Source organism: Mandrillus leucophaeus, unplaced genomic scaffold (genome assembly GCF_000951045.1).
Source record: "Mandrillus leucophaeus isolate KB7577 unplaced genomic scaffold, Mleu.le_1.0 Scaffold983, whole genome shotgun sequence".
NCBI lineage: Eukaryota > Metazoa > Chordata > Mammalia > Primates > Cercopithecidae > Mandrillus > Mandrillus leucophaeus.
In genome coordinates, this window is record NW_012110730.1 from 452690 (window position 1) to 516353 (window position 63664).

The 63664-nt window shown below is 35.5% G+C and overlaps 2 protein-coding genes and 1 pseudogene across 3 annotated transcripts in view; all 3 read left to right on the forward strand.

Annotated features, from left to right (window-relative positions):
* The window catches only part of CCDC112 (coiled-coil domain containing 112), a 29435-nt gene extending 25708 nt beyond the window's left edge, over positions 1-3727 (forward strand). Inside the window, exons 8-10 of the mRNA XM_011971047.1 lie at positions 1118-1213; positions 1913-2031; positions 2997-3727. Of these exons, the coding sequence (XP_011826437.1) occupies positions 1118-1213; positions 1913-2031; positions 2997-3039 (258 nt within the window). The 3' untranslated portion in view covers positions 3040-3727. The remainder of the gene's footprint in view (positions 1-1117; positions 1214-1912; positions 2032-2996) is intronic.
* Positions 3728-4425: 698 nt separating this feature from the next.
* On the forward strand, positions 4426-6218 carry LOC105532776 (annotated as a pseudogene).
* Positions 6219-7998: 1780 nt separating this feature from the next.
* PGGT1B (protein geranylgeranyltransferase type I, beta subunit) lies at positions 7999-60518 on the forward strand. Of its 2 annotated transcripts, XM_011971048.1 has the most exons (9): positions 7999-8168; positions 17527-17645; positions 29495-29562; positions 33425-33576; positions 34900-35032; positions 40379-40424; positions 49354-49538; positions 54380-54488; positions 58772-60518. In XM_011971048.1, exons 1-9 carry the CDS (start codon positions 8029-8031, stop codon positions 58951-58953), a joined length of 1134 nt encoding a protein of 377 aa, XP_011826438.1. In that variant the 5' UTR covers positions 7999-8028; the 3' UTR covers positions 58954-60518. The 2 variants fall into 2 exon arrangements, with proteins under 2 accessions (XP_011826438.1, XP_011826439.1); XM_011971049.1 differs by lacking the exons at positions 40379-40424; positions 49354-49538.
* The last annotated feature ends 3146 nt before the right edge of the window (positions 60519-63664 follow it).

A 63664-nucleotide genomic window follows, 5' to 3' on the forward strand; every position in this document is an offset into this window, starting at 1 on the left:
TGGCAGAGAAAAGGTAATACTTAGGTTGACTCTTGAAGGGAAGGAAAGATGAGGTCCTTCCTAGCAGAGGCAACAGCATGAATAGCAGCTTGAAGGAGTGAAACAGTATGGTTTGTGATGGAAACTATTAACACTTCAATATTCTTAAGGCATTAGGCAGGAGAGGGGAACCAACAGATGATGAGACTAGAAAGGTAGCCATAGGCAAGGCTGAGTGATTTGTCTTCTTTGCCAAATTGCCCGGCTTTACCATATTGATGACTTGCTTATTTGTTCATTTACCCACCATAATGTAGGCTACATGAGGGCATTAGTGGTGTGTTTGCGTTAGTGGTGTGTTTTTTTGAGCATCCCTGTACCCTAGAGTTAGGTGCATTGTAGATACTTGTCTATTTAAAGGAATCGAGATTATTGCTGGGTGGTCAAATTAAAGGTGATTTTAGACAAACATATACAAGAAAAATGCTAATAAAGACGCACTGGCAGAATTCATTCCAAAAAGTATTAAGACAAGGAAGGGGACTTTAAAAATGAAAAAGCATGCAAATGAGATATAACTTATGAATTGTTATGTGCATCAAAATATATAGCAGCAACGTTTGTAAAGCAAAAACTAAGGGAGGTATAAAGAAAAATAACAGACAAAAATACAGACAAAGCACATTAATACTGAAAATTTTAGTTCATTTATTTTAAAAATCTTCCTAAGTAACAAAAGTTCCCATTCCTTCTCATACACCCCCAAAATAAGCAGGACATGTAATAAAAGAAAAAATAAAACCCACAAAACAGAAAATATAAAATAATAAGAGAGATCTGAAATCAGACATACTTGCATTGATGAATGAAAATGGGCTTAACTCACTTATTAAAAGAGAGTTTTAGGTTGAACCTTAAAGTAAAACAAGAGATGCCTAAAATAAAGTAATACAGAAAGGATGTGCATGTGTTAACGTTTATATTCAGAGAAAATAAAGCTCTTAGCCTTTGTTGGAAAGAGTTAATAATGAAGGAATATTGATAGGTAAGGTAATTTAATTTTACTTGTGAACAACTAAATTTTGAACAAATTCTAGTTCAAATGATATCTTAATGCTATGGGTTTTTTTTTTTTAAGGATTTACATAAACTTGAATTGAAAATTCTAGATAGACAGGCAAAGGAAGATGAAAAGGCACAAAAACAAAGAAGACTGGCAAAATTAAAAGAAAAGGTACTCTGCACTGAGATTATTTTTATTGTTATTATCCTATTTCCTTGATTTGTAAGGATACTGACATCAAATCTATTTCCTTTATATCTCATCTTATTTCTATAACATCTACTTTAAATTTCATACTTATTTACATAGTAGCAAGCATAACTTGGTACAATTTAAGCAACCATTATTTGAATTCTGTCATTTTACCTTATGAGCACCGTTTTCTTTCACTCTGAATTATTGTTCCCCCTACTTGTCGTTTAAAAAATTTTTTCTATATGAACCTCTATTTTAGATAATGGCAGCTATGAGCATTGCCTAATCTCTTGTAGTACTCAGAGCTGAAAATGTTGGTGACCCTCACCGATAAAACAGAAGACTTATTGGTAGTTACTTATCCTAAATTTGTTGTCTGGCTATATCACTAGCATACTTAGCTGCATTACATTTCTCTCATAATAGAAATAGAAAAATAAGAATAGAATAAAATAATAGAACTAAAAGAAATAAACTAACAGTTTATGAATAGATCGATGTAGTCTAAATTTTCCTTTAGCTATATGAGCCCAATGAGAAGTTTACTGAGGTTATTAATAGTTTTATTAGCCAATATTAACTATGTCTTTTAAAACTGCACTAAGCCTTTTACTTACTTACTAGTACAAACTGAGTTTGTATAATTAACTGGTACTATTTTACTTCTGATTACAGGTTGAAAACAATGTTAGTAGAGATCCCTCTAGGCTTTACAAACCCACGAAAGGTTGGGAAGAACGAACCAAAAAGATAGGACCAACAGGCTCTGGGCCACTTCTACATATCCCACATAGGTAAGAAAGAGAATTGGTGTTCATTTAGTAATTTAATTGCTGCATGTTTATATTTTATGCACTTACTGTGTGTAAATTATATTTTTCATATATATATGAAAATATATATATAATGTATAAGTATATATAATATATAAATGTTTTTACCTAAATCTTTTTATATAAATATATAACATATATTTATATATATGTGTATATATAATATATATAAATATACATATTTTTTCATATATATGAAAAAAATATATATACATTTGCCTTTCAGGTCACTTTTATTTAAAAATAAACAGTAGATAAAAGTAAAAGTAGGTCGAGTGCAGTGGCTCACGCCTGTAATCCCAGCACTTTGAGAGGCCAAGGAGGGCGGATCACGAGGTCAGGAGTTTTGAGACCAGCCTGGCCAACATAGTGAAACCCTGTCTCTACTAAAAATACAAAAAAAATTAGCCGGTCATGGTGGTGTGCACCTGGAGTCCCAGCTACTCAGGAGGCTGAGGCAGGAGAATCACTTGAACTTGGGAGGCAGAGGTTATGGTGAGCCGACATTGTGCCACCTGGGTAACAGAGTGAGGCTCCATCTCAAAAAAATAAATAAATCAATGAAGTACAAGTAGTACCCAATGCCCTATTAGATATTACATTCATGTTAGTAGATGCCATTTTCTGCCTTTTTCACATTAATATTTATTTTTATAAGAAAAGTAGTAGTATTGAAAAAGAATGAATGAAAGATTGATAGATTAATAAGTAGATTAACTGATTGGTTTGTCCGTCAATCAGTTTGAGAGCTAGAGCAAGAAATAAAACCTTAATGAGGGTTGTAAACCTACATGCCCATATGAACCAGACAAACAACATGCAGGGTAGGTTATATATATATTTTAAAGTTAGCATTTAATCAGATAGGGTTTTTTTCTTTTTAATTTCCTATATATTTACAATCGCTTTTCTCTTTCTCTCCGTAGGGCTATTCCAACCTGGAGACAAGGAATACAGAGAAGAGTATGAGATAATGAAATTGCTACTCAGTTAATAAGAATGTTAACATACTAAGTTACACCAGGGAGAAAGTGACTAACCATGTTCTTTAAATATAAATAGCCTAGTCAGATTGATTATTGTGCTATATTGTGAATTGAGAGGTATTAAGTTTCATGAGACTTTGTCATTAGTATTCCTGCTTCTACCACGAAGGTATTTAATATATGTGTTGGCCTATTATTGATGTAAAAGTTATTTAAATAAGTTAATGTTACAAACATTATTTAATTTAAATACTCAAAACATTTCAAAGAGATTTTGTTTTTGTCATAGCATAGCAAAATAAATTGGAACAATCATACAATGACATTTTTTAAACCAAAATTTTGTAACTTTTGTAACTTGGAGTTAAGTTAGCTTGAGTAACAAAAAGGTAAAGTGGTTTTTGTTTAGAGTTATGAAATGTTAGTACTTTTTCTATGTTTAACAAATTGGCAGTTTGTCAGTTATGACATTTTTGTGTAATAAATATTTTGTATTTATTTGAAGCATGCTTTGTTTTGTATAGAGAATATTTATTTTAAAAATATGTCTCTCATATACCCTATTAATTGTATTATTGATATAATCTTTTTGGTTTCCTTCAGCAATCCCAAATTTTCCTTTAGCCTTTCTGGATTGCACATATTTATAAAATCTTCGTGTCTTTCACATCTTCCTGGCTAATGCAGTTTTCTTTTCTGCTTCTGTTTGCCTCAAAATAGGAAAATTCTTTGTTCTGAAACGTCATCTGAAATAAGCCAGCTTTAGAATACTGTGATTTCTCTTGATAGCACTTAAAATGTTTTAGGTGGGGCATGGTGGCTCATGCCTGTAATCCTAGCACTTTCAGAGGTCAAGGTAGGAGAATTGAGGCCTGGAGTTTGACACTAGCCTGGGCAACACAGGGAGACCCTGTCTCTATGAAAAAAAAATTTAATTAACTGGGTATGGTGACACACACCTGTAGTCCCAGCTACTTGGGAGGATAAGGTAGGAGGATCACTTGAACTCAGGAATTCCAGGTTGCAGTAAGCTACTATGGCACCACTGCACTCCAGCCTGGGTGAGAGAGTGAGACCCTGTCTCTAAAATGAATGAAGGAAGGAATGAATGAATAAGATCTTTTAAAGCTGTTAGATTAACATATTTGGTCAAAAGAGTTAGTTCTTAAATTTCTAAACTTTTATACATGAAAACACAATGTAATTGAATACAGTTCAACTTTTCATATTATAAAATATTCCTTTCTAACTTTAATTTGTTCTCATAGGAAAGATACTATATACATAAAAACATAGGAAATTTATTCCTTACAATTTTTGTCTTAGATAATCTTTATCTTTCATTGTTAATGTGATGAATTTAGGTTAAATGACTCAGAAATGTACTGAGTAGTGATCAAAATCTTTTCTTATTTTATAGTTAATATTCAAAGTAGATGGCTTCCAAATTTTAGAAACTGAATTCTGATTTGTACAGTTATTGGGGCAGAATGAGAAAATTGACCTAAAAGATCCTTAAACAGGAGTGCTGGTTTTGTTACTTGTTTTCCAAAACTTTTTTGTAATCATTTGAAGTCGTTTAGAGATAAAATATAGAGGCTGGGCGCAGTGGCTCAGGCTTGTAATCCCAGCACTTTGGAAGGCCAAGGTGGGCGTATCACGTGAGGTCAGGAATTCAAGACCAGCCTGGCCAACATGGTAAAACACCATCTCTACTGAAAATACAAAAATTAACCTGGTGTGGTAGTTCACGCCTGTACTCCCAGCTACTTGAGAGGCTGAGGCAGGAGAATCGCCTGGACCTTGAAGGCGGAGGTTGCAGTCAGCTGAGATTGCGCCACTGTACTCCAGCCTGGGCAACAGAGTGAGACTCCATCTCCAAAAATAAATACATAAATAAAATATAGAGCAAGACAAGGGAATTTAAAAGCAGAACTGAGAAGCTACAAGATACAAAAAACGTTTCTTACGTATTGCTTTTTTACGTGTTGCTTTTTGTTGCACGGAAATGCAGCTTTCAAATTCCTGTATCTAAGGTAAGCATTCTGCATGATGTGATTCTTATGGCTTTGTTTTTTGATATTTTTTTTTAAATAAAGAAAAGTGTGGAAGTTCCTCCGAAGAAATCAGTTTTTCTAGCTGAATCTGAAATAAATGATGAATTTATTATATAGATCCTTTACATAAAAGATGTAAGATAAACACAAATATCTTCAGTTACAGAGTTCATAGAAGTTATAGGTTCATAAACTAGATGTCAAATAAACATTTATTTTACTGGTTTAAAAAGTACATTAGCTTCTTCTCCGAGAAAACACCAAATCGCGGATGACGCCAGTGCAGCAGGGGGCCTGGGATAGGGAACTGGGGTCGCAGCTGGCCCTGGGATGGGGAACTGGGATCACGGCCATCGAGTGGGTCAGGGCCAGCCACGGAGTTCCCGGAGGCAAGGCCAAGGCCAAGGAGTAGATGCTTGTCATCAAGCTGGGCCGCCTGGTCAAGGACATGAAGATTAAGTCCCTGGAGGCGATCTGTCTTTTCTCCCTACCCATCAAGGAGTCTGTGATCATTGACTTTTTCCTGGGGCCTCTCTCAAGGATGAAGTTTTGAAGACATGCCAGTGCAAAAGCAGACCCGCACCGGCCAATGCACCAGGTTTAAGGTGTTTGTTGCCATCTGGCACAATGGCCACACTGATCTGCGTGTTAAGCTCCAAGGAGGTGGCCACTGCCATCCACGGGGCCATCATCCTGGCCAAGCTCTCCGTTGTGCCCATGTGCAGAGGCTACTGGGGGAACAAGATTGGCAAGCCCCACACCATCCCTTGCAAGGTGACAGGCTGCAACGTCTCTGTGCTGGCCTAGGTCATCCCTGCACCCAGGGGCACTGGCATCATTGGCCCCCATGGCCAAGAAGCTGCTGCTGATGGCTGGTATGGATGACTGCTACACCTCAGTCAAGGGCTGCACTGCCATCCTGCACAACTTCGCCATGGTCATTTTTGATGCCATCTCTAAGGCCTACAGCAGGCTGACCCCTGACCTCTGGAAGGAGACTGTATTCACCAAGTCTCCCTATCAGGAATTCACTGACCACCTCCTCAAGACCCACACCAGAGTCTCTGTGCAGAGGACCCAGGCTCCAGTGGTGGCTACAACATAGGGTTGTACAAGAAAAATAAAGTGAAGTAAGCCTGGAAAAAAAAAGTACATTAATAAGAAATATAGAAAAAACACTAAAGAAGAAATGTTATAAAGTACTCATAATTCCAGGGTAACTTTTACAAAAAACATACCTACATATTTTTAAATTGTTACAGTCATATAGTACATATTAATTACTATGCCATAATTGCATTACACATTTTCATACATTTCTACGTAATTCAGACATCATCATGTAGTGGCTAAATAATATTCAATTATATAGATGTTCTATCATTCCCATTCTGTTATGCATATGCCAAAAATCTTACATGGCTAAAATCACTCATGGAAACCTTTTACCAACCCAGGAGGCATTCTATATTATCTCTCAATGAGTCCCACATCGCAAATTTTTCCTCCAGATTTGGATCAGATTGCTAGTCCTTGAACTAAGAATCAGATGAAATATTTGGCTTCCCTAACTTAAGGGCCATGTTTATTAGAATTAATTTTCTGAGAATGCATAGAGTGTCCATAGCTGATTCCAGTAAGTTAAACGTGTATAAGACTCCACATTGAAAATCTTCAGGTATTTGGGGGTATGTGTGCTAAGTGAGAGATCTTAATTGTAATAACAGTGAAAACTCCAGACTGGGCATACCTGATGGGCAAGGACTGTGAGCCCCGTATTTGTAGGAAAGTACCGAGGACAACCTAGTATCCATCTCTGGCTGTTTGTTAATGCATTATTTTGTAAAGACATGCAGGAATACCTGTGAATAGGTAGTTAATAGTACCAAAAATTACTCAGAGCACTTTGAATTGTTGAATAAGTGTAAAATTATCCCAGCCCACAGAGTATAAGAATTACGTTTTCTAAGAAAGCTAACAAAACTATACCCAAAATTTTATTAGTTAAGTTGATTACAGGTAACCTAGTTTAGTTCTATTATTGGGTGGATCCCCCCACCCCGCTACCCAGGAATGCCTCATGAACATTTAAAGGGCATAGTATAATGGCTAAAACAACTTAAATCCCTATTTTGGGGGGGGGGGGGGAACTAGAAGCACGTTTAATTTTTTTAGAATGCAGGTAATTGGAGAAGATGTTGGGCTTATTTTGCTGTTGCAGATTGATGCACCATTGATTCTTGATAACACGTTGACTCAAGGAAAGTAAAATCTAGGATTTGTAAAAGCATGACACAAGCAGTCACACATAGATATGAATATGCATGTTGTATATGTTTGGGGGCATTATATACAGATTTTAAAGTGATTTCTGGTATCCAGAAAGGATTAGGATTAGGAAAGTCTCTGAACTTTCGTAGTGTCAATAAACATTTATCTCCACTGTTTTGTTTTTGCTTTTTGTTTCGTTTCCCTAACCGTTCAGCTTAAAACTGGCCCTCCAAAAATGAATCTGTTAGCAAGTTTATAGTGATCCATCCCCGTTTTCAGATATACCATCCTCAGGTTCTACAGAGCCAGCATTGTCTCAAAGCGAACTTGATGCTTTTGACCTTGGGCTTCCCAAGATAAATATTCTGACGGAGGGATATGTGGACTGGATTTTCACAAGCCTGCGAGGTGTTTACAAGCCTCGAGGGCTTTGGGTAGAAATGGCTGGGTCATGCTCTAGCTAAGGAGATATCGGAGAGAGGAAGTGCTGCACAAGACCCAGATGATAGCGGTTTCAAATACTGGCTTAGTCTGCGGCGAGCGCAGGTCCCCTTACCCGGCACCTCCGGGTCAGCCCAGGAGGGTTCTTTCATTCCGCGCGCCAACTGATTCCGGGTCGCGGCGGACGTCGCTTCCGGAGCAGCATGGCGGCCACTGAGGACGAGAGACTAGCAGGGAGCGGTGAGGGGGAGCGGCTGGATTTCTTGCGGGATCGGCACGTGCGATTTTTCCAGCGCTGCCTCCAGGTTTTGCCGGAGCGCTATTCTTCGCTCGAGACAAGCAGGTAACTGGTGGCACAGTCAGCCAGGCTGGCACAAGGCCCGGGCCCCAGCGGAAAGGCGCGGCGGAGTTGGACCGCAAACTGGGCGCCCGAAGGGGCTGCGCTGCCGCCCACTTGGCACTGACTGGTTTCAAGTGGGCTTGAGGTTACTCTCACTCCCTCGCCGTACGGTGGGAAGGTCTGGAAGGCTGTACATCCAGGGCTGTAGAATCTCCAGTTTCTGCCGTTTTCACTTCTCATTATTTTCTGGCAACTCTGAGCTTCTTTTTTACTCCTTCCCATAGCCTGTCGCTTTGCCTCATTACTTCCGAATGTGAAAGGAAAAGGACAAAGTTTGTCGTCGTATTTTTAGATGAATACTCCTATGCATCTCTGTCCTCTGTAAAGTCATTAACTCTTAATAGAGTGTCTGTATGGTGTTTTATATGTAGGAGCGGCAGAGAACCTCTAAGGTCTTAGAAACTTCATGGGAACTATAAATCCAATGGTAGGCGAAAGAGGTGCGGTGTTGCGTGAAGCAGCCTATTCAAAGTATTGCAATAGCTGAAGAGTGTGATGCGGCAGAGGCTAAGCGACTTCATTTACAGTAGAAGCCGGGGATGAGAAGAAAGGAGAAGGCGATCTTTGCTCCGCAATGCTGTGTTTTGAAGTGAGGCTCAAAAGCTGCTTGAGACTGGATGGGAGGAAAGAGCAGATTGTTTTTGCTGTGGTCTCTCCCCACGTTTTCTAAATTCTGAGTTACTGGTGTATTTTGAACACTATATGACTGGATCAGTTTGGGGAGCTTTGCAGATTACTTCTGCACACTTGGTCAAGAACTATATTATGGTAGGTGCTAGAGTACAGCTGAACAAGACAAGCATTTGTATAGATTTCTGTGCTATATGTTAGTGTAGGGTTTATAAGAGTATATAGACAGGCATGTACATAATCCAGATTTCTTTAGAGAGGCCTTCCTTAAACACCCTTCCCAAAGGGACCACTTCCAAGACCACCTTAAACATTATGTATTTATTGGTTTATTTGTTTAATATCTTTCTATTACACTGGATTATAAACTTCACAAAGGTAACATTTTTGTCTATCTTGTTTACCTCTATACTTAGGACTGGGCTGCCCTGTCCAATCTGGTGGCCACTAGCCACATTTGGCTATTTCGATTTGAATTAATTAAATAAAATTAAAAATTAAGTTATTCTGTTTGCAGTAGCCACCACCCTTCAAGTGCTCAGTTGCCATATTGGCCAGTGGCAGTTGTTTCTATTTCAACATTTGCAACATCTTAGTTTGCACTAGGTCCTTAAATAGTACCTGGTATATGAGAAGCACTAAGAAATATTTGTTGAATAATGTGACCTGAGCCCTGAAGGATGAACAGATTCTTACAAAAGAGTGAAACGTGTGTATTCCTTCCTTCTCCCATAGTTGTTGATAGATTAGCAGAGCCCATACCTTCACTGAATGATTCAGATTTCCATACCGAAAGATTATGATTGTAGTGATATGAGATGTTTTAAAATGTTGATAAATCATTTATATCTTAATGGGGATTAATTTTATGTGATTCAAAGCGTTTGTATAAAAAGTCTTCCATCCTGTTTTTGTTATTGATACATAATATGCATATTTATCATATACATACACTGTTTGGATACATGCAGTGTATAAGTCTTGTGAGCTGATTAAATTGTGATTGTTAAACAGTTGAACTTTGCTTGCAGCTATCCCTGTAAGTCTGTGATTGCATTTTCAAAGTGCGAATGTGTTTGGCCTGTTCTATAAAATTCCAGCTTGGACAAATCCATATAGAATAAATGTACTTTGGCATTAAACTGTGTAATTCCGTTCACAGCATAAGTAAAACAGCACAAATTTCTGACTTATTTAACTTCAGTATAAGCATAGGGTCGACACCAAGTGTTACATATTAGGTAACAGATATATAACACCTTAGTGCATTGGTTAAGCAATATTATATCTTTTTTGTCCAATGTTCGTCACATGAATAGAATTTTTATGTCATTTTGGTTTTCTTATAGCCCACATAACTGCATTTAAGATAACTGCATATATCGGTTTCTGTAGTGTTTTTTAAGTTTTTCTCTTTCCTAACTCACAGACTTTATTTTCTTTAGCACTAAGTTCTTTTGTGGTGCATGTGATTCATAACTGACTTTAAAATGCTTGTGAAGAAACTCCAACCTTTTCAGCAAAGGTGACTGGTCACAAAGTTTCTGCTGATTTTTAAGACAAAACAATACATTGGGCAAGCCACAAGTCTTACCTAGTTAATTTCCACAGTCATTCATGGAGTGCCTCCCCGTGTGTCTAGGTACAGGGATACAGTGTTAAACCAATGATTCAAGTGTTCCTCTGTTCATTTGTTTTTACCAATAGGTATGAAAAAGCTGACTTTTGAGAAGGCTAATATTAGACTGGATATTTAGACACTTATTTTCTGATTCACCATTTCGGCAAAATTACTCTTATTTTCCTGTTTCTTTTAGCCTGACCAATAGGAATAATTTTTACTTTTCTAGTGACGATAACTTTATGAAAATAAAAAGTGTATTGTCTGTTGTTTCATCAGAGATTTTTCTTTTATATTGACTTCTTAAAATCATAGTTACTAGTTTAGAACTCAAGTGAATATTATATCTTGCGTTGGGAGCTTTATCAATCACCAGGTTTCTTTTATAAGTAGTTTAGGGAGTTTAGTGTGGTTTATGAGTTATTGTTGCCATATGTATTTGGGTAATAGGAATTAGAGTAGTCCTTTTTATTAAGGAACAAATTAGTGACAATTTTCTGTTATTTTTACAGTCAGCTGTTCTAGAAGAAGGGTTTAAGCAGTTACCTTTTATTTCACAAGGCATTTACAATCTAGTTAGTCTTCGTATTCTCATGTCCCTCTATTTTCCCCTATGTATCCTGTGTTGTAACCGCTCTGCTGCCTCCCATTCTGCAACTACTTTGTTCTTTCATTTCCTCGCTTTTTTTTTTTTTTTTTTTTTGAGACAGAGTCTCACTCTGTCACCAGGCTGGAGTGCAGTGGTGCCGTCTCTCCTTACTGCAAGCTCCGCCTCCTGGGACAAGTGATTCTCCTGCCTGATCAGCCTCCCAAGTAGCTGGGACTACAGGTGTGTGCCACCACGCTCAGCTAATTTTTTGTATTTTGAGTGGAGACGGGGTTTCACCATGTTGGCCAGGATGGTCTGGGTCTCTTGACCTTGTGATCCATCCGCCGCAGTCTCCCAAAGTGCTGGGATTACAGGCATGAGCCACCGCGCCCGTTGTCTTAAATATATCACAGTCTAGCAGTACATCTTTGAAAGTGTAGTGGTCGGAGGCTCTAAGTAATGACTTGTATGTACTTATAAAAATGCACATACCTGGGCCCCTTCCCAGACCTTCACTGGATTCTGTATGGGCCTTGGGAGTCTGCATTATAACAAGCATCTCAGGTGGTTCTAATGCAGGCTAAAGTTAGAGACTGTTTGCCTTATAGTAGAAACAAATACGCAGTTATTACAGCAGTGATTCCCAACTCTAATGGGCTTGTGAATCACTTGGGGATCTTGTTAAAATGCAGATTCTGATTGCATAAGCCTGCGTCATTGTATTTTTAGATGAATACTCCTGTGCATCCCTGTCCTCTGTAAAGTTATTGACTTTTAATGGAGTGTCTGTATGGTGTTTTATGTGTAGGAGCAGCAGAGAACCTCTAAGGTCTTAAAAATTTACTTTATGGGAACTATAAATCTAATGGTAGGCAAAAGAGGTGCAGTGTTGCATGAAGCAGTCTGTTAAAGTATATTGCAGTAGCCGAGGAATGTGATGCTGAATGTGAGCTGAAGATGCTGCATTTCTGACAAGTGCCCAGATGATTCTGATATGGCTAATCCCCTGACTACACAAAATGATTGTGATATTCTGAGGGCATTCTGAAAGTACCTAAGTAGCTCAGCCTGAAGAGAGACAGGGACTAGAGAAGGCTTCTTGGAAGAAGTAACCGCAAAGCTAAATCTTAAAGAATGTGTTCCAGTGTTTTGTTGTTGTTGTTGCAAATGGACAATAGGAAGAATAAAGCTGGAGAGGTGAGTGTTGAGCAGAAAACTTCACTTAGTTCTCTAGTAGTGGTTCAAAATGTAAAGGGATGTGGTAGGAATGTAATCTAAAGAGGTAGGCATGCATCAGATCATGGAAAACTTTGTGTGCTTATCTAGAAACATGAGTTGGATATCATGTAAGTGACAGGAATAGTCGTTTGTATAGCCATATATCACATGGTACAGGACCAGAACCAAGGAGACCGATGAGGCCACTGATGTGGTAGTCCAGGAGAGAGATGCTGAGGCAGTGAAGTAGGGCTAGAGAAGAGGGAATGAAGAAGAAGGAGGAGTCCCAGGATTCTTGAATTGGAACTACCATCTGGTCTGGAGAATAAAAGGCAAAAGGAGCCAGTTGAGAAAGGAAGAAGATGATTTCTATAATAGCACTTAACATGTAACCCACTTAAGATTAGGAAGCTTTATTCATTTTTGTCGTGACATCTAATCTCTAGTAGGTGTTCAGTAGATGTTTCTTACTGAAAAATTATGGTAGTACAAAAACTATTTTACAAGTTAAATAATTTCACAGATATGTGACTGTACTTAAAAGTATTTACCAGATGAATCAGCCATTGAAAAACAATTGTAAATGAAGAATAATGCTTCAAATTCCAGAATTCGTGCAGTCTTTCAGTCATTTGTTTCGAAGTATTATGGCAGCATCTATGTGCTAGTATTTTAACTTCGTGATTAAGTCTAATATATCCTCTAAGGCTCTCTCTTCACTGACATGGTTATCAATTTTATTTGTGTTATTTCTTAATGTAGATGCTTGTTTATAATTTTAGAACTCTGCAACATGATGTAGCCATAGGCCCATCTGGTATCTAGGCATGAATGTAGTCCATTGTTTAAGACACTTGGAGAGACTGGGAAAGGAAGGGGTTGCACCAGAAAGGGTCAGGACAAGCGATCCAAAGTTTGGGAATCTAGTCAACTGTCATAAACTAGTGTTTTCAATATATTCCTTAAATCAGTATGACTAAGTTCTTTTTTTCACTATCCAGACTATAGACTGTTTTTCATTCTTTTTTTTTTTTTTTTTGTGACGGTGTTTCGCTGTTGTTGCCCAGGCTGGTGTGCGATGACACGATCTCAGCTCACTGCAACCTCAACTCACTGTAACCTCCACTTGCTGAGTTCAAGTGAGTCTTCCACCTCAGCCTCCCTAGTAGCTGAGATTACAGGCACCCGCCACCACGCCTCGCTGACTTTTTGTTTTTTTAGTGGAGATGGAGTTTCACCATGTTGGCCAAGCTTGTCTAGAATTCCTGACCTCAGTTGATCCGCCCACCTTGACCTCCCAAAGTGCTGGGATTACAGGAGTGAGCCACCGCGCCCAGCTTTCTTGTTGTTCTTATTTTATCTTTGGGGTATATGTGTTCTTAAGCCTGGAATATTTGACATCTTTTGGAGACAGTTAGGTTAACCCTCTGGTCTGTGAATTGATTCTTTGGTAAAGCGACTTGATTGGGGGTTGGGAGATGTTAGTTTTTCATCCTTGTAAGATAAACTTCTTATACATATTATTCAGAGTGGTAGAAGAGGGGTGAACAGAAAGATATTGCTTGCTTATTTCTACTTCTTAGGCTGCAGACTCAGATTGAGTTCTAGGGAAAAGAAGAAAGAAAGAGAATAAACAGATATTTCTGAAAGAAGTAATAAAGTAAAAATAACTTCACTGGCTTGATTTTAGGTGCATGTGTTCGCACAGTTACCCCTCTATACACCTGTGCTGAGTCAGGTTGCCCAGCAGTTTATTCCCAAGCAGAAGTCATCTAGGAACCATAAAACCCTACATTATATTATTTCTCTCAGAGGCCCACAGCCCAAAATTCCTTTGTGTTTTTTGTGGCTTGTTTTAATTCTCTTTCTTTCAGTTTTAGGACTACTTGAGAATTCTGGTGTGATCGGAAGGGGAATGGTTTCCCAGACTATTTTAAAGGGAGGCCAGATATTTGCCCCAAAGTGACTTATTGGTTCTTTCTGCCAAGAATTTCTGATGGGACCTCTCTTTATAAACATAAGCCATTCACCATAACTTTGTTAATCTCATAAACCTTATGGTCTCAACCTAAGTCTTCATCTATGAGTTGAAAATGCTGGACTTTCAGGAGCCTGTAATAATTAAGTATGCAAGATTTTAGAATACCATCACATGGCTGATTTTTTGTATTTGGTACTTACATATAAATAGTGCGTTCATATCCAGGAGCAAGTAACATGACAAACAGATCATTCAGATAACATATACAGATAAGAGTATGACTTTAAAGCAGGTTTTCTCAACCTCAGCACTATTGACATTTTAGATGAGATAATTCTTGGTTGTATGATGGGCCTGTCCTGTGTGTTGTAGACATTTAGCAGCAGCCCTGGCTTTTACCCACTTGATGCCAGTAACTCCCTTCTCCACTGTGACAACCAAGAATGTTTGATTCTGATGTGTTAACGTTAGGGGCAGTGTTCCCAGTAGAGAACCACTGTTCTAGAACAGTGCTTCTGAAACCTGCCTGCACATTAAAATTACCGGGGAAATTAAATACAAAAACAAACCCAAAGGGCCCAGACCCCACCTTACACCCATAGATTTGATTGTGAAGTAGGACCTTGATCTCTATGTTATGTTTGTAGTGTTTTGGTCGTTTTTAAGCAGATTCTAATGAGCAGCCAGGTTTGAGAAGCACCCCTGCGGAGAACACCATTTTGGGACCTAGACTTCTTGAGTAGTTTTGATTGTCCAGTGTTGAAATTTCAGGTAAATTACTTGAGTTTTTTGGATTTTATTTTCTTCAGTTAGAAAATTAAAGAGATGGACTAGATCATTTCTGAATTTGTTAATTTAGAAAAAAATCCCACCTTGTTTTTATAGCCTTTTGCATAAATTCTCTAACTACATCGCTTTTACTGACAGGAAGATCTTTGTTTTATCCACTATCCGACCTCAAGTCCTTCATGTTTTCCTCCACTTTTGTCTCTGTCTTCTTTTTGTCCTTTTCCTTAATAACGATTTAATAAACTACATTAGTAGATGCTAATTGTACCTAACTATAAAGATAATCATTCACTTTATATGTTACATCAAAACCAAAAACCCTGTTAGAGCTCTCCAGGAGGGTTAGATATACTATTGCAGAGTCTTTATTAGTTCAGTAAATATTTGAGTGCATACAAACAAAGTGGACCTTATCTCATGAGACATAATTACCACCAAGGGCAGTGATTTTCAAACTTTGTTGCTATTATGTAGAGGTTTTTCCCATGTCTAAAGTATCATTGTGTTTGGAGAAGCACATTCCTCTGGGGAAAATGATTACAACCGAGAGTCTATAGAAAAGGCCTATAGTGTTATAGAGTGTAATTAGATCCTAAAGTCATTGTTATCAGAAGCTGATTAGAAAAATTTAGGTATCCTGCCCAGAGTCATGTGGTCAGTCTAGTGAAATTGGCCAACTTGGAATTTGAACCCAGGTCATTTGACTGCAGAGTATGAGCTTTGAACTACTGTGCGACACTGCTTTCCACATAAAGGAGTTCCACTGCTGCCCTTAATATAATCCTGATCTTACCTAGATAAATTACCTTTCTAATTCAGATAGATCTCAGTGTGTTGTTAGGATTAAACTGAGATAATATATGAGAAATGTCCCAGCTCTTTGACTAATACATAGTAATAGTCTCTCAATAATATGTTTCCCAAATATTTATTGTTCTTAAGTGTACCCAAATCTCTTTAGTTTTAGTTTTTGTCCTTAAGCTTTGGTTGGAATTAAATTACTTTCTGATATCTCCTCCTGTTATCTGATGGTTGCTAGTCTTTTTCCACCAGGGATCAGAGAGATAATTATGCCCTAAAAAAAAAAAAAAAGAAAGAAAGAAATCACTATTTTCTCATTTCTCCTAAAGTTGGTACAGATTAAACATCCCTAATCGAAAACTCTGAGAGGCTCCAAAATCAGAAATGATTTGAGCACTGACATGATGCTACAAGTGAAAAATTCCACACATAAGTACTGAACACAAACTTTGTTTCATGCACAAAATTATTAAACTATTATATAAAATAAGCTTCATGTGTGTAAGATGTATATGGAATTTAAATGAATTTCATATTTAGACTTGGGTCCTGTCCCAGTGGGATATCATCTCATTATGTATATGCAAATATTCTAAAATTTAAAAAAATCTGAAATCTGAAACAGTTCCGGTCCCAAGCAATTCAGATAAGGGATACTCAACCTGTAGTACTATTCTGTCTATCTATAGATAATACTATTCTAGATGCATAGGAGAGAAGTAAATTTGTTACATACAGTGGATACCTCAGGGCATTAAGGCTTCATTCTTTCTTAAAATCTTCATTGAAAAGGTTACAGAATACATCAGGTAGCTCTGCTGTAAAATTTTAGAGCAGATAATTTGAAATATTAATTTATTACTATTAGTCATATGAATTGTTAGATTATGGAAGTGATATAACAGTACTCAAGCTATACTAGAGACTGCTTCTCAACATGAAAAGAATTATATATAACAGATTCTTTGTGTTCAGAGCAATCAGTAAGATACTGATTTTTATATGAAAGCACAGGTTTAGATTTCCAATTTATAGTGTACAGTCTTAGAGGGGGAAGGTTTTGCTCTATAGTTTTTCATTCCACCAAAGAGTGCTCCTCTCTGGGAAAATAGACTGTAAGTACATTTGTATTTTTTTTAAATGTTTCGTATTTCTCAAAACTTATTATAAATCTTTTCCCAAGGAGTCATATTATTTGTTAACAGCTTTGAATTAAGATACTGTTCTCATATTCCTCCAGAATTTAATATAAGCTATAAGTATAATTGATCCTGACAAATTAGTGAAAATTGACATTTTCATATATTTCTAAGCCCTGTACTATTTGTACTGATTAGTTGTAGAGAATCCTTTTTTAAATCTGCTTTAGCCTTCAATTTGCTGATATTCTGGCTTTAGTGGGTCATGTTTGTGTCAGTGGGGTAGGACTGGTTTCTTAACTCCCAAATGTCCCCTTTTGAAAATTTGAAACAAAGGCTTGACTGATAATATTAAGTTACAAGAATATATATATATATACACACACACACACATATATATATGCTTTTGTAAGGTGGAAGTATTGTTTAAATATTGGAAAATTAGAATGATTTTATTATTTTTCTAGACCAGAAAGACTTCAGACTTAAGTGGTTTGATAGTTAAGATGGAATTTTACATTTTTTTCTTTTAGGTTGACGATTGCATTTTTTGCACTCTCCGGGCTGGATATGTTGGATTCCTTAGATGTGGTGAACAAAGATGATATAATAGAGTGGATTTACTCCCTGCAGGTCCTTCCCACAGAAGACAGTGAGTGAGTTTTTAGCATTTTATTTTAGTGTGACTAGGTGTACCTGACATAACATGCGTTGGACTAGAAAATCTTAGCACTTACTTGTATACTGTTAACATATTTTATTTATCTGTGATTTCCTTGTAATGCAGCATTGCCATTCTGTTGAAATATAGTACTTAACAAATCTGATCATAATCTCTTAAGAAAACAATTTAGAATTATCTGGAATTTAATAGAGATTCACACTTGTGGCACTGTACTATGCTTTTCCATATTGATGACTGATTGTTGATTATAGTCAGTATTTATTTTTGATTAGTTCTGTGGCATTAACTCTGTTTTTCATTCCCAACAGTTCTTGTCTTTTCAGTGAAAAACTCTTTGCCATCAAAAAGTTCTCTTTCAGTTTCCTGGTTGTTTTCCCTCCAGTGTTTCATTAGCATTTTTAATAGTTTCTTAAAGCTCTTATGTATGCTTCAGTCATTTTTATACTTCATAACACTTTAAAATTTTTTATTAATTAAATGAATTCTCAGAGTTCATAAATTACATAATCAGCTACAAATATGTACGTTTTATAAACTGTATTACTCTGTTAAGCATAAAATATCTAAGATAGATATAACTTATACATGTTATATATTCTAACCTTAAAGACATCAAACAAATAAACTCCTAGAACATCATGCTTTTTTTTTTTTTTGAAGTGGTCACCACTTACCTGTCTTTAAAGAGTTAGCATTTTGTGGTTCACTGGTTGGAGTAATCATATGTAAATCTCATCCAGTGAACTTTGGAGAAATAATAAGCTAAAACTTTACTTAGAAAGAAAGATTTTCTCTATTTTACAGATGATCTTGAACATAGTTTGTGGCTATTTTATTCTTGAAGTTCATAGTGTCTGTTTTTATATAATTTTTTAATCTATGCCTGTTTACAAAGTCTTATTAAAAATTGATTAAGCATTTTGAACTAGGTCTATCAGAATTAAATATATAAATACCTAATCACTTTTTTTTACCAGCTCCATGAAAAGCATATATAAGAGTTTGGTCAATAGTTACAGATCTACCATGTTGACGAGTAGGATTTATTGAACTTTCTGCTAAGAGTTCTACTCTTCTAAATCTGTAGAGAAGGGCTGTGATAAGTTGCAAGATATGGTCCTCATTTTCCAGGAGCATGTGGCTGAGGCCACGTCTTAGTCCTGGTCACTTGCAAAATAGAAGTCATTTGTTGTTTTCCCTTTTTTCCAGGATGTTTTTTAATAATTTAAGGGAAAGTCTGGGATTTTTAAACAGTTAATTATTAGACTGATGTATGGTAGAATTATTACAGATTGTGCTTGGTATTTTTTTTTTAATTATAAGTACATGCCCGGTTTTTAAAGAAATGTATCTTCCATGGTACAGATAGGAAATTATATACACACTATGGCACATAGGAAAGCTCTGTTCTTGCTGAAATATATTTTTATGTTATTTTTTAATTAAAAATTTACTGAAACTCATACTCCTGAAATAAAATAGCTATTGTCTTTATAGAAAAGGATGGACCATAACATTTAATGAGAGAACTCAAGATGTAGGTTATAGTTTCCAGACCATTGGTCACTTACTCACCATGCTTCCTACTTTCTGTCTTTTCTTCTGTTTCCCCCGACTTTTAAGGACTATTTGGTGGCTCCATGATTGAGCAATTTTTTGGTCTGTTCTTTAATAAGTGTTTACTTCCCCCCATCATTTTATTAGTGAAATGAGTTTTTTATAACACTATTATCTCTCTGTTGTTCTAAAAAGCTACATACTTCTCATTATTTAATCTTGTGTTGTGAGAGATTTGCTGTTATCTGGAGTTTCATATTATCCGTAATAATTTTGTTTGTTATGTAATCACCAGAATGGCTAAAAATGAAAAAGGTGGAAAATAACAAGTGTTCACAAAAATGTGGCAAACTGGAACTCTCATTCACTGCTAAAGGAGTTTTACACCTGCTTTGAAAACTATTTAGTTAAATTTGCTAAAGCTGAACATGTGTATGTTCTACGACTCAACAGTTCTAGTGTATACCCAGCAGAAATTAAAACATGTTCCCCAAAAGATATGTTCTAGGATGTTTATAGCAGTATTTTTTATAAGAACCTAGAACTAGTAATTATACAGACTACCCATCTTCAGTATAATGGATAAAGGATATATTAGCATATTCACACCATGGAAAATGATACAGTAATGGGAATGAACAGTCTACAACTACGTTCAGTTCTTTGAGTGTCACAAGCATGTTTTTGAGAGAAAGAAGTACATTCTATATTGTTCCATTTTTACAAAATACAAAAATAGCTAAAACCAGTCTGGGCTTTTGGGGAGTACTAGAAGGAAGTGGGAGAGGCTTCTGGAGTGCTAGTCATGTATTTTTTCTTGAGCTGAGCACTGGTTATACAGGTGAGTTTATTTTGCAAAAGTTCATGGAGCTTTTTAATTATTATAGGAGTACTTTTTTATGTTTATTACACTTCAGGGAAAGTTTAAACATTTTTTGGAGATAGAGTTGCAGCTCACCACCCCTTTTGAGACCCATCAGAATTATCTTTCCTAGTAAACTGTCAACTCCATGGACTTCATTGGCTTGAAGCCCATTGCCAATTTTTTTCTTCAGTCATTACTGCTTAAAAGTTACTTAAAATATTTTTGCTTCCACCTGAATTGCAAACTTCTGGAAGGCAGATGAGTGAATGTGTCTTCTATTTCTTTTCCTTCTCAGTGCTTAAATGATTGTTGTGTATCAGTAGTTGTTAGACTGTTGAATCACCTTCCCCTTCTCCAACTTTTTTCTCTTCCTCTTTTATATATTTTCTCATTTAGCCTAGGACCTCATCTGGCTCCTCAAATATTTTCTAATTCGTAAAGCGTTTGCAAACTGATAGAATATGCTTTCTGCAACTCATAGGTCTGTATTTGTCCTACTTTGAGATACCACGTAAAATCTAGGCAATTATAATATCTAAAAATGTTAAACAAAACCTGGGGATTATAAAGGAAAAATTTGTTAGATTTGACTAAATAAATATTTAAATACTTTATGTAGTAAAAGATAACAAATAAGTGATGAATTTGCAGAAAATTATGGCATGTATAATATTAACATTAACTATTAAGAATTGTTAAAGATTCAGAAGAAAAAGATACATTGTCCTTTAGATAATGACAAAATTTATTGAGTAAGTAGTTAAAAAAAGAAGTACAGATAGTCAATCAATACATAAAAAGATGATTAACCTTACTAGAAATCAGGAAAATTCAATCAAAACAATGTTACATTATTTTTTTTAACCTAACATGTCAGTTTTGCTAAAAGTTGCCAAGAATATGGGGGAGAGAGTACTTTAATATTCTGTTGGTGGAGGTGAAAATTATTACAGCCTTTTGAAGAGCAGTTTAGCAGTATATATATATATATGTGTGTGTGTGTGTATATATATATATATTTGCCCTAACGTATTCTCATGTATGCTGTAATGGGTCGAATAGTGACCCCATAAAGATATATCCACTCAGAACCTCAGAATTTGACCTTATTTGGAATAGTCTTTGCAGAAGTAATTAAGGATCTTGAGATGAGATCATACTGGATTTAGGGTAAGCCCTAAATTCAATGACTGGTGACCTCATAAGTGAAAGGAGAGGGAGATTTGAGACACAGGGGGAAGGCTGGATGAAGAAAGAGTCAGGAATTAGATTCATCAAGCTAAGGAATGCCAAGAGTCCCACAGCCATCAGAAGCTAGGAGGGAAGCACAAATCGAATCAGATCTTCCCTCAGGGTATCCAGAAAAGCAACACTCCCAACACCTTGACTTTGGACTTTGGACTCCAGAACTGTGAGAGAATAAATTTCTGTTGTTTTGAAACATCAAGTTTGTAGTAATTTGTTGCTGACCTCTGGAAACCAATACATGTGCACAAAAATATATGTAGATTTGGTTTGGGCATTGTTTGTTACAGTAACATATTAGAAGCAAAATAAATGTTCATCAGAAGTGAAAGTTACATAAACTATGGCCCAGTAAAGAATATTATGCAGTAAATAAGGTAGATCTCTATATATATACTGACATGAAACTATCATATATATTAGATATGAGTTTTAAATTTCTCTTCAAAGAATCAATATGTCAGTATGTTCAGTTCTTTGCCTCCTACTTTTAAACTTAACTTCCTCATAAAGCAACCTTTTTCCATCACCTGCCCCACCCTGACTCATTCCAATTACCTGCTCCTCCCTGACTCATTCTGATGACCTGCTCCACCCTGACTCATTCTGATCTACCCTGACTCCCACCAAACCACTCACCCTGTCTCTCTCTTTAAATTAGCCAATTAGAATTAGTTTAGCCTGTTTGGTCTAACTCTAGCCAATAGGGGAACCACACAGCAGCAGGGGTCACGTGCGTCAGGGATAAGAACCCCTTCCCCTCACTTGTCCAAGTGTGCACTCACCGTTGCTCCATCTGTAAGGGTGTACCCTTCTATAGAAGTAAATCGCCTTGCTGAGAAGAAAAAAGAAAATTCTATATTTGAGTGCTATTTCTTTTGTGGCACCGAAAGTTTACTTATAATATATATTATTAAATGATAAATTTAAAACATATACAGAGGTGCTTTAACAATCTATGTATGTAAATGTACAGGAAAAACTCAGAAAGGATACATAGAAAATCTTTGTGGAGGGGGAGGTAGGTGGAAACAGAGGTGGGGGATGGCAAGATAAGATACTTTACTGTTTTTCTATGTATCTGAATTGTTTGAATGTTTGCCATAAGTAAATATGTTTCTGTATTTAAAGCTTTAAACTAGAAAAATACTTAACTTCTCTTCAAAACATACAAAAATAAAAACTAAAAGTTCATAGTTATACATAAATACTGGTATTTTTGCTAATGGAAGAAATAAGGCAGTACATTATTTACTATTTTATAATTTTCAAAGCACTGCCAAATACATAACCAGATAGATTTGTTCTTCACCTAATTGGCCTGTCCCAGAAGAGGAAACTGAGAGGCAAAGTGATTCAAAGACCTGCCTGAAACCTCACACAGATGATAAGGGATAGAATCGGATTGACATCCGGCACTTCTGACTCCAAGTTTCAATGTTGTTTTACTGTTTAAGTATATGGGTCCCTAGTGGAAACAATCGTGTTTGGCATATAAGGACATTGTGAATATTTAATTAAAATTAACCCTGACCTCCACTTAACTCCAGGATTATAAAGACCCTAGTGATTTCCTAGTAATAAGTGTATGGTGAGACCACTGGAGGATCGGGTCCTTCTCGTTAACTTCAGGAACCAAGTATTAAGGAAACACAAGGGGTTGGGTTGGGAATTGTGTGTGCCCTTCTTTGAGGGCACAACCAGAGAATTTTAGACTTAGAGTGAGGACTGTTACAGTCCATCATTTTACAAATGAGGATCTTAAGGTTCAAAGAGATTAATAATTTGTCCGCAGTAATACAGCTAGTTAATGCTAGAGACAAGATTAGAATACAGTTTTCTAGTCCTTTGGATATTTTATTTATATGTGCTGATTCAGGGCAATAGGTGGTCTGTTTACCATGCATGTTTTTCTGTGAGGTACAGATTTTTCTCATGGGAACTCGGAGACTGTGTTATAGCTTTAAAGGAAAATCTAGTATCTGTTCCATAATAGATCCCATAAAGTATTAGGATTAAGTGTTTGGAAACATAGATAAGAAAGTTTAATATTAAAGGGTAAAATGTTTAATGCTTTCATTTTTTTAGTGGATTCTTCAGATTGCTCACTTTAAAAAAATAACATGGGGAAAGTAAGTATGGTTTCATGTGGCTAAGTCAAGCATGTTGCATATTTTAAAAATTATAAGTCATCTGTTTTGGAAATATTATAGATCAAGACATTTTGGCAAAAATAGTTTTATAGTGGTCATTTATATATCTAGCTTTCCCAGGTCAGATGTCTGGTAGACGATTCCACAGACCTTTTCACAGTTCAGCTTCAATTCTGAATTCTCAATTTGCTATCTTGTTGAGGGAAATATTTTTAAGTCTCTAATATCTGTGAAAGAATATCTCCTGTCTGCCTTTTCTTTAATTGGTGTAGGTTCAATTCTAAAACAAATCTGTGAAATTTGGAAAACAGGTATATTTAAAATTTCTTTTTAGCTATAGAATGTTTCATTTACCTTGTCTGGTACTTTCTTGATATCCTTAAGGAGCTGGGTAAGGCATATCTTCTTATTAGGAAATTATGTTTCTTGAGATTTATGCGAAATTATTTCTCTATCCATAAAATATAAATGTTCATTTTAAAATCAGAAAGTAGCCACATTCCTCACTTGAATTCTGTTTACTTAGGGCAAAAACTTTTAAAATGAGGATTAGAAAGTTAAGAACATGATCTAATCAGTTTTGAAATATATTTAAGAAGCATAATTATCATTAACAGTATGGTGATATTTTGGCCCAAGAGCTGTCCTTTATTATACCTAAATATAATTTTGAATGTAATTTTATATTTCACAATACAGTTTATTACTTTTTATGAAAAACAACTCCCCTGATTAAAATAAACCTCTTTATACTCTCAAACTTTTATATTCCATAAGTTTATAACCATTTTTTAAAGAATATCTAAATGTACTGTCTGTCAGTGCTTGACATAAAGTTGGTTTTATGAGCTTAATAGTAAAACACTAAGTTTTAAAATGAGATATAACTCAGTCATCAGGCAAGAGTCAGCTTAATAAATTTCTTCCCTGTGCAAACGTGCAAATAAATGAATTATTCTTCCTTATAGTTGATAACTTTAAATACATTATATTATCTAATAGCATACCTCCTGCATACTTACACATAAACACACACATAGTACATCCATGTACATATTCCCATTTTTGCGACCTCTCTCATCTACCCAGTTTTCATTTTTCTTAAGTAACCTTAATTTTTATGATATAGTGCTATCTAAAGTACTTCTGTTTAACAGCATAAACTAGTTTGACTCTATGGTTCTACAAAAGTGGAGAATATATTTACCAAATCAGTAGTTCTTGACTGTGACTGTATGTCAAACAGAGATTGTTTTTCTTTTTAAATACAGTTTTCCAGGCCCTATCCTCATGTTTTTATGCAGGCATGGGGAGGGGAGATGCAAGAGGCATCTCTGTTTTTTCAAAATAGGCAGTTGATTCTGATGGCCAGCCAGACCACACAAAGAATTTTCAGTTTGTTTTGCAACTGTTAAATAGGAACACTAGATGGTGCTGTTTGACAACCTGGAAAGAAATTTATCCTGTACCCAGAGTATGCATTCAGTGATAAATTTCCAATGAATTGTGTGTGTATACGTTCTTCATTATCATGAAAAGGTATGCATACTAGAATTCTAAAGGAAAGCACAAGAGCAGACAAATATTGATGGAAACCACAAAAGAGTACCTAATAAATTTTTTTAATTGGTGATTTTTTGATTTTTTTTTTTTTTTGAAATGGAGTATCATTCTGTCGCCCAGGATGGAGTGCAGTGGTGCAATCTTGGCTCACTGCAACCTCCATCTCCCAGGTTCAAGCAATTATTCTGCCTCAGCCTCCCAAGTAGCTGGGACTACAGGTGCACACCACCACACTCGGCTAATTTTAGTACTTTTAGTAGAGATGGGGTTTCTCCATGTTGGTCAGGCTGGTCTCGAACTCCTGACCTCAGGTGATCCACCCACCTCGGCCTCCCAAAGTGCTGGGATGACAGATGTGAGCCACCGCGCCCGGCCTAAGTGGTGAAAAATTTTAAGTGGTGAAAATGTTACCTCCTAATGAGCATCATTTTTTAAAACATTAGGATTTAAGTGTGTGACTGATAACTCAATTTAGTGAATGAGTAATTTTCTTGATTTCTTAGTTACTTTATCTTAGCTTTCCATAAGAAACAGTAAAACCTCTTACTATAGAATAAAGTATACACTTTAAAATAAATAAAGAATAAACTTCTTTATCCAGCTTCGTAGTCCACAGATGATTAAGAAGAGGGCAAGAAATATTACATTGTCTTTTCCCTATACTGTGACTGTGGTGCTTAAGATCCAAACACTTTTTACATGACAGTATACAGTCTTTCTGGAATAAAAGAAAAAAAGAAAAACATTTTTACTTTAAAAAAACTTTCCTTGATAAGTTGCAACAAAAGCTATTCATTTCTTCCCATTTCATTTTTGATAAAATATAATTAACTGATTTTGAATGGTTACTGTTTATTAAACCTTGTTTCACTTTGGTAAGTACAATCTAAACATGTCCTTTAACCTTTACAAGAAGCCTGAAATATATTACTTGCAATGTGTTATTGTTACTGGTTCAAAAATGGAGGAAACTGGCTCAGAGAGGTTGTTACTTGCCTGTAGAACTCATTGATAGGAAGAATAGGATCCTGAGTTTGATTCCAAGTGTCCATGCCATAATCTCCTAACCTTATATGGTACTTTTCAGTATCAATATTTCTGCTGCTTTTCAGAAAAGTTATTTAATCAGGCTAAAAACAGAAGTGAGCAAACGGAAATGTCATTTATTGATTTACCTCTAAGAAAATGAATACATTCATTTATTTCTCTCAGAAGCAGATATTTGATTGAACCACTACTATATGTCTACCTCTGTGTAAAACGCCTGACAGAATTGTTTAAGTTGGTGGGGGACTCAAGAAAGGTGTCCAGTTGCAAGTATAAATTCAGAACTGACAGATGGTATCAGAGCTGTCTTCCATCAAAAGTGGAAATGAGATCACATTTTTATGGAGGACTGTTAGCAAATTAGTAACTTGAAAGGATGCCCTTTAAAAAAGACAATCCCAACAACAAAAAGAGAAAAAAAAAGATTTTAAAAATTTTTAATCAAATAGGAAAATATACCTTTTGATACTGCCCCTCATCCAACTAGAGAGGGATTAAAAGAAGTGATGATAAAAGGATAGGCTGGGTGCAGTGGGCTCATGCCTGTAATCTCAGCACTTTGGGAGGCCAAGACAGGCAGATCTCTTGAGGTCAGGAGTTCGAGACCAGTCTGGCGAACACGATGAAACCCCATCTCTACTAAAAATACAAAAATTAGCTGGGCATGATAGTGCATGCCTGTAGTCCCAGCTATTCGGGAGGCTGAAGCAGGAGAATTGCTTGCACCTGGGAGGCAAGGTTGCAGTGAGCCGAGATCATGTCTCTGCACTTCAGCCTGGGCAACAGAGCAAGACTCTGTCTCAGAAATAAAAAGGATAAAGGAATTCATAACTTGGTAAGAGAAAGATAACTTTTTTTTTTTTTTTTTTTTTGAAGTATAGCATTATGTACCATTTGGAATATAGGGGTTGTGTTAGGTAGAATTCTAAAGATGTTGCCCCAGGATTTCTGTTCGCTGGTAATTCAGTCAAATACTAATCTGGGTACTGCTGTGAAGGGACTTTGTAGATGGGAGTTAAAGTTATACTAATCAACTGACCTTAAAATAAAGAGATTATCCCAGGTGACGTGTGTACAGGTGGGCTCAGTAAAATCACATGAGCAGCAGCAGGACGCAGAAACGTTCGTCATGGTGTTGCAGAGAAAGGGAGCAGAAGAGAGAAGGGAAAGTCAGAGAGGGTCTAATGGAAAGGATTTGAATGCCATTGCTACTCTGAGATATGGGGCCCACATATAAGAAATGGCAAGAGAGGATCTAGGAGCAAAAAGGGATACCTACCAGCAAAGAAATGGAGAACTCAGTCACACAACTGCAAGGAAGTTGATTCTGCCAGCATCCTGAATGAGCTTGGAGGCAGATTGTTCCCCCAAAGCCTCCAAGTAAGGAAGGTAGCCCTACCTACACCTTAACTTTAGCCTGATGATGCCTGTGTTAGATTTCTGACCTTAACAGAACAGTAAGGCAGTAGGTGTTTTACGTTGCCAAGTTTGTGGTAACACGTTATGGCAACAGTGACTAATACAGAGAACAAAATTCAACCTTATTCATGTTATCTCACACCATTAATATTATTTTGTTTATTCCCTTCCTGTCTTTGTTGATATGTGCCATTTGCTTAATTATAAACATAATAGTGCACATTTATTTTTGGATCCTACTTTTTTGCTTAACTTGATCAAATACTTTTCTCTGTGTTGCTACATAGTTCTAATGATTATTACTTTTAATAGGAATATAGTATTTCTTTCAGTACATGAGGCATGATATGCTTAACCTGCTGGACTTTTATGGTGCTTCTAGATTTTCACTGGTATTAAACTGAAGTGTGCATTTCTTCTCATACTTGAAATTATTGGAATAGATTCTCAGATATATCATGACTGGGTCAAAAGGATATGAGTGTTTTTGTAACTTCTGTTATATATTGGCAAGTTTTAAGTAGCTTACCAATTTATAAGTCCTTAGGATAAGAGAACCATAATCACTGAAATTATAATCACTATTAGTATCTTTTTATTTTATTTTTATTTTTTTGAGACACAGTTTCACTCTGTCACCCAGGCTGGAGTGCAGTGGCATAATCTTGGCTCACTGCAACCTCCATCTCCCAGATTCAAGCAATTCTCTTGCCTCAGCTTCCCAAGTAGCTGGGATTACAGGCAGGTGCCACCACACCCAGCTACGTTTTGTATTATTAGTATAGATGGGGTTTTACCATGTTGACCAGGCTGGTCCGAACTCCTGACCTCAGATGAGCTACCCTCCTCAGTCTCCCAGAGTGCTGGGATTATAGGTGTGATCTACCAGGCCTGGCTGCTAGTATCTTTTTAAAATACATTTTTTTTGCCAGTAGAGAGATGATAATTGGTGGAGAGTTTAAATTTAGTGGTTCCTAATTTGTTCAAAGAATTAATGTATAAACTACTGTTTTAAGTATTTTGGGTGGATAAGAAGCTGAAAAAGTATAGTACCTAATGAAGAAGTAGGAGAGTGAAAAACAGTTATAATGAAGTTAGTCATACACAAGTCATAATCTCTTATGAAGGTGTTCTTCATATCAGAGACTAGACCAACTCAATTCTTTTTATCAGCAGTGCATTTACAGTCTGCTGATACTGCATTATTATTTTCAGCATCTATCATACTGATTTTCTAATAGCTATTAAAACCCTAATTATTGTATAGTTGATTGTTCTTTTAAGTTCTCAACTTACATTCCATTGATATCTTGAGAAATGAAAATTTTTAGATAGCAAAAAAGTATGCATAAACATATTTTGATTGAGTCGAGAGAGACTAAGTGCTAACTTACAGTATTCTACATACTTCAAAGCCAAGTGGATTACTGGACTCAGAACGAAGGTCTAGCTAATACGGAAATACAAAGTACATATTTTCTCTACAACTTTATACCTTTAGCTTGCTCCAGTGTAAAGAAGCAGTAAGTTAAAGTAAAAAGACACTAAATGACTTAAAGTAAAAAGACGCTAGACCCTATTGTGTTATTAACTGTTACCTTGAACATTCGCTTAACCTCTGAGCTTCTGTTTTCTGTTCTATAGAAAGGGGGGTTGAATATGTTGATCACGTAAAAATTGATCTTACAGGAGAATTATGAAAGGACTTTATAGGCCGTGAGTTGGGCTATTAATAAAAGGTACATGATAGAAATCATTATGTTATCTGTGACTCGTATGGAAATTAAATGAGGAAATTCCCATAAGCACCTAGAACAGACCTGGCACATGGTAAGCATTCAGCATTAGCCAGTATGAAAATGGAGACTAGAATAGTCTGTTTCTGAAAGATTGTGTAATTAAACTGCTTTAGAATCTGTGCAAAAAGTAAAGTGTACTTTAAATAAGCACATGCTTTTATTTTCTAGGATCAAATCTAAATCGCTGTGGTTTCCGAGGCTCTTCATACCTGGGTATTCCATTCAATCCATCAAAGGTTGGTTCTGTTCGGGTCAGAAGGAAGCAGAAGGGATTAGGGATATTTTAGTAAAAGAGGAAGCTAAGAAATTACACAGAAAAAAATAGGCTTCCAGGTTTCAGTGTGGCTAAATATTGTCTAATAATATATATATTATAAACTGAAACCCTTTAAAGGAAGCCTATACCTACCTTAATTCCTCAAAGAAGTGCACTTTCTTCCAGGAAGAATACATGCAGTACATAAACACATAGAAATTTCTATTAATTGTTACAAAAAATTGTCTCAGTATCATGTATCTGTGTGTAAAAGTTATTGGTGATTTCCTGAGTAAAGGAAAGTAGAGCACTGAAGTGTTTTGATACTTGCCCTCTAAGAAGCCAGTAAACTTCACTGTGTTATAGAAAGACTCTACATTTAACTCACATTTCTTAGGAATAAAAGAAAAAGTCCTTCTAAAGGTAGTGATTGAAGACCTAGGTAGTGATTATTTTAATGACTTTTATGAGAATATGCAGAACTTCTTCATGGTTATATCCAAAGGCTTTGATACCAGCACATGCCAGTATAAAAACAGTGAGTGGGAAGAGGGAGGAGCTTGCTTTCTTCTTCAAAGGAGCAGACCCAGAAGAAACTTTGTAGGTGTTCCATATGTACACAAAATATCAATATTTTTCTACAGTATGAAGTGGAGACAAGCATCATTTTTTCTAAGGAGGCCTCACAACATAGAAACTTTTTCCTTGATGGGGCCAGCCTGCTTATATAATGGTTGTTATTATTTATATTATAATATAATGGTTATAATAATAACCATTGTTGGACTGAGTATATCAAGATTTATATCCACTTGCAAGGTAAATGGAGAGCTACCAGTTTTTCCATAATCAGCTTCAAATTTTTGGAATAAATAGTAGTGATTTTGCAGAAGATGACATACTTTGATAGAGGTACTACTTCAGCTTTCTTCCTCTGCCTTAAGCTGTAAACCAACTTACCTGTGTTAAGGTCATACGTATTTACCAGCAGGACTCCAGTTGTGGGTGCCTACTGTATTTGGCAGGGAATGAGAAAACAAAGGATTCAGAAAATTTGTCCCTTTTCATGCCTATCATATTTTCCAACTTAAGCTAATCCTGAATAAAGGTAATGTCTTCATTTAGTCATAATGAACAGAATATCGTGCCATTGGTTATGATAACCATTGTGTAGTACTATACTATATATAGATGTCTACCTATATTGTTGCAGTGCTTTAATAACATTACTTTTAAAATATGATCCTTCCCCCAACCGACGCCTGCACCGAAACATTTTCAAAATAACAGGAGTAAAATTGAAGAAGAAACCATTATTGCCCTTGGTTCACAGACTCTCCTGAAACTCCTTTTTGGACCTTCATTCACCTGGACCCTAATATCTTCTAGGCAAGCTAGGTCTCACTTCATGCTGTATTACCTTCATCTGAATTCTGGGTGGTAAAAGAAACTAGATATTCCAAGTGGTATCACATAGAGCTGTCAGAGTGGTGGCCGAGAGTCTAGGAGACAGATTAGGCCAAGAGAATGTGAGGAGGCACATTGGTTTGTCCAGTGCAGTATATGAGTAAAATATTGTCACTGAGTTTTCTTCTGAAACCACCAAACTATCTATGGACCATTCATTGACTTACCTGATAAATGCTTGGGACCTTCAGTGGCTGTAGAGCACTTTTTGAGAAACTGATGGATCCTCCCACTATTCTCACGATTTCCTTTCACAAATCCCATGCTCTCTATCAAATTTTGTATCGTCCTTAATGTGCACCCCAGAATTTTCTTTCTCTAATTTGCTTTTACTTTTTCTTCTACCTATAATGCCTCCTCTTCATCTATAGCTGCCCAAGCTCCTCTTTTGCAGAAAAGAATTCCTTTTTAAACCTATGTATCATTATCCCTCCCTTATGACTGCTCATTACATTTTATTGTAATTATTTGAGTAGACTTACCTTCTGCCCTTAAGGTTAAGGTCCACATTTAATTTATGTTTGGCTTCCCTGCAGTTCTTTTAACATAGCAGGTGTTTACTTTAAGTATCAAAAAGTTAAATATGCAATAGGAATTCTAAGAAGTCAATTGTAAATGTGGAGTAGGATAGCCAGGAGAACTGGAGCTTGAGTTCTGAGGAGGAACTTAGAATGAAAGATGTAAAGGTGGAAATTTGCTTGGTACATTTGTGAGACCATATAAAGAACTGTGTATCTGGCCAGGCACAGTGGCTCACACCTGCAGTCCCAGCACTTTGGGAGGCTTAGGAGGATGGATCACTTGATCTCTGGAGTTTGAAACCAGCCTGAGCAACATGACAAAAACCTGGTCTCTACATAAAATACAAAAATTAGCTGGATGTAGTGGCACGTGCCTGTAGTCTCAGCTACTTGGGAGCCTGAGGCAGGGCAGGAGGATTGCTTGAACCTTGGAGGCGGAGGTTGCAGTGAGCTGAGATTTGTGCCACTGCACTCCAGCCTGGGTGACACAGCAAGATCCTATCTTAAAAAAAAAAGTGTGTATCTAAAGGTAGGTAGGTGGGGTGGGTTCAGATTATTATAAAAAGAGTAGTGAACACCGTTCACACTCATTCTGTGAGGAGCCACAGAAGGTCAGTATGCAAGAAAATCTTACAGTTAAGTCATGGGTGGTTTCAAGACCCTTGAATCTTGACTCCAAAGAACTAGTGGCCCCTTTGATATTTGCCTTGCACTTAATCATCATTAAGATAACTAACTGCTTTTTAGACAGTAACTTATTTAATCGTCACAATAACCTTGTGAGGTGTAGGTACTAATATCTTCATTTTCTAGAATTAGGAACATTAAGCAAGCCAGTGAGAAATAGAACCAGGATTTTATGCCTTTCAATGATTGTAAAAGTTTACATTTATTATAGAAGGCAGAGGAGTTTATTTTAATTGTATCGTTTTTTAGTTTCTTATGTGGTGATCACTACTGTGATATTTAACTTAGGTTTGTGCTATATAAAATAAGTTTTGTTTCAGAAATCTTTTTTTCTGGAAGGCTATATGCTTTTCTGACTTTATAAGACTTAAATTATAAGTGATAGAGTTGATTATCTCTATCATTACTTTTAAAATATGATCCTTCCCCCAACCGACGCCTGCACCAAAACATTTTCAAAATAACAGGAGTAAAATTGAAGAAGAAACCATTATTGCCCTTGGTTCACAGACTCTCCTGAAACTCCTTTTTGGACCTTCATTCACCTGGACCCTAATATCTTCTAGGCAAGCTAGGTCTCACTTCATGCTGTATTACCTTCATCTGCATTCTGGGTGGTAAAAGAAACTAGATATTCCAAGTGGTATCACATAGAGCTGTCAGAGTGGTGGCCGAGAGTCTAGGAGACAGATTAAGGATTAAGGATGAGGTTTAAGTAATTTAGCCAGATATGGTGGTTTGTGCCTGTTGTAGTCCCGGCTACCCAGGAGGCTGAGGTGGGAGAATCACTTGAGCCCAGGAGTTGGAGGCTGCAGTGATCTATGATTGCACCACTGCATTCCAACCTGGGTGACAGATAAGACTCTGTTACTAAAAAAAAAAAAAAAAAAAAAAAAGTAATACTTTGGTTTACCTGAATATCATCACTACTTCCATAGTGCCTGAGATATCAAAGAATTAAAAATTAGGTAGCCTGGAATGTATTCAATCATATTCATGTTGAGATATATATAAAATGGAGATTTGTTTTTCTCAATAAGATGTCTATACAACTCAGTATAAGCCACATTTAATTGTATTATTTACTAAAACCTTATGTCAGATTTCTTAATGAAATAAGTTTTCATATCACTTCATTAATTAGTACTATATTAATTTTGTATTTAGGCTCCTGGAACAGCTCATCCTTATGATAGTGGCCACATAGCAATGACTTACACTGGCCTTTCATGCTTAGTTATTCTTGGAGACGACTTAAGCCGAGTAAATAAAGAAGCTTGCTTAGCAGGCTTGAGAGCCCTCCAGCTGGAAGATGGGAGGTATGAGTGATTCTTTGTTACTTTTTTTGTAATAAAAAAAATATTTTGGAACTAAAAAATGGATACAATACTATACTAGATCTTTAGAGGATCATACTCTTATTGTTAGAACTCCACCTAAAGCTTACAAGGTACATGATAAAGTGCGTAATTAAAAAAGTGACCCAAGATTTCTTCTGTGAGTGAAAATAAAAATAATTACAATAGCCAAACACCTTTCTCTTCCTTCTTAACTACAATGGGTACATAAATAAATGGTCAAATAATTTCAGGATTGGAATCTAATTTACATTCTAGATGAAAAATTGATATTTTGAAGGATGTATATGTTTAGTCTGAACTTCAGTTCCTTGCTTTATGCTGCTTAGGGAAGAAAGGGGTGAACATTGAATATTATATTCCAGAGTAGGTAGGGTAGTTTCTGTGACGTTTTTAAAGGATAAAAAAAGGAGTTCATATGTTCATTAATATTTGGTGATTCACATGGTATGTCTACAGATGAATCTTCCTGGAGCTTTAAGGTAGAAAAAGATTTTTAAGTCTGAGAAGGGATAAAGCAGTAGTAAAAAGGCTAAGGAAAAGACTGCAAACAAATCCTGCTGTGCTGTTAACTCTTTGTGTTCCATCTACTAATAGCTCTGTTTTCCTGTCAGTGTTTTCAAAACACTGCTCTTGATGAGGGAAAAATAAATGTAGACAATTAGAATAAATTGACATTAATTGGAAACACTATGAAACTAAATATTTACTTCAGCCAGTACATATATGGCTTATGTCTCAATATTTCAGAGTATCCTTTGATTATTGCTTCCTTATTCTTGTTTATAAATACATATACAACGTAGATTGCTACTTCTATACAACTAATGTGTAAAATTAAAATACAGTATGATCAATCGATTAAATGGTTATCTGTGTATACATTTAGAAGAAATTTCACGTAGAAAAACTTGGGCTTGGAAATTTCTTACTACCCAGTGGGTCTCAGGTTTTACCTTTTACATTTTCTGCCATTCTCAAGCCAGTCTACTGCAGCTGTCCCTGGCTGGGAGCAAATAAGCGTATGCTGAGTAAGCATCTGGGAGGGAGTAACATGGTAGTGTGTAAAATGACCAAGAAATCAAAAGTTTGTACTAGAATGATGATTTAGAGAAAGTTTTATATTATTCAAGTTAGTAGTCTTATTCTTTATTGAATAATAAAAGTGGAATAATCAACAGATTTTTCTGTAAGTAAAGACACACAGGAAGTGTTTCTAACCCCCATGCAAAAAAAATCAGAGTCCATTGTTAATAGAAAACATACTGTTGTTATTATTTTCAGTTTTTGTGCAGTACCTGAAGGCAGTGAAAATGACATGCGATTTGTGTACTGTGCTTCCTGTATTTGCTATATGCTCAACAACTGGTCAGGCATGGATATGAAAAAGGCCATCACCTATATTAGAAGAAGTATGGTGAGTTCTGTTGATAAAATTGACTATTTAGGTTGTTTTTGCTGGTACATGAGGGCTGTATTATAGTGTATGTCTCATCTCTTCCACCAACCATTTGTAAATGAGAGCATTAAGATTGCTTTTTAGGTAAATTGTGTATCAGACCACAATAAAGAAATGAAGTACAGATTGACTCCTTGACCATTAAAATTTAATATGATTTTATTTAAAGAAGCAGTATCTTTATAAGAAAGGGATTGATCGACTTAAAAGAAAAAGAAGTAAAATCTGAAAGTCAAATATTGACAGCTTATTCTAGCAGGAGTTAGTAGAGAGTCCTGACAAGCAAACTGGAAGATTATGTTATCTTTGATGAGACTTTTTATTGGCGTTAGTAAGGAAAGCTTAGTCTCAGCAGAACTATCCTTTGCTGTACTGTGTCATCTCTGTATAAAAGGAGAAATAAAACTACTGCTTCATAGGTTTATTATTTTCCAAATGAAGTGTTTCATTTTATAGATTAGAATATTTTGAGGCTGTTAGAATATTTTAGGTTGTTAATTCAACTTTTCGTAGGCAGTATTTCAAAGTGAAAATGTCTTTGAGTTCCTAAGAAGAATGGAGTTGCATTTAAGTGAATGTGTAACTGTGGATCACATTTTTGTAGAATCTACAACAGCACAAATTTTAAAAAGCCTGTGGATACAGAAAGAAGAGACCATTAAAGGAGTTTTAAGAGGAAAAGAGATTTATGTTTGGTAGTAGGGTGGGTGATAAGAATTTTTGGTATGAATGGTACAGAAGTAATACTGGCTTCTCAGTGCACTGTATTTGGAGGTGCAGCAAGTTGATTTGCCCTATGTCTGCTCACTTGGCTAAGATAGCATATGCCAGAGTTTTCTCTGTGAAGTTAGTACTTTTCCCTTTGTAATTACTGAATATCTTGTGGTGAGATATCTGGAGACTGTAAATATTCAGTGAGTCCCTAATCAAATTTTTATCCAATAGTGTTGTTAGTATGCATTGAATGTTTTCCAGCTCTCGCATCCTTCCTATAAATATCAGTTAAAATTCTACTGTTTGAAAAAAACTTTCCCTTTGCCTTCATTTATTTATTTACTTGTACTTACTTATTTATATCTCTATGGACTCTAGTTTCTAATTTTATTCAATGGGTTGTTATCTGTTACTGTCATTATTTTGATGCTCAGATTGCCCCAGATTAGGCCTGGGGGAGCCCCTTTAAGTAGGCTCTATGCCCTTTTGACATGTTACCCTCATTCTTTGAAGACCTCCTTGCTTTCTGGCACAAGATATTCCAGGTTTATCTTCTACTTTTCCATCCTCGACTCTGGAATCAGTCATTTCTTTGAGGAGCCTTGGTTATTCTTGTTAGAGGATAGAGTTTAGAAACTTGAATCTGGGTACTAGGTATGCTCATTGGTATTGAGATGTCATTACTTCTAGGCCTTTTCTCAGGCAGAGATAGGAAATGTATGCATACATAGGCATCCCCTTACAGACACACACAATCTATATTTCTGTGTATATTTATGTATCTATATATTAAAACCATGAATATTGTGATGCCTCAAATTTCAGTCTAACACCACAGGGCTCATTTTAACTTTCGTCCTTTAATTTGTGACTCCATTCTCTGAAAGTGACAAGCAATCCCGGCTCCTATTACCCAGAATACATTGGTTCTTTTTGTTTTGAGTCTGAGGGCATATAGTCAGAATACTGTATTTAAGAAGTACTCCAGTTACTTATTTTATTTCCCTCCTTTAATATGGTTATGTTATCTGCTTGAAATACAAGTAGGTTATTTGTTAGTCTTTGATTTCCATTTTAGGCTTTTCCTTCACTTTTAGCCCTCTCCTGCCCACAACTTTGACTTTATTTATTTACTTAATATGTGAAAAATTAATTTGGTTCTTAACTTCAGAACTATACAAAAAGATACATACAGAGAAGTATGACTCCTTGCCCCTCACCCTCCCTGTCTTCCACCCTCTTCTTAACTCCCGTACTTAACATCTTGTTCCCTGTCATCCTGTAGGTAACCATTCTCATTAGTTTTCAGTTTATCTTTCTTTCATTTCTTACTGATGAGAAGACACGTATATTTTTAATGCTTTTTCTTTCTTCATAAGGTAGCATACCATACTCTTTTTTTGCTGTTTGCTTTTTTCACTTAACAGTATAGCTTGGGAGAAAAAAACACGAACAAAAAACCACCAGTACAATGTGAAAATTACTCCTCATCAGTTCAGAGAGATTTTTCTCTTTTTCTTATAGTTTCCTATTATATTACTCCACTGTGTGAATGCACCATGGTTTTTTTCAGCAATTCTATATTTAGAGCATATATTTTGCAATTACAAATAATGCTGTAATTAATAACTTTCTGCATATATATTTATGTATTGTTATAGATACATCTTCAGAGTAAATTTCTGGTAGTGGAATTGCTTGATCAAAAGGTAAATGCATGTGTAATTTTATTAGAGATTTCCCATTTTCTCTCCAAAAAGAATAGACCAGTTAGTTTTCCCACCAATATAGGAGAGTGCCTGTTTTCACATAGCCTTACCAGTAAAAAGTGTTATACTTTCTTTGTTTTTACCTTTTTTTCTGGTGGTCAAAAAATGATATTTCAGTATATTTTTAATTTTGCTCCCCTCCTCTCATGATTTTTCATTTTATTATTTCCTTTATTATGAGTGTAATTGACCATTTTCTTAACTCGAGGGCCATACAAATCCAGACTGCAGGCCAGAGTTAGCCTTTGGGCCATTGCTGACCCCTAGTTCTAGTCCATTATTTTGCATTTGCTTTTTTTTTTTCTTCTTTTTTTTTTTTAGGAATTCCATTTTAGTGTCTATTCTTTTTTTTGCCTGACCTTCTTTTCAGCCACTTTCTCTTTGACCTTTTTGACTTATTTATCTCATTTTTATTCTCTTGGCTGTTTTCTGCTTTTTTCAGTGTCCCTTGTTGTATTTTCATTTGACATTATTCTTCCTTAGTCATCCTGTAATTTAGAATTTATTTCTTATTTTGTCTTTTTCTTCTATTTCTTTTCTAACACTATTTCGCTTTTTATTTCTGTTGTTTGTTCATCTGTTTTTAACTTTTAATTTCCTTTTTTATTTCCAAATGCTTGTTTGAGGATATGTATTTGAGTGTGGAGTGCTACATTACAGTTTTCTTCTGATTCATGCCTACTTCTTGGGAGTAGAGGCAGATTTTTATATACTTAGGTGTTTTCATTTCATTTGCTGTGTTTTCATCTCAGAGTTACTTTGTATGTTAGTAATTTTATGGAGTTTTTTTTTTTTTTTTTCTTAGAAGAATTCCTAGTTTAAGATTGTTCTCTTCATTGTAATGAAGTATGCTTTCTTTAACGGGTGGCTTTTCTTTGTAGCTGGGATTGTTCCATGATTTTTATGGTAGGAAAACGGTTCTCTTTTGTTTCTCAGGTATCTGAATTTTCTCTTTTGAGTTATCCTTTATTTCCTGATTTTCAAAGGGCTTCTCCCTCTGTTTTTAATTTTCTTCAGCAAAATTTGAGCCCTGCCACCTTGACTTGCACATTCTTTTAAGTGCCTTCCATATAGCCAGTACTGTGTTTGCCAGACCTCTTTCAGAATAGGCTATCCTCATTTTGCATGATAGTGCCATGCTATGATAACCACACAAGCTGAAATGATACACAGTGATTTTAATCATCAATGGGAAAAATTATGATTGTTTTGTGACCTTTAAAATTTTTGTCAAAACATTGAAAACTCTTCCTGTCAGTTATAAATGTATAATGTTTTAAATAGTAAAATCAGCATATAGTATACTATAATGTTTTAAATAGTAAAATCAGTATATCGTATACTATAATTTTAAACATTGGAAATATTGAGAATATTGCCCTCTTCTCATTATATAAGTTATAAGATGGAGTCTTTTTTCTGTGTGTAGGCAAATGACCACAATCTAAGCTTCTGTCAGCTTCCAACGTATGTTTTGTGTTTTCAGTGTTGTGAAACCTCTGAGAATTCCTTCTATGTGAAGTTTTTTTTGCCCATAGCAGTTCCCTAGAACATCTTCATCTTTTTTTATCACAAGCCCTTCCCTTTCTTATAGATGTTTCACCTCACTTAGTTCTTCTGACTGTATATCTAGAGTCTCAAACAGCAATATTATCAACTTCCCCGTAATAGCTATTTCTTCTATAACTCTAATTTTAATTTCATACCTAGTGTTAATACTTTTTATTTCTTTACTGCACTTTCATCTTTGTTGGCCAAGCCCCTCTTTTTGTTATGCCTTTTAATAAAACATCATGTGGGTTTATCACTAAGAGACAAAGAGCACAACCACATCTGCTATCTGTGTGTGAACTGAATAACATGTGCAATGACCAATTCCTGACAGACTTTGAAAAAGGTGGTGTGATTGATCACTGATCATGATGCACATCTCTTATTTATGTAGTGATCTGCAGACTGAAGAGCCAGTAACGGAGTTTTGTACTTTCTGCAATTGCAGTTAATATGCTGCTGTGGTTACTGAAGTTTGTTGTGTACTTAGCTAAACCATGGCAACTGGAATGTGTGCATAAGAGAACTGTGCAAAGTGAGAATTGCCTGTATTTCTCATATTTAGGGTGGACTTTCTCTTTTAGGCAGTGATTTTAGATCAGTCTCGGAACTACTGTTAGCTCCCCTCCTCATGATTTTTCATAAATCACCCTTGCTCTCTGCAAAGGTGTGTCAGAGTTGCAATAGATGGCTTGCTGGGATTTGATGTTTCTTTTTCTGTAGACAGGTAATCTGAAGCTTGAGTGTGTCTTCTTGCTTTGCTAAGGTTTGAGTTTTCAAAGTTTTACTGTTCTTCTGTTTTGATTTTGGAGTGTATGTGGGGAGATTCAAATAATGGTACCCAGTAATGGCTATCATTCTCAGTGACCCCAGACTGCCTCAAATAGACTTGTTTCATGTTTATAATGTTCTATCAGTGTGAAATCCTTATATTTTCCTCCAACTCATGCATACTTGCAATGGTAAAGGAGTAAGGTTTGGAGCTTTTATTGAATTGAGATTGAATATGTAGATAACTTTGAACAATCTATTCTCAGAATGTGCCTAGTGTATACATTTAGTGATTTGGCTTGGTGAATAAGAAGACAAAATCAGGTATTTGAAAATGCCTAATTCTATTCTCCATGGGGAAAAACACATATTTTGGAAGATATAAAGGAGAAATAAAATTAGAAGAGACCACAAACTTAGTGCAATGGCAACTTATTTATTCATTTATTATTATCATTATTATTTCCCTATTAAACTGAACAATGTTTTTCTTTTTCAGTCCTATGACAATGGACTGGCACAGGGAGCTGGACTTGAATCTCATGGTAAGACATCTTAAATAAGTGAACATGTAGTTTCTTTTGTTCCCTTAGACAACATCTTGGTGTCTTCAGTATGGAGAACCTCAGAAGTTTTTCTCAACCCTTGGTGCAGCATAATTTTCTTCTTTGTCACTTTCCTGGTTCTCTTTTGACACCACTTTGTATATTTGAAGCCTCTTTGGTCAGTTATCATTCAGGTATTATTCAGGCTGGGATGTTCATATGATATTTTCTAGTAATCTATTCAGGTGTTAGCTGCATGAAAATATCTTGGGATTGTTTCTTACTCTATTTTTAGAAAACAACAGGTTTTCTTTGGCATAACTCTAAAAGGCTAGACCAAATATAGAATATTAAATATGAATGAACAAGTTCATGAAGAAATGAAAATTTTTATTTACCTTCCTTAATAAAATTATTAGTCATAATCATAAAACATTTTGCTGCTTAGCTTATATTTAGTGCAAACATTAATACAGTCTTTTCTTTCGTGTTTTTTTCCACTTTTGGAAGAACTAGAATAATGTGATAGTCACTAAGTTTGTCAGCACATCAATAGCCTGAGTTCTCTCAAGTTGAAATTTCCATTTGGAAATAAATAAGCTTCCATTCTTCTTTTCTAAAAAGGAAGGGGCCAGGTCATGGAGCCTCTCTGAGTGAATTTCAGTTTCCCCCTCATCACAACAGTTTTCTGTATGATTATTTGTTATCTCTATCCCTTTGCTAGCATAATGGAGCAGAAAGAACAGAGCAGTGTTCTGGTCTCAGCCCTGACACCAACTGAGTGACCTTGGCTCCTCACTTAATTTCTCTAAGGGTTTCCTCATCAATAGAATAGAAAGGATTGCATCTTTCTTTAGGATTGTTATTAGGATTATAAGAGATATGGGGAAAAGTGATTTGTAAATCATAAAACCTGTATAAAAAGATATTTCTAACAAATATTCCTTAACCCCATAGCCTTGTATATACTCTGGGATTTTGTCCTATCAAGTATTTCCTCCTCTTCTCACCTCTTCACTCCCTCCTTAAATTTAGGTAGTTGTAGACTATGTGTCTCTAAGGGGTATATAGAACACTGTCCTCTGAAGCCATACTATAATTATGACACCGTAGTTTTTGTATGTGCCTGAGTCTATGAGATGGAGGGTGGGAGGAGCTGGCAGTAACAATTATGTTACTAGTCATCGCCACATGAGCAAGAGGGATGTAGTTATAGTTGTACAAAAAGGAAATCTGGTGGCTCTAAGAATTTCTGAGAAGACAGGATCTGGTGTTTACTATTGTAGGTGGTATTAATGTACACTCTGGCTGAGGAGTCACCTCACCTGTAATACAGCTGATGTTCTTTCCAAGACATTGGGATTATATTCTCTGGAATATGAAACAGAGGGGCTTCCCAAACATGACACTGTCTAATGGGTCCTGTCAGGAAAAAATCTTCCTGAGTTATACAAGTCATGATTTTGAATTGGTATGACTTGAGTAGGCTGTACCCATTAGGATCATTAGTGATGGACTATAGTTCGTGCCCTAAAGCTTGTATCTTCCCTCTATCTGTAACTTTGGCTTGGTAGATTTGAGGCCTAAAAGCCTTAGAGGAAGGCCTTTTAATCAGAGTGTCACAGTGTATTTGTATATCTTAAATAGGTTATTATACCAAAATAGAGCCCCTTCAGCCTTTGGAACAACCAAGCAGCACCTGGGTATCTGGAGTCCCTGGTAAGGTTGTCTCTGGCCAGGAGCATCTTCCTCAGTATTACAGTATGGCCTACAAATACCAAATATTTTAATTTTCTTTGTGTGCTATGAAGTTAGATAGGCTGGGAAGTGCTACCCTAAAGGATTTTGGTTTAGTTTTCTTTCCCCCTCTCATCACTATCTATACTAGCAAGTGAAACCTCTTTCTAAAAAGTCCTACAATTTGGCCACCCCATCAAGTCACTGTGTTCTCTCTTTTTCTTTTTTATTGTTACTGTCTTTGGAAAAGTGGTCCAAATGTACTATTCACTTTTCTTCACAAATGACTTGTTCTGTCATTCTCTGTGTAAGCCTTCAGGAACTTAGGAAGTTTGTCTTTGAAAGTCATGAGTGATCTGTATTTCAAATCCAATATCTTTCTCGTTCCTCATCTTATATTTATTGAAGCATTTGAGCTATTAACCTCCCCCCTTCTTTCTTAAAACATCACATTCCACTTGTCCTACTTCCTCATGAATTACTTCTGGTTCCTTCACCATCTTTGTTTCTTCCTCTCATTTCTTTACCTCAGTTCAGCTTTCTTTTCTTTTGATAATTCTTCCTAAATCTCAAGGCTTTTGTATGTGCTGTTCCTTGTATGTAGAATCTTCCTCCATCATCCTCCACCCCCAGCATACACCTGGTTTTCTTTCACATCCTTCAGATCTTGGTTCAAGCTCCTGATTTAAAATTGCAAACCACCCAGATACACCTGCAGTATTTATAATAGAATTCCGAACAAACTACACATACACATCCCATTCTCTAACCCCCTTACTAGATTTATTTTTCTCCATATCACTTATTATTTTATAAATGACCTATGTTTTATCTATTTGTTTTTTGTCTGCTGCTTCTCACTTAAACCTCATGAGAACAGAGATTTTTGCCTGTGTTACACACTGATGTATCCTCTGCACCTGTAACATGCTTGGCACATAGTTGAACAAACTAACAGATGGTTCTTTATTAATTATCTCTGTGTTGATGGCACCCAAAACTGTGTTTCCCAATCTGTACTGTTGCTTCTGTGCTGCATAGCCCCCTTTCCATTTGCTTGCCAGGCATCTTTCTCGATATGACTTCAGTATCTCAAACTGCATATTTTTAAAACCATCATTCTCCTCTTCAGCCTGTTGTTGCTATTCAGAACTAACATAGATTTATTGATTTTTAAAAATATTTTTTGGCCGGGGGAATCCAGCAATCCAGAATTTTGAGTTTAATTTTAATCTCCTTTTCTATTTTTGTTTTTAATTTGCCAGTTACACCAGTTGTCGTCCATAAATTATCAATTTATAATCCCTGATCTACAGACTAAGAGGAAAATAATGTATTTATTAACCAGCTGCTGTGTGCCCACTACCATCTGATACTTTACATACAGTCTCACTGAATCCTCATATCAACCCTCTGAGAATAGACATTTTTGTTTTAGAACTCAGAGAAGTAAAACCACTATGAGTATTAAAGAATAAAGGCTGTAATAGAAATATTTTATACACAATTGTGGAAGAAGATAAAAGGGGTAGTTGGAGGGTCAGGGAAAATCATTGACAAGCCTCCTGAAGCAGTGGCACGGGTGGACAGGTCAGGCCATATAGGGAAATCTAGAAAGCCAGACACAGTCACCTGCCAGATTGTGGATAAGTCTGTGAAGGGCTGGTGCTCCTTCACAGTATGTGGGCCTGACGTAACCAGGGCAAGAGTAAGAAGAATTTGGATGCCAAGTTTATGGGAGAATAAGGGCAAGCTGGACTTAGCACCACTGCCTTTGTTGCTTATCTCCTCTAACCATAACCAGGGTAATGAGTGCTATTTAACTTCCACCTTACAAGTCTCACACAGATTTCTCTAACTTTTGACCATACAGGGAAGTGGATCCTGGGAAACAGAATTCTAGCTTAGCCAAGTTGACACAGTACAAAACCACAATAATTACTGTTATTTCACTCAGAGAAGTCACTTGCTTAGTAGGCTCACATATCAGGTAAGTGTCATAACCCACTTTAAAACCCTGTGCTTGCTCAGTAATCTCGTCCTGCCTGCATTTAAGTCCCTTAGTTTATTTGTCTGTAATCTGATTTCAGTCTAACTTTGTAGACCCACATCTGAGTGACCCCTTCCATGCACTCTAGGTTGTAAGAAAACATCCTCTCCAAACATTTATACGTGGTTTTTCACCTCTGGACGTTGCTAATATTCCTTTTCCTTTGCTTGAAATGCTTCCTTTCCACCTGCTTCTGCTTGTTTCTCTTTTCATAACTGTCAAGAGTTTAATCTATCTTTCTATACCTGGTTCCAGGGCTTCCAGTGTCACCTTCTCTGTAAAACATTTCATCATCTTTTGTCTCCCTTAGTTCTGAGCAATATTTCCCTTTTCTGTATTCCCATAATACTTAATTCATGCCATTTTTATGGTACTTACCTCTGTTTATCTTTGCTGGATTGTAAGCTGGTCATTCATGTCTTATTCCATATGCCCTTGTACACTGTACTATTTGATGAATTAGTTATCCTGTATTCCACTTTGCATCTCTTGCTTGGAAAGTTGAATTTGGAAGGTGTATTTCTGTTACAGTTTGTTATTAATTTAGTTTCTTCATGTGCCTTTCTCATTCCCCAGTTTAAATATTATTTTATATATATATTTTTTTTTTTAATTCAACTACTGTTCTCCAACTGTTGCTTAGCTTGGAGCCCATTTTTCATGAAAACTAAACAGATATATTTTATCCTTTTAGGCCATTATCATCAAATGTAGTGATTCTCTTTATCCCCATGATTCCCTTAAGATAGTACATGTTGAGTATCCCTTATCCAAAATACTTGAGTCCAGTAGTGTTTTGGATTATGGAATATTTGCATTATGCTTACCAATTAAGCTTCCCTAATCTAGAAATCAGAAATTTGAAATGTTCCAGTGAACATTTCCTTTGAATGTCATGCAGGTGCTCAAAAAGTTTCAGATTTGGGAGCATTTCAGATTTCAGAATGTTGGATTAGGGATGCTCGTCTTGTACAGTTTTAGGGTAAAATGTTCCTTTTGTTTTGGAAGAATTGAATTTTCCTGCTTTGTTAGAGATAAAACTATTCTCGCTGCCCCGCCTACCCCCGCCAACTGAGGATTCATAATGCAGAAGTTCAGATAAATTAATTTGGTTCCATGATTCTTTTAAAATATCTCTACTTCTTAATTATATAAAGATAAATGTTAAATCTAAATATTCAACACCCTTGAATTTATATCACTTGGCCAGGCACAGTGGCTCTGCCTGTAATCCCAGCACTTTGGGAGGCCGATGTGTGTGGATCACTTGAGATCAGGAGTTCAGGACCAGCCTGGCCAGCATGGTGAAACCCCATCTCTGCTAAAAATACAAAAAAAATTAGCCAAACGTGGTGGCACACACGTGTAATCCTAGCTACTCGGGAGGCAGAGGCACAAGAATCGCTTGAACCCAGGAGGTGGAGGTTGCAATGAGCTGAGATCACGCCACTGCACTCCAGCCTGTCTCAAAAAAAAAAAAAAATTACTTCACCTTTTTAATATGGTGTTTAATTGTAAAATGATGTGCTTATTTATGTGCCTATTTATTTAGTTTTCTACTTTAGCTATATGATTGTTGACTACCTTAAGTTTCAGAGGACATGGATTCTTTTCTGATAACTTAGTATATACAAGTACTAAGAGAATATCTAAAACTGAACTGGAAAACCTGTGGGAGCAAAATAAGTTACAACTGTTAAACACTGTTAAAATATAAGTAGATCATGACATAACAGAGCTGAAGTCAGGAACACCTCCTTTACCCTGCACTTGGTAGAATTGGGGTAGGTTAAGAGAGAGTCTCTATGGTCCCTTCCATCTGTGATGTTTTATGACTGAGGTATTCTGCATATGCTAATTCTCCATGTAACTGAAGCACATCACGTAGGTGGCAAACTTTTAACCATTTCAGATGAAAATCTTTCTTATTCTTTTATTTGTATTTGCCTCAATATTCTTACTATTATCCTTAAAGTTTTGTTCATACTGTGTCTTCAACTAAGGCCTAATGAACACAGTTTCACCTTTTCTTGATGAACTCAAATCATTATAATAAAGAACAATTCTAGTATTGTACTTTTAATATATGATATAATATGCTTGAAGTATTTTGAAGTGTGTACAGATCATTGATCTAATGACATCTAGCCCCAAAAAGATACTCCATTTTAGTTCTTGTGCCTGTTTTTAAATAGTATTTTGTAATCTACTTATTATCAAGATGTCACTTCTCTTTTCTTCTTGATTCTATGTCTGCCTTTAACACTCTTCTAACATACTACTATTTTTTTTTTTTTGAGACATGGTCTCACTCTGTCGCCCAGGCTGGGGTGCAGTCAAGCGATCCTCCTACTGCCACCTTCCAAGTTGCTAGGACCACAGGTGAACACCACCACGCCTGGCCAATTTTTTAAATATTTTTTTGTAGCGACGGGGTCTCCTTATATTGCCCAGGCTGGTCTCGAACTCCTGAGCTCAAGCAGTTCTCTCACTTTGGCCTCCCAAAGTGGTGGGATTACAGGCATGAGCCACCATGCCCAGCCTAACATACTAGTTTTTATACAGGGTTTTATAACTAATTTTTTAGAGATTCGTGTAAAACAAGAGACTTTAGGAGCAACAGCCTTACCTGTTGGTAAATGAATGTTAGTTTAATCTTAGACTTTGTAAATGTTTCTGGCAACCCAGTGTCCAAACTTCTGTAGTTACTATTTTCAAAATCCATTAGTTTGGACAAAGTAAAGAGTGTTTTTTCTTTGAGTTGTGCCAGCTTCCATTAAGTAGTCCTAATAGGTAGTTTGGAGAGTAATTCTTAATTGCCTCTTTTTACTTTTCGGGAGTTTTAAAGGTTACTTACTGTCTATTAGAGACTTTATATTTAATGATGTAATAACACTTGAAGTCATGACTTGGTTATGAAAGAAAAATTGAAACTAATGAGTCATTTGGAAAGGAAATAAGATTAATAGTTGCTTAATAGAAATTATTTTAAGAGGTTGCAATAAATTTTTTTTAGCTTTTCTTTTGATTCACTCAAGAGTAACATAGATGTCCCAGCTAATTCTGAAGATTAAATAGTTCCTAGCTGACAGTAACACTTCTAATATGATAGCTACCTTGAGTTTTCTAGAGGGAATGCTCACCTTTCCTTTGCCAGAGAATACATTCAAGATTTGTAACACCAAAAGGATAGTTAAGGCATGAGGTATATTAGGAACAAGACATTTAAATTGCTAAAATTATTAAAAATTACTAGGTGAAGTCAAGTGTAAGTGTATTCAAATTGTTTGGAGTTGACAACAAATAGTGCCAGTAAAAAGTGTTGTTTCTTTTCTTATATGGAAAAATACTGACTTTTCATTTCCTGAGGAAAGTACCTTTGTGAGTGTATTAATTAGTTTTCTATCGCTGCTGTAACATTTTGGCACAAATATAGGGGCATAAAGCAACCCAAATTTATTCTCTCCACTTCTGGCCGGAGCTATACATCTGTGACTAAGCCTGAGCCGAGAATTACAGGGCTCAAATCAAGATGTCAACAGGGCTGGCTTCTTTCGCCAGCAGTGGCTCCAGGGAAGAATCTGTCCTTTGATTCTTCCCAGCTTCTAGTGGCTGCTGGCATTCCTTGCCTTTGGCTACAACACTCAAATCGCTGGCACCATAGTTGCATTGCCACCTGGCAGTGGTACCCACTGCCACCTCTCTGTTAGTCTAATCTCCTTCTCTCCTCTTGTAATGACTCTTGTGAGTACAATTAGGGCCCACCCAGATAATACTGAATAATCTCCCCATTTCAAGATCATTTAACTTAATCACATTTGCAAAGCCTCTTTCTCCATATAAAGTAACATTCACAGGTTCCAGGGATTAGGACTTAAATATTGGGGAGGCATTATTCAGCCTACGCAGTGGGTATGAATACGTTTTGAAGTAATGCTGTGCATCTGCTTTCATATTTGGTTTCTCTCTTTCCTACCACCCCCATCCCCCACCATTCTTTTCTTCCTTTTTTTTTTTTTTTTTTTAAATATAAGTTCTAGGGTTCATGTGCACAACGTGCAGGTTTGTTACATATGTATACATGTGCCATGTTGGTGTGCTGCACCCATTACCTCGTCATTTACATTAGGTATTTCTCCTAATGCTATCCCTCCCCCAGCCCCCCACCCCACGACAGGACCCGGTGTGTAATGTTCCCCACCCTGTGTCCAAGTGCTCTCATTGTTCAGTTTCCACCTATGAGTGAGAACATGCGGTGTTTGGTTTTCTGTCCTTGCAATAGTTTGCTGAGAATGATAGTTTCCAGCTTCATCCATGTCCCTACAAAGGACGTGAACTCATCCTTTCTTACGGCTGCATAGTATTCCATGGTGTATATGTGTCACATTTTCTTAATCCAGTCTATCATTGATGGACATTTGGGTTAGTTCCAAATCTTTGCCATTGTGAATAGTGCTGCAATAAACATACATGTGCATGTGTCTTTATAGCAGCATGATTTATAATCCTTTGGGTATATGCCCAGTAATGGGATGGCTGGGTCAAATGGTATTTCTAATTCTAGATCCTTGAGAAATCACCACACTGTCTTCCACAATGGTTGAACTAGTAAATAGGAACACTTTTACACTGTTGGTGGGACTGTAAACTACTTCCTTAAAATTCTTAAGCTGACTAGTTGTAATATCTGTATATCAGCTTCTAACTTGTTTATGTTATGTGTGAAAACTTGTCTATAACTTAGGGGTGATGGAACCTCAATTCATCAGCAATATACTGTCTTTAAGGGACTTAAAAATCAGTTTCAGGTGATTGGGTTCTGGACAGGGAGTTAGTAGTCCCAGATTTTAGTTCCAAATCTGCCGTTAACTGTGTAATTTTAAACAAGTCCCTTAGTCTTGTTCCAAGTCTTACTACTTTTTTTCATAAGTAAAATGTTTCTTATAGCTTTATGTTATTCTCTGTTTTATCAAATATTGAAGACTTGTGTATAGTGGTTATTTTAAAATCTCATCTTCTAAATTTAAATTTTATTCACTATTTTCTAGAATTATATAACCACTTTTTCCCCTCGAACATTCTGTACTATTTTCATAAGCATCTTATTTGAAGTTTAAAACATTGTGTGGTTTTGATTAACAGGAGGATCTACTTTTTGTGGCATTGCCTCACTATGTCTGATGGGTAAACTAGAAGAAGTTTTTTCAGAAAAAGAGTTGAACAGAATAAAGAGGTGGTGTATAATGAGGCAACAAAATGGTTATCATGGAAGACCCAATAAGCCTGTAGACACCTGTTATTCTTTTTGGGTGGGAGCAACTCTAAAGGTAAGAGAAATAATAAAAAATGAGAAACCTATATTCTGTGTTCATATAAATTGTGCTAAAAAGTTTTGGTCTTTGTAATGTGTATTAAATATTGTTAGGTTTAGGGTACTGGATTTTCTCTTTTGCTCTGCCAAAGCTAGTCTTTCTATGGTTTTTCCATAGAATTCAATGATCTCTTGTGCTGCTTGAAAATTTTCATTCTTAGAAAACTCAGGTAACTCAGAACTTGAGTTTTATGCCTACTTAAACCTTATATAGAACATATTAAATACTTACTTTCTGGTAGATGTAAGGTAATAAAAAACTTGTAACTGGAACTGACTAGTTCATGTAAATCAGGGATCTGTCTGAAAATGATACCAGTAAAGGTTTTATGGGAAGGTGTAATCTTAAAAGACAAACCATGGGTCATTTCTTCAAAAACCATGTAGGGGCTTTTTTATTATTTATTTGTTTAAACCTTCTGAAACTCATCAGTTGACATGCCAGCACATTTTTTCCCATCTCTATTACCTTTTAATATACCTAATTCTGTAAGGTTACTTAGTCACTAAATACACACAAGTTTTCTCTATTTTAAAGTTGCCTTTTTATCTTTAAGAATTGTCACCTTGTTCTGATATTCTGCAATCTAACAGGAGTCTGTTAGAGGAGTCCATGTTTGTCTTCTCTGTAATATCCTAAATTTTTCTCTTAAAATTTATGTATAAGGTTGAAAAACATTGGGAAAAGAATGATTTAAAATGATGACAGTAGTCTCCCTGTCTCTCCTCACTTGGAGTAGTATTTCTCAGGTTCATCATTTCAATTTTTTTTTGACTGTGGGAAATTTCAAGCATATTCAAAAGCAGGGAGAATGGTGTAATGAACACCCATGTGTCCATCAACCATCTCAACAATTATCAACCCAAAGCTACCCTTTCTTTATCTATACTCTAACTAATTCCCTTCCATTCACTGAATTATTTTAAAGCAGATCCCAGATAGCATTTTTTATATTCTTTGGAAAATTTTTAATGTAATCTCTAAATGAAAATAACTTTTAAAAAAAAACAGAACCCTAGTGTCATCACATCTAAACAATTAGCCATAATTGCTTATTATCATTAAATATCCAGTGATTTCCTATTGTATCACATATATTTCCTATTGTATCACACCAAGAGGCACGTAATATCCAATTATCTCTCCTTTTAATTAAAGAGCTCCAGAGTTGAAAATATACATAGCACATTATACTTATCACTTTAAACATTTGTAAGTTTGCAATTCACTAGTATTAATTCAATTTACAATGTTGTGTAATCGTCACTACCATGCAAAACTTTCTCATTTTACCCAGCATAAATCCTGTACACATTAAACAATAATTTCCTATTCTTCTTTCCCCTCAGCCTGGTAACCTCTACTCTACTCTCTGTCACTATGAATTTGTGTATTCTAAGTACCTCATATAGGTGAAATCATACAATATTTGTCCTTCTGTTTTCTGGCTTATTTCACTTAGCATAATGGTTTCAGGATTTATTTATGACATGGCATATGTCAAAATTTCATTTTTTTAATGGCTGAATAATAATATTCCATTGTATATAAATACCACATTTTCCTTCTTCATTTATCTGTTGATGATCACTTGAGTTGTTTTCACCTTTTGGCCATTGCAGATAATACTGCTAAAAACATGGGTGTATAAATATATTTTCAAATCCCTGCTTTCATTTTTGAGGGGTATTATATGTATATAGAAGTGGAATTGCTGGGTCATATGGTAGTTCTTCATTTAACTTTTTCAGGAAATGCCAAACTTTTCCACAGCATCTACAACATTTTATGTTCCCTCTAGCAATGTATGAGAGTCCCAATTTCTCTACATCCTCACCAACATTTGTTTTTTCTGTTTGTTTTATATATAAAATAGCCATTTTTTATATGAAGTGTCGTTTCATTGTGGTTTTGATTTGCGTTTTTCTAATGATAATGAGTGTCTTTTTATGTACTTACTGGTCATTTGTATATCGCTTGGGAGAAATTTCTATTCAAGCCCTTTGCCTATTTTTAAATCTGGTTTCTTTTGTTGTTATAAGGTTGTGGGTGTTCTTCATATATTCTGGATATTAATCCCTTCTCAGATATATGATTTACAAATGTTTTCTCATTCCTTGAGTTGCCTTTTTACTCTGTTGATGGTGTCCTTTAATGTACAAAAGTTTTTTGATGCAGTCCAATTTTATCTAAATTTTTCTTTTATTGCTTGTGTTGTTGGTGTCATGTCCGTAAAACTATTGCTAAATCCACTGTCATAAAGATTTTCCCCAGTGTTTTCTTCTAATAGTTTTACAGTTTTAGGCCTTAATGTTGGGCCTTTCATCAATTTTGAGTTAATTATTGTATGTGATGTAAGGTAAGATCCAACCTCATTCTTTGACACGTGGATATCTAATTTTCCTAGCACCATTTGTTGAAAAGACTGCCCTTTTCCATTAAATGGTTTTGGCACCCTTGTCAAAAGTCAGTTGACTATATATGTGAGGTTTGTTTCTGGACTTCCTATTTTATTCCGTTGTTCCATATGGCTGTCTTTGTGCCAGTACTATACTGTTTTTATTACTGTGGCTTTGTAGTAAGTTTCAAAGTCAAGAAGTTTAAAACTTCCAACTTTTCTTTTTCAAGATTGTTTTGACTATTTGGAGCCCCTTGCAATTTGATATAAATCTGGTAATTGAGTTTACCATTCCTGCAAAAAAAGTCTTTTGAAATTTTGATGGAAATTGCATTGAATCTGTAGATCACTTTGGGTAGTAGTGATATCTTGACACTGTTGAGTGTTCCTATCCATGAGCACAGGATGCTTTTCCATTTATACAGGAGGTCTTCAGTTTCTTTCAGCAATGTTTTGTAGTTTTCAACATACAAATCTTTCACTTTTTTATTAAGATTTAATTCTCAGTATTGAATCATTTTAGATGCTGTTGTAAATGAAATTGCTTTCTTAATTTCCTTTTGGATTGTTCATTGCTAGTCTATAGAAACTATCAACTTTTTATAGAATAGTTTTGACAAGCATTAAGGATCATTGCTTAAATCAGTTGTGGCATTAAGAGGTTATAAAACAGTGGTATTCTTTCATTCCATCTCAATTTATTAACTAGCATTGTTTTTTAAAGAAGAATTATTTTACCTTCCCCTGAGATATACTTTGTACAGAGAAGGACAGATAAATACCAAATTCTTTCCCTTAATAGTGTTCAACAAAATGAATTGGTTCCCTACCACCCTTCAGCCTTTCCAATGAAATATTAGATTTTAGAGTTTGGGGTTTTTTGGTTTGTTTCTGGTTTTTTTTTTTTTTTTTTTTTTAGAATCATTGTGAATACATAGATTTTACCTTTTTTAGTCATATATAATACATATAATATATATTAGTCATATATGACTAAAATATATATATATATATTATGCTTAAATTGTCCCATCTTTAGTCGATAGGAACCCTTTCAAGTTGTCCCAAGTCTTTTTTATTTGACGTCAGTAGTCTTTGACAGCTTTCTGAAAGCAACCACTTTTAAACTTTTTAAAAATGTTTTAATTCTTGTGGACATTTCTGTAACTTTAAATCACAGACTAACTTCTTATCACCTTTAGATATTATTGATGATTCCCAACTAAGAGAAATTAAGATTTAGCCTCTCACTTTTCCAACAAATTGTTACCCGTTATGTTTAGTTCTGAGTCTTTTCCTCATCTTCTACCTTCCAATGCTATATAAGGTTACCTTTATTTTTATAATGTCAAGTTAGGAAGCATTCATATTTTTGTTCAGTATTAATAATCACATCTTTCAGGCTTTGCCTATAGGTTGATTCTAAAATTTGAAAACCAGTAACCAACACTTATTAGGATAGTGCAAATATTGTTTATTGCTAAGCCAAGTGCAGTGTTAATATTACCCTTTTTTCATTTTTATTTAATGACCAATGTGCCACTGATGGAAAATGTTCCTAACATCAAGATTCAAAAAAGCCTTTTTCCTTATAGTCTATTAATTAAATCAATGTAAATGAATAAATTTGTTTCTTGTTTGTACCATAACTTTCTTATGAGTTTAGCTTTTCTTTTTGAGAAATAATGCTTCTTCATCAGTCACTAAAAGCTGTGGCTCTCTGGTTCATTGACATATATTAAATTGTTTTGTATCTTCAGAAATTTCTTGATCCCTCTTACCTACTGCACACCTCATCTTGAACTTCACAGTGTTATTTACTTATTTATATCTTACTTTTATGGGATCTTGAGAGAAAAACCAAGTACATGTCCTAAATCATTAAAAACTATATAGTTTTTTATGTTGCAATCATTTTTGTCTTACCTTTTTCTTTCCTAATTAAAGAGCTATACTTCTTTACTATTTTCAAAACTGTCTCTAGCATCTGGTTAGTAATTTTTGTTTGCTCTTTTTTTAAAAAATATTTTTAGTTCCAATTACTACTAATTTATAACTAATAGCTAAAGAGCTTATCATAAGAGTTAAAATATGGGTAGGTAAAATTTACTTTTTAAAATGACTGATTATGTTGAGTGGATTGGAGTTGTCTTTTGAATTTAGCTTAATGTGCTTCAAAGGGTACAGTTGGCCTGATTCAGAAGAAGGAAATAGAGGGTCAAGAAAAGGAGAGTAGATTTGATAAGAAAATAAAAAAGATAATGTGATTGACTCATTTCAAGTGCTCAAGGCCCCGTAGAGTTGGTCTGAGCACCTTAGCTAAAGAAAAGCATATCTAAATGACAAACATCTGAAATTTGAGCCAAAGGTTAATATGAGTTTTGTCATGTCATTTCAGCTTCTAAAAATTTTCCAATACACTAACTTTGAGAAAAATAGAAATTACATCTTATCAACTCAAGATCGCCTTGTAGGGGGATTTGCCAAGTGGCCAGACAGTCATCCAGGTAATTATTTTCTTTGTGAATCCAGAACAACCTTTATTTCCTGAATAGATCTTCAAGCATCTTTATCAGAAAAGGCATATGATAGAAAAAGGCACAGTTGCAAAGTTACATTAAATATTATTTTTAAAAAGGTATATTGTGTAAGCTTAGGATAGATTTAGGGTATTGGGAAGTATAAAGGAAAGAGTTTATTATCAAGATGCATGGGTATAGTGTGTATTTTTTCCCAAATATTTTACTTAGTAATGTTTTATTTCATTTTCATCAATAACATAGATGGTCTGAATGGGTCCTTTCCAAAGAAGAGAATTATTTAGCCCATCCAAAACCATTAGGATTATTAGTCATGACTTGAGCTGAGGATAGTAAATTACTCCCGATCCTGAAGGAAATCAGTTCTTACTCTTTTCAGAAGTCATTAAATAGACCGAGCGCAGTGGCTCATGCCTGTAACTCCAACACTTTGGGAGGTTGAGGCAGGTAGATCACTTGAGGTCAGGAGTTCAAGACCAGCCTGTTCAACATGTTGAAACCTGACTCTACTACAAATACAAAAATTACCAGGTGTGATGATGCGTGCCTGTAGTCCCAGCTATGTGGAAGTCTGAGGCAGGAGAGTCACTTAAACCCAAGAAGCAGAGGTTCCAGTGAACCGAGATTGCACTACTGCCCGCCAGCCTATGTGACAGAGTGAGACTCTGACTCAGAAAAAAAAAAAAAATCATTAAATAAAATATTTCAAATCCTGAATATGTGTTTCTCACTTCCCATACTCTTGTTCTCCAAATTTCAACAGATTCAGACAATATAAATGGTATGGCACTCAAGGCCCTCCCAAAATTTGGCTCCTGTCCCACCTCTACCATCATTTTGTAGCCTACACCTCACCCGACTTACGTTTTCACCTCCAGCAAAATAACCGTATATACAGCTTCCCTATAAAAAATCCATTTAAGAGTGTGTTAAAATAATTTCAAACACTGACACTTTTGATAAGCAAGTAAAGAATTAGTTACAAATATGAAACTAGACACAAGGAATGATTGTTTTTGCCAGTATTGCAATAGAGTCGTGGTTTTTATTATCAGCCTAGAAAGTGCCGTATCAGCGTTCATCTTCCATCACAGAACTGCTATAGTTGGAATGTGTACTTGAATCAGAATATAAATAAGGAGCTCTTGAAATCATATTTTTGTATTTGAAATGAGCAGGAATATTTCCTTACACCCCTACTTGCCTGTATTTTCATATAAAACATGCTTCCTAGGCCAGGTGCATTGGCTTACTCCTGTAATCCCAACACTTTGGGAGGCTAAGGTGGGCGGATCACTTGAGGTCAGGAGTTTGAGACTAGCCTGGCCACTTGGTGATGAAACACTGCCTCTACTAAAAATACAATAATTAGCCAGGCCTGGTGGTGAGTGCCTGTAATCCCAGCTACTTGGGAGGCTGGGGCAAAAGAATTGCCTGAACCTGGGAGGCAGAGGTTGCAGTGAGCCAAGATCATGCGCCTGCACTCTAGCCTGGGCAACAGAGCAAGAGTACATCTCAAGAAATAAAATGAAGTAAAATAAAATAAAAGACCAGGTGTGGTGGCTCAAGCCTGTAATCCTAGCACTTTGGGAGGCTGATGCAGGTGAATCACTTGAGGTCAGGAATTTGAGACCAGCCTGGCCAACATGGCGAGACCCTGTCTCTACTAAAATTACAAAAAATTAGCCGGGCATCGTGGTGCGCACCTGTAGTCTCACCTACTCAGGAGGCTGAGGCAGGAGAATAGCTTGAACCCAGGAGGCAGAGGTTGCAGTGAGCCAAGGTCGTGCCATAGCACTCCAGCTTGGGCGACAGAGCGAGACTATCTCAATCAATCAATCCATAGTAAAACATGCCTTCTTAGAGAAAGTGTACATTGCTTTCAAAGTTGTAAGCCAAAGTGTGTTTTCAGAAGTTAATTTCTCAAGAAAAATAATATTTTGAAATTTTTTGTATCTCTAGTGCCTCAAGAAAACTGAGAATTATTTTGGACTTTATTCCATTTTTTCAATCAGTGCGGGTACTGTTTTAACAAATAATGGAAATAGGGAAATGACAATCTCTTAGAAAACATTTCTTATGTAAACATACTTGAAATACATTCAGTGTTTGCAATAGCTTTTTAAAAAGAAAGTTCTTGAGGCTTTTTCCGGAGAGATCAGTTGCTAACTTTAACATTTGTGTAAATATTTGGATGTACTACTTACTTTTTACAGATACATTACAATGTTTTCAGAGTATGCACTAGAAAGCATAGAAAGTCTTTGCTAAATTGAATTTATGTGTAAAGATCTGGTCCCAGAACCTTTACAATCATTTTAACGAGATTCTTTAAGCTTATTCTTGGTTCTAGTAAATTTAGTAGCAAATTTGACACAAAGGGATTTTATATACATTTATGAAAGAAATTTCTAAAGAATGAGCTTTTGTTATGGAATATATATATATTTCATCATCTAAAGTGCTTTATTATGGAGTAAACGTATTTCCACATGTAAAGTGCTTATACATTGCCACCTACAGATAAGGAGTTTTTTAAAAAAAGCAATTTGAGGCTTGAAACAATTGAGTTCTGATCTCATTGGCTGTTACAAAAATCTTTTTGAGAAAAAAATAAGTTTTATTTGTTACTTTACCCAGAGAGATTTTAGTATTACACAGTTCTATTTTATGTTATTATGGATGTATATTTTCTGTTGTAATTTTTCCTAGAAAACGTTCCTGGTTTCTAGAAAACAGCTTAATGTTGCTTTGTACCCTTTGTAGTTTTAGAATAATTATATGGAATGATGTAATATTACAGGCGAAATCAAATTTATTTTTTATAGTCTGAAAGTCAAAGGAAAGTGAGCCAGAAGAAACCTAAGTATTTTCTGAAAAGGCCTAAAAGTTGATCAACATGGGCCTCTATTAGTGAAATAACGTTTTCACAATGGCATTGAGTAAGCACAACTATTTGTCGTTTCTGTTTTGAAAAAATAAGTGATACTCTTGTAAGTAAAGCTTTTCCTTTAACCCTTTTGACAAAATTTGATGTGGTAAGATGTTTTAAACTTTTTGTTGTTTTGAGACAGGGTCTCATTGTTTTGCCCAGGCTGGAGTGCAGTGATATAATCATGCCTCACTGCAGCCTCAGCCTCCCTAGGCTCAGGTGAGCCTCCCACCTCAGCCTCCAGAGTAGCCAGAACTACAGGCATACACCACCATACCTGAATAATTTTTGTATTTTTTGTAGAGATGGTGCTTCACCATATTGCCCAGGCTGGTATCAAACTCGTGTGGCTCAAGCAATATACCCTCCTCAGCCTCCAAAGTACTGGGATTACAGGTGTGAGCCACCACACCCAGCCTGTTTTGAACTTTAATAGCTCTTAAGGCCATAAATGTTGGCCAATTCAAAAGTAGAAAAAAATTTTTGACTGGTACAAAACTGTCTTTGTAGTGTTCCTATAACTGCAAAGCTCTGAGCTCTTCAGAAGTCTACATAAGACTCCTAGGCAAGAATGACCATGTGATTTCATTGGCCACTTTAATAGAAGAGGATTACTGCCCCCTGAAAGATGGGAAACTAGTGAGCCAGTGCAGAATTGTCATGGTATGAGCACTCATGTTATTTCAACCAAATAGAATGTGAGTTTGTTTTTATTGTCAGATCAGATATTTTTACAATGACTGACATTACCCTAAATAGGAGGATTAAATATGGCACAGCATTCCAGAATGGATTATTTTTGCGTAAGCTCCTTTTATTTAACACAGTGTTAGGATAGTCCTGCCTATGGTTTAGGAACTTTCAGAGGCAAAACATGGAGCAAGGGGTATTGCAACTTAGATTCAGAGTTTTGTTTTCATTTTAAAGAAAAAAAATTTAATGATGCAGCATTGAAGCTACTCATTTCCATGTTCTGTAGTAAGCAAAAAGGGAAACTCCCTCAAGTGAGAAGTCTTACATATGACTGCTGCTCCTCCTGTCTTTTCATCACAGAGGTTATGGATAGTATCAGCTCTTCAGTTGGAAACTGTTTTCCTTTGTTAATGATATTTTCATGAATAAAATATTTTATTTTGATCATCTGGGTTTTTTTTAAATTGATGTTTGAGACTTTGAGAAAGCAAATATTTTAAAAACTATATTAGCATTTCTCTAAACTTTTAATGGAGTGATGGGCCGGTAAATATGTAGCTGAAATATTTTGTAGAATGTACAAGTAGGAATGCCTGTTATGATGTTTTAAATGCCTTCTTTTCAGATGCTTTGCATGCATACTTTGGGATCTGTGGCCTGTCACTAATGGAGGAAAGTGGAATTTGTAAAGTTCATCCTGCTCTGAATGTAAGCACACGGACTTCTGAACGCCTTCTAGATCTCCATCAAAGCTGGAAAACCAAGGACTCTAAACAATGCTCAGAGAATGTACATATCTCCACATGACTGACTTTAGATTGGGAGGATGGGGGGATTTGTAGCATAACTGTAGCTCAAGTTTAAAAGCCATGTATAACCAAGTGTGCTCTTTTTTTAAAAGGTAGAGTCTTACAATCAAATCTCCTGCTGATGTCACTTTGGGATATGGTCTTGAGCCAGTAATCTTTGTATTGGGTTTCGAGAAAATCTTTGTTGAAGTTTGAACCACAACTTTGTCGTGGTTCTTAAATGTTTATACTGTATTTCTAAGAAGTTGTTTGAGGCAAACTAACTGTATGTGTGTAGGTTATCTTTTTAAAAACTCTTCAGTGCAAATTGTATCTTATAAAATTGACATGAATTTTCAAAACAAGTTTGCACTTCATATAGCATTGATAATCTTCAGGTGAACACTTAGTGATCATTTAAAAAGCTCACTGCTGATGGTGGAAAATTTGCTTTAATGAATTAAGTATCTGGGATTATTCTTTGAAAACAGATTACCATAATTTTTTTTAAAAAAGAGTGACTTATTTTGTCTTATTCTTAAGTAAAGTGTGCCAATTAAACCTTTGTGGCCTATATAAATGAAATTAATAACTTCACAGTAAGAATAAATAGGTTTAACTAATATGATAGTTTTCTAAAAGGAGATTATTTGAAGACAACTATTATGTAACTGAGGGAAAAGCAACTTAACTATATGTGATTGTGAATGAGAAAGTTTTGTGCTATGTGGGTCATTTATTTAGACATTGCTGTGGTGAATACCAGTTATGTTTGATTTTATTCTCAAATCATTAGTTGCCTTTTTTTTTTTCTTTTCTTGCTTTCTAGGAAGAAAACAATCTTTTTTATCTAGAAGGAAAGATACTTTGTGTTTTTATTTTTAGCCTTTTGAATTTTTTAATTCGTTGCCCCCAGTGTGTTAGCTGCTCTAATTTCAAACTAATGCTTTTCTAATTTTTTTCAAACTAAATAAGTGAAAAATACAAAAACAGAACCATTCAAATAGATTCAGTGGTGCAACTCTATACATGGTCATTTTTATTCTCATATTTTCAGGTAAGTGAAAGGCAAATGTAACTATTTAGAGGATAAGAAATAGGGTTTTGTTTTTGTTCATTGTTTTGTTTTCTTAAGTTTATGAACTAGCTAATTATAAAGGAGATAATATAAAAACTCTTCATTAGTAATTAATCAATAACTCATATCCATTACTTGCTTAGTGACATTCAGAACTATGAGTCTAGTACTGAAATGGGGAAAGAAATCTCTTCACTAAAGGAGTTGGGTTAAGTTAGTCTTGGTGATAATAAATGTTGAAATATAAACATCAGTATAAAAACTATATTACTGGTATCACTGTTTAGGCATTGTAATATTTTAAATGTTATCTTTTTTCCTAAATTAGAGAAAAAAATGTTGTAAAATAACAGTCCTTCCCAAGGGAAACAGTATGTACTTGGAGAAATGATTCATTTATTATTGGCATGCTTAGTTTTAAACCTGAGTTTGCCAACTGTATGTTTTTTAATTAGAAATAAAAAAATCTTCTGATGGTGGGGGGGAAAACTAAGCTTACTAACAGATGTTATCCTTCTATGGGTTATTCCAATTGCTACTATTGAAATCCTGGCAGATTAAGACATCCATATCTCAAACTAAGTCATCTCTTAGACATTGGAAGTTGAAGTAGCATATATATAATGGCTTTAGTACTATATAAAAAGCCCAAATTGTTTTTTCTGTATCACCAAGAAAGGTTAGGAGGTAATAAAGGTAGTAACTGTATGACTGTATTCATAAATGTAAGTTACAGGAAAATTCCAATCTAAAAGTATTTCATAAGGCTAAATATTTTCTAACTCCTTAAAATTTAATACCATAAGATGATAAATTTTAGTATGCTTCTAATTGATATACCTGTGGGAGACTTTCTTGTGAAACTTTATGGACTAGTAAATGTTCACATTCCATAGCAACTTAATTGACCAGAAAATAGCAGGCCAGTGTGAATTGTGGAGAAACTATTTCTGACTTTTCTAAATAGTTATTTACAAGAAAAGTATTTATCGATTAAATAAATTATAAGCAATATTTCACATATATACTTTATTCCTTAACAGGAGTGATATAATGAGGGGAAATATGAAGTCTGAAATCTCAAAAAGCTCTATTTTCCTACTCCCTAATTGTCTCCTTCCTGCCCCCTAATTTTGTGGTATTTTTTTTTTAGAAGGTAGGAGGAGGAGCTTTGTTTTGAGCATCTGCATACAAATAAGATTAGTCAGATCATATGGCATAATTTAACCTGTTTATCATTTCAGTGTTTTTAGATTTGATCTATAATATGTATGTGTTATTAGATCTTTAAATAGTTATTTGTATTTAATCTAAATTCATATAGAAATCTTGCTGACGGTGGTATATAATTTGAAAACTGTTGGACCTGATCATTTTTGAGAGACAGTTAATGAGGAGGTGCTCTGGAATCAGATGACCTGGGTTTAAATCCCAGATTTGCCAGTTCAGTGGCATGATCTTGGACCCTAACTCTCCCATTGATAAAATAAGGAAAATAGGTAAAACCTAACTCACAGGGTTTAGGATTAAATGAGATAATGCAGATAAAGCACTTAGGATAGTACCTGGAATATAGCAAATTTCAAATTATAGGTTCTTTATAATGATCATAAAATTATTTTTGTAATTAAAACCTCTCCTACAACAGAAAGAGGTCTTAACAGTTTAACCTCAGGGAAAATGATGATAACAGTGTTGTTTTCTAATCTCCCCATAAAAATACAGAGCAACTAGGACACTATAGACACTATTACAACACTAGATGACAAGGTAGCTCTATGAACTTCAAAATACAACTAAGCGAGGACAAACCACTGACCCACATAGTTTCAGTATCTGTGGGAGGAAGTAGAAGGAAGGCAGCTGGTTTCTGACAGCTCTGCAAATTGGAGAACTACAACACTGCCCACAGTTTCTCACTACAAAGTACAGTGGGCCAATCTAAGAACAGACACTGAAACTGGGAAGTGACTACCGAATCCCATTTGCAGATGAATGTTAAAGCAATATAATAAGGTCTGATGACTGCATTAGAGCAGTCTGAGTTTTTTTGCTGTGTATGTCTTGAAGCTTATGAGGCAAAGCCCAGCACTGAGGACAAACTTCTAGAATTAGAATTCAAATGGGCAGGATGGGTAAAATAGGACAAAAGAAATATCTAGATAAGTATTGGGTAGAAAGGCCAAGATACAGAGACATTATATATATGTATTTTCATATATATACACACATATATATATTCTTTTAAATCACTGTGAAAATGGGAGCTCTAAGGCTGTGAAGTCATCCTAGAGCACTCCTCCCACCTAAAAGTACAGGAAAACTCGTTTCAGTTAAGGGGAAAAAAAGAGTGAGTGAGCCAGGATTACAGTCCAACTCCATTCAAAGTTAGTATGAGAAATAATAAATAGATCAACATCTCACAGACAATGAAAGCACACCAGAAAGACATGACGCAAGACAGATAAAAACCTAATATTTGCCAAAAAATAAAATGCAAATATGACAGGAAATTTATAGTAAGTAATGCAATTATCAGTAAAAGGAAAAGGTGAAAATTAACCAAGTACCAAACACTTGGAGTAAAAAGCAAAATAAAGCAGAAGGAAGGAATTAATAACAATAAAAACAAGAAATAATTACTAGTAGCAAACCAAAACAATAAAGGCAATAAATCCAAGTTGGTGATGGATAGTGCAGGGAGTTGAGTGCGATAAACTACCAGCTAATCTATTTAAGAAAAAAAGGAGGAAGCACAAATACAAAAATTTAAATGACAAGGGGGAAATAGTAAAAGAGGAAATTTGTTTAAATTGACTACTTTGAGCAGTTTTACACAATAAATTCGAAAACTTTTGAGAAAAATGCAAATTGCCAAAATTTAGGTCACAACAAACCAGTTGCCATAGAAGAAACAAATAGTTAAAAGTACCCCTTACCAAAGGAAGCATCAAGCCCAGATTGTTTCAAGGGGATTTCTACCAAACCTTTTAAGATTAAATAATCCCATTCTTGCTTAAACAATTCCAGAGACTAGGAAAAGAATCTTGAACCTCAAAGTGCCAAAAAAAAAAGAAACTGCTAAATTCATTTTATAAAGTGAATGTAATAGCATTGATTCAAAAACCTGACAAACATTGTACCAAAAAGAAAATTATAGAGCAATCTCATGAATATTAATAAAAAGTTTTAATGATACATTAGCAAACAATCCAACAGCACTTTCAAAAGTTAATCATGACTAAGTTGGGTTTATTATAAGAATGCAAGGGTAATTCAATACTAGATAATCTATTAATATTCATCATATTAAGAGTTAAGAAATATCTTCATCTTTGCAGAAAAGACATGATAGAATTGAGCACTCACGTTAAATATGCTAAGTAGAAATTGATGAATAATCAATTAACATTGTACCTCTACCTAAAAGCCAGCATCTTAAATTTCAAAGCAAAAAAGACTTTCCAACTGAAGTCAGGAACAAGACATGCCCACTAACTCCTCTACTACTTAATGTGTTGAGAGTTTTAGCCAATGAAGTTAGACAAAATAAAGATGTGAATTGCAAAGGAAGAGTTAAAACTATTTGCAGATATGAATATGTATCTAGAAAGCCCAAAGGAATTTGTTGAAAAACTAAACAATAAAAGAA

What these genes read in the sequence shown, in the direction of transcription:
- PGGT1B (XM_011971048.1), top strand. Translation starts at nt 8,029, where the DNA reads ATGGCGGCCACTGAGGACGAGAGACTAGCAGGGAGCGGTGAGGGGGAG. An exon ending in CTCCAGCTGGAAGATGGGAG is followed by an intron (nt 33,577 to 34,899) that starts GTATGAGTGATT and finishes TATTATTTTCAG; the next exon opens with TTTTTGTGCAGTACCTGAAG. An exon ending in CCTATATTAGAAGAAGTATG is followed by an intron (nt 35,033 to 40,378) that starts GTGAGTTCTGTT and finishes TTTCTTTTTCAG; the next exon opens with TCCTATGACAATGGACTGGC.